Source organism: Saimiri boliviensis, chromosome 5 (genome assembly GCF_048565385.1).
Source record: "Saimiri boliviensis isolate mSaiBol1 chromosome 5, mSaiBol1.pri, whole genome shotgun sequence".
NCBI classification, from domain to species: domain Eukaryota; kingdom Metazoa; phylum Chordata; class Mammalia; order Primates; family Cebidae; genus Saimiri; species Saimiri boliviensis.
In genome coordinates this window covers 93,422,419-93,494,507 of record NC_133453.1, presented here as the reverse complement: position 1 = coordinate 93,494,507, position 72,089 = coordinate 93,422,419, and positions in this window count along the sequence as shown.

Below are 72,089 nucleotides of genomic sequence, written 5' to 3'. Positions count from 1 at the left end.
CTGGATAATAGAAGAGTAGGACTTGTAGCATGGACAACAAAGTTTTTTTGTTGTTGTTGTTTTCTTTTACCAACATGAAGCTCAGTTAGCAATTGCACCAAGCATTGATTTCACTGGCCTGTTTGTAGGCACGGCAGGGGTCTTTTTAGCTGTACAACACAGACATATGCTGAACAGTCTTTGATTTTTTTTTTCTTACAACTTTGTTTTACAGAATAGGCCAGTGACAGCATGTGTTGCTCCAGTCATTATATAAGATCTATATTATCACTTTGTATTTAAAACTCATCTGTTCCTACCCTCTCGGTGTTCTTATCTGCTGACAATCCTTGGGCGTGTGCTAGTTTTTCCCCAAACCGGTCTTCGAAGTTCTGAGTTTCATGTGCAGAGCTACTATAAAAACATCATATCAGTAAACGGTTCTCCTGGGAACTCTCCTCTCACTGCTTCTCGGGCATGCTATGGAACACTCATTACTGTGAAGGGAGTTATGCACGTGCTTCAAGCAGAGAACAGAACCCTTAGTGTAAACTTTTTGACAGGAGTCTCTGAACCAACTTTTCAAAACCCCTGTCTCGTTTATTTTCCTCTTTTTTCCTCCTGGTTTGATGTCAGTCATCAATCGAGCAGGAGACAACTCATTTCATTTCTGTGACACATCATGATGGACTTGTGTTGCAACCCTGACTTATTTTGAGAACTTCAATTTCTCAAGCTGAAAGCTCGAATGTCCCATGGTTGGAAGAGCTATTGATCCGATGTAGATGGACGGCTCAAGAGGAACTGATACATTCCTTACAGCACTTTCTTTTTCCCTTGCCTCCCTGGCTGCTACACAACATAGTCTTTCTCAGAGTTTGTTGTCATCTACGAACTTTGATTCTGGCATGACATATATATTCTCTTTTTACTCCATTTTTTTTTTTTTCACTGTAAGCTTGTGTTCCTGTAGTAGTGCTCCATTTCATTTCAGATGAATTGCCTATTAACTTATGGGTTAGTTATTCTTGGTGTCTTTTACAACTTGCTGTAGAAAATCTAGGCATCAAGATTAAATGATATTTTCATTGTGCCTTCCTAGTGGTTTTAGAAGAATGTATAGTATTTCTCTCAAGTATAAGATGCTAATATACCCATAAAAATTAAAAATTTAAGCTATTATTTAAAACAGCAACTAAAAATCTGCAAATAACCCCAAATGGCTGTCAAGAAATAAGTTTTTTAAAACTCGATGTACAAAATTACTGATAGAAATAGTATGCTTTATGCTTCTTTTGATAGAAGAAAGTGGCTACACTTTGCCTGAAATTCCAGAGAACTGGACCACCTTGGTCTGAAATTGGTTTCTCCAATTAAAAACTGCTTTGGTTTAGTGGTGGAGAGTAGCACGAGCACTCAATCTGTACCCACTTGGGACAACAAAAGAGAATATAAGCATTTTGCTTGGCAGACTGAATGGAAATTAATTTTCTTTCTGAGATTTATTGCAATGACAAGTGCTAAGCTCTGTGCAAAGAACTTTTGATGCATTTGTTCATCTAGTCTTCACAGGGCTTTATAAAGTACATCTCATTATTATATACATTTTATAGGTGGAGATACTTGAAATCATAACTTATTCAAGCTCCATACGTGGTAAGGGTTAAGCAACTATTGAAACCGACTCTGTCTGACTTTGGGACATATACAGTCCCATAAGGAAACAGAATTCCTCTAAAAAAAATTTTGATAAAGGAACCATCTATGTACCTGTGCTAAGATTAAGAGAATCACAAAGATACGGAGGTATGCAGAGATGATCAAGAATGCATATCATTAACATCCCTGGGGCTAACTGGGTAAGGGGATCAAAGATCATAGTTACTGGAGCATAGTGAGAGCTGGAGCTAGGAGAAGCTTCCAAACAAATCTACATGAGAGACAGAGGCAGGCACCTAGACCTCTCTCTTTCTCCACCCTCTGACCTCCTCCGCCTGTGTTCCCCATGGGCTACATCCTACTAGAAGCCAGCCCACAAGAGATCCCGGATGATGCAATTCTCAGAGTCAGTATTTTAGCGCTCAAATTAGAGTGAGAAGGTAAGAGCAAGGATAGGGGCAGGTGGCAGGGGTAACAAACAAATATACACACTAACCAATTGGTTCTATGCATGGCAAGAATGTCCCAGCTTTCAAATGGAGGCTCAGGCTTTGCCTGCCATGGTCTATTTCTGAGAGATAATTCACCTTGCAAAGAAAAGGCCATTTCCCCATAAAATATCTGACAAACCCCATTAAAAATAAAATAAAATATTTTCATGTGCATGCACCCCAGTTTTGCAGAGAGCTTTTTATTTCTTCTGGAAATGACATGTTTCTGGGAACTTTAGTTATATTATGTTATAATATGTGTTTAAAAAGGACAAATGATTTTGAACTATCACTACAAAACTAATGACTAACCCTAATTCAACCATTAAACTATGTGCATAGAAACTCTTTTTATTTCTTTATTTTTTCACAAATTAGTAGTTTACAATGTTCTCTCCATGGATCATATTATAATAAGTTGTCATGTTCTTAATTTAGTTATTGGTATCTCTTAAGCTGTGGATAAACAATAATTAGACTATGTAAGCATAGGGAACAATCACCAAATCACTTAACCTGTCATTCCCAAGCCTTTATATTCACATTGCAGACTTTTTTTTTCACCCTCGTCCTTTAGGATTCTTCACCATCCTATGTGTGGGTCAGACTCAGTTCCTCCTGCACAGAGACTAGGGACGTGTATTCTATGCTTTTGCACCCTCGTTGCTCCAGCTTGAATGCCTATTCTGTATAGTCACAGCTGCTTTCCAACCGGTTTTCCTGTAAATAGTCTCCCTATATTTAATACTGCCTCCCATCACCACCCCCCAACTGCTGCCAAGGTTATCTTAATAAAAAAGCAAATATGATTACACTGTTGGTCCACCTAATAGCCTACTCTGACTCTCAAATGCCCACAGGATACAAAGTCTAAGCTTCTTAACTTGGCAAACAAATAATTTGCAGTCTATTTCAAACTCACTTCTCTGGCCTCATCTTCTCCAGCATTGTGTCCCACACACTCTATGCCCATCCAAAGAAGGCCGTAGGCTGTTTATCCCTGATGTCAAGTTAAGTTCATTGTCTATCTGACTTTAGTTATGGTTTTCTTCTAGGGTTAATGACTCCTCTATACTCTGGCTTGAGCACGACTGAGCCATAGGAGTTATACCTTATCTATAATTGTTTACAGGTCAAGTAAAAATATAGGTATAGAAAAATAAAGGAGAATAAAATAGATATGTTTTAAGAAGCATAACGAGGAATGAATTGACAACTGTTACTAGGTATGTTATTAATTATAATTTAATATAATATGACAATCACAATTAGATTGTGATGTATATTTGAAGCGACTTTACAAATTACATTTTGAAGATTTATTATGGGCATGATCTGGCAACTTTATTGCAATCGAATGGAATTTTCTCTGCTCTCTCCTTCCTTCTACTCATCCCTGCCCCATTTAGCAGGTCTGGAATAAGATACCTGAAGCATAGTGACACATAAAAAAAGAAGAGAAGAAAGGTGACATATTTTCTTGTATTTGAAGTAACTGACATATTAGCCCATTTTGTCTCCATATTCTAGTGAGACAAAGTATTTCTAAATGTCATATATATATATATATATATATATATGTATAATATGTATATATATGTCATATATATTATATATAGACGTTTTGTGTGTGTGTGTGTGTATATATATATATATGTTTTAGCCAATCAAAGGCACCAAAAGTGTTATCCTCTTTCTAATTTTCTTACAGAACCAAAAAATAAACAAATCTTTCTTCTTGAAATCTAACATAATCAGAGAAAATATTGAGTACAGAAGGCAAGCCCTGCTCTAAGAGGGCATTTGTTTGATAAAGGGTTGAGAACAGGGAAGCTGTGTCTTGCAGTCTTTTCACAGGGTATCACACTGATAACAACAATGATTATGAATATCACAGTTACTGTTTATAATTTTTTTTACATATCTGTCATATGCCTCATTTTACTAAATTCTCACTTAGGTGTGCATATGATTTGCATCCTTGTTTAATGTATGAAGTAACTAAGGCCTAAAAGAATCAAGTTACTTACATTTCATAATCTATAAGAGGTAAAACATGAATTTGGAAACCTATCTCTAAGCTCCAAGAATCTGAAATCTTCGCAAGCCATTCCTCTATTAGTTATTCTTGAAATTCCAACTCAATGAACCCAAATATTTTTCTGTTCATTTTTGTTTGATTTTCTTACCTGAAGGATTGTAAGTTTTAAAAATAGCCAAGTTGTGATCATCTTTAGCTTGTCCATCCAGCACCTGATTCCCTGTGAATTGCCCTTTAGGGCTTCGGTGAACATGATCTCCAAGTTTTGTTTCTACAGTGAGCCCTTGCCTTCCAGATGCAGGGCTTAATATTTCCTCCAAGGCTGGTCACACACCTCCTTCCAAGGAATTTGAGGGAGAGAAAGAACAGTATCTCTCTGATGCCGAAATACATATCATGCAAAATTGCCCCATGCCCTTCCTCTGCCACCTGAAGAAGTAACGAGTAGAGCACAGACTCTGTTCCAGTTGTGACTTAATTCTACAAAAACTCCTATCCCACTTTTTATTTCTTTTTTGTGAGACATCTCAAGATCCTTATGATAAATTGTCTTTTCATTTTAGCTACTTCAGATTTGGTATCTGTAACTTTTAACCCAAAAGAAAATCTCGGCATAACTACTATAGTCCTGAGCTAGTCTTCAAATTTTTTACTCTCATCATTATTGAATAAAAAGTCCTCAATGATTTATTATTAATTTATTATCAAATATGACCAAATATCTACTCTTCGTCTGGCAGTTTACTAACTATTGGGAATATAAATAGAATGAAAAGAAGAGTCCCTGCCTGAAAGAAATTACCAAGGAGATTGGGCTGGGTTAGAGGTTAGAATTTTCTTATGTAACTCAGCACTCTTATTTGAGGAGCAGGGAGTCACTCTCTTTGCTGGCATAGCAGCTTTCCTTTCTTTTGTGAAACAAGTTCACAGTTAGGGCTGATGTTAAAGTAATGAAGCAGACAAAATTTTAGGGTCTTTCAACATCCACTGTACAGTAACTTTTTCTGACCTGACCCCAAGCCTATGATCGCAAGATCTTTATGTTTTTTTTTTGAATGCCAGGGTACACTCAGTTGATATCTCCAGGAGGCCTCTATGTTCCTAATAACCTGTACTCCTAGCAGCAAAAGTTTCCAGGCCTGGGTCTCATTCACTGGGTGTTTGACCTTTACTTGATGAAGGCTAGCTAATGTGATGAAACAACACATGGAAAAGTATCAGTGGAAATGATTGAATCTGTGTAGTTTTGATAAGCTATAAATTAGAAGAACAAATAATGTTGGGGCTTGGACGCACAGATAAGCTATTTGTTAAGACACTTTTTAGTAGACAAGAGCAGTGAGCTTTTTCAAGCATACTTGAAGATTGCATTTATATATTGAAACTTCTTTCAGAAGATAGAGATGTGTGTACTTTGTATGTAATAAATCCTTGATCGCATATAATCTGTGTTATCTATGCTATTAACAATTAGGTCTCTTTAGAGACTAGCATTTCTGACAATATCCAGGACATTTAGTTCAAACATGGATTAACCATAGGGTTAAAAAGTTTGAAAGAATGTTTAAAATCTAGGAGCTTTAAAATGTTTCTGATGCTATTAGCTATGCAATAGATCAAGAAGGAAAAGAAAATAACTCCTCCAAATTCCACTTATTGAAAAGCAGAAAGCTTCAGACAGATGTTCCAAATGACAGGCATTTCCTTTCAAAAGTGTAGTCTGATTAGAAATATAAGAAGCTAGAGGTGATAGGAGAGCAATAATGATGCATTTGCACATAAAAAAGCAGAGATGAAAAGTTACACATCTCAAATTACTTCTAGGTCACTTGGCTAGGAGACAAAACTTGACAATATACTACTGTATATCCAAATTGTACTTTGAGTTTCATTCTTTTTTAAGTTTACGAAGTTTTTAAGAAACCATAGTTAAATATTCTAAAGCTCTAGTATTTTTTGTCTACTCTTTAGCACTTTTTCTCCAAAGTCCATCCGTGATGTATTGGCTCCTGTATCTCCATCCTAGGAACAGGAAGGGTTTTGACACTTTCTAATTCAAGAAGTAATCTAATTTGACTTGAAATCTGCCTTTTTAGAACTGACCTCTCGAAACATGACTATTTTAAGTATTACTTTTCAATTGCCTTATGATACTACTTTTCAATTGCCTTATGATAATTCATGTATGAAATGACATTCCATTGTTAAATATGATTCTTAGTCAACCATAATTGTTGACTCATTTGCATGTAGCTCGCTTAACTTGCAAGGAGATAATACTCTCTCTTATGCTGTTTTCTTGTGAGAAACATTAAAATAAAAAAGTTACAGCTTTCAACTAGTGCACTCAAGCCTTATTATCCTGATTATTAGTTTGAGGGCAAAATGAGCTAAAAGTAAGTAGCTATAGATATCTTACCTTCCCCATGTTAGGCTCATTGTCTTACTGTTTTTTTAATAGGTAATATTTAATTTACAATTGGCTTGCATTTATCATTTCGTTTGCATTTTAATTTATATTCATTTTTTAAGTGGAAGCAAATCAACAACTTCAAGTTCCATTGATATGATTGACAATATAACAATATCCTGTTTTTATTTAGTGACCATCTGTTTTCAGATTGTCAAGAATCTAATTAATTGAATCTTCATATGATTCCTTAAATATACACAAGGGGCAGGCGGTCTTTTGGTTTCATTTAGAGAACTGATCAGTTTTACTGTTTGTTTAAGGTTAAGGAGAAATGGAATGATAGAGATGAAGAGAGGCAGAGACAGAGTTCAGTCACTCTGTTGCCCATGCAGAATGCTATGAATCAAACAGAACATTTGTCACTGAGGTAGAGAGTTAGAAAGCTTGCCACTTAAGACAGAATGAACATCAGGTTACTGGTTCTTCATGAGAAGTTAAGAAATGTTAATTTGAAAAGAGAAAAGTGATAAATATGCATTTTGACTTCTAACATAATATCCTACTTTCTGTGTTTCTACAACTGAAACGGAGAAAAAAGGCCAAACTCAGTTTCTACAACTGGTCCAAAAAGGCCAGTCTACTGCATACTGAGCAAATTTGATAACCAGGTAGATACAATTCCCTCTTCTCTGTAACAAAATTGATTTCAGTAATACTAGTGGAACAACAGGTAATAATCCTTATTTTCTTTATTCATCTTTAATTTGAAACAATTGACATTTAAAAGAAGATAGGTATTGATTATAACAATGTCATCCTACTTGTGATAGTATATGGTTTTACAAGCCATTATCATTCAGGGAACTTGGTAAGATATACACAGGATCTCTCTGTAATATTTCTTATGGTATGTGAACCTACGATAATCCCAAAATAATATGTTTAATTTAAAAACATAGATAAACTGAAAACATGTGACATAAACATTGACTTAACGTTTTTTCTATTTCCCTCTCATTAGTATAAATAACCATACATGGTATCTGTTTAAAAATTTGATATCACTGTGTACAATTTCATACTGTTTACTTTTTTATCACTAATAATTGATCAATTTTCCTTATTATATAGTCCTAATAGTAATAATTATTATTGATGAGTGCACAGCCATGTTGATAGGCCATAATACCCTTTTTAAAAAAAAAATTGAAATGTCCACCTTTCATTCTAGAGTAGAATTTGAATGATAGTTGATACAGTTTGAATGTTGGCCCCTCTAAACCTCATGTTGAAATATAATCCCCAGTGTTGGAGGTGGGGCTGGTGGAAAGTATTTGGGTCATGTGGGGGAATCCCTTAATAGCTTGGTACTGTCTTAGCAATAGTGAGTGAGTTCTTGTGCAATCTGTTTTTTTTAAAGTGTGTGGTGTCTTCTCCCCACCAACCCACCCCCACGACTCTCTCTGTTGCTACTGCTTTCACCTTGTGAGGTGACTGCTTTGGCTTTGCCTTCTGCCATGAGAAAAGCTCCCTGAGGCCTCCCCAGAAGACAAGGAGATGTCAGTGTCATGCTTGTACAGAACGATGAGCCAATTAAACCTCCTTTCTTTAAAAACTAGCCAGTCTCAGTGATGGAGGCAGTAAACCATCATGGCACGTTTATACCTATGTACAAACAATCTTGTTTTGCACATGTACCCCAGAACTTGAAGTATAACTAAAAAAAATAAAAAATAAAAACTACCCAGTCTCAAGTAATTCTTTATAGCAATGCAAGAATGGCCTAACACAATAGCAAAAGAAATAAATTAGATAAGAAAAAAGGAAATTGAAGACCTAAACTTCCATAAGGCAGGACGTAACAAAGGCCAGTGAATTTTATTGTCTAAAAGCTATGAAATTTTATGATTTGATTTTTCAACAGACTTCTCACAAATATGCTAAAGTGAATATATTTATTTTTTAATGTATGAAAATTAATTTGCCTGTAATAAGCACATGGAATTTCATTATACTATTATCTCCTTTTGTATATATTTGAACTTCCAATATTCAAAAGATTTTCTTTTTAAAAGAATTTGCTTTGAAAGATTTTTTTCAACACCTTTAGGAAGAGTTTGAAATATCTCTTGGTCAGCAGGCCACCATTAGTCCACACAGCACATTTGTGATGATTTTTTAAAGTACCCCTTCCTAATTGTCATAGGCAAGGACGTATGAGGACTAATGGTAATGCTCTGTTTTGAATGGGACCCTGAAACAAAAAAGACCTCACATAAAAACTAAGAAAATATGACTAAATTATAGGTTTAGTTAATAATAATGTATCGGTATTAGTTAATTGTGATAAATGTACCATGCTAACATAAGATGTTAGTAATGAGAAACTAAAAATTTATTTAAAAAAGAAGAGAAAATTCATATGAATGATATCTAAATTCAGTAATGTATTTCATGAATGAATTAAAATTTCACTTACCAAATAAAAATACTGCACCCCACAGTTCACATTTTTTCTGTCTTAAGTCTAAACACACATAAAATGGCAGAAGTAAAGTAACTTTACATACATTGTATGTACCCCCAAGGGGCCACATACAATGGCAGAAGTAAAGTAACTTAGGTTCTATTTCATTGCTTGTTTGTTGTAATTTTTATAACCACTGTTCAAATGCAGGAATATAAAGTAGCCCCTCATTTAGTAACAGAAATGGAATCAGAAGGAATCTTCAGTAATTCTAAACCTCAATAAATTTACTATCTTAATTAAACACATGTAGCTGGTCACCATCCCCCACCCCTTTTTTTTGAGTCATGAACTAACTGGAACTGGGAATTGTGAGAATTATCTTCAATTATATAAGTTATATCATAGTTGAGTTAAATATTATGTTTTTTAAGGAAAATAAAATAATTAAGCAAAAAAATAATTTTTTTATTATACAAACTAATAGTTACTGCAGTAATTCTTTGTCACTTACACCAAAATGGTTGTTAGAGGGTGATTTTAGAGTGTGATTTTATTATTCATATCTCTTGTTAATACTGGTATATGATGAAAAGCAAATTAACTTGTAGGTGGTTTATTTTTTGTTTAAAATTCTCTTATTATTTCCCTTCCATTCCTGCATCCTGGGCTCATGGTTTCTACCACCCTACCCTTCATATGCCATTGAGCCAGATGCAATTTTAGATATTGAAGATACAGAATTTTTCTTCTCTCATGAAGCTTACATTAAAGACCTATATTTTAAATAGGCAAATTATCACATAAAGGAGATAATTTCATATATTGATAAGTTCTGGATGGAATATACTATCACAAGAATTCCCAAAAGCCTGCCAGGCACTGTGTCTTCTTTTTTGTAGTTGAGGATACAAGATGCATCAATTTTTCTTTTACTCTTAGTATCTATATATGAATATATATTACCAAAAGTCATTACAATAATTGGATTACATGAATATGTTTCTGACTATAGAATTTCTATAGTACTACTACAGGCATTTTTCTCAAATTAAGCTGTACATTCTATGAAATTCAAATTTCTATTTTAATGCAGTAGCATTTTTTATAATTCGTCAACATATTTTGGAATTGATATTAAAAACAAATGAACCAAAATAGAATATTAAAGGAAAAAATAAGAGAGATACTTCTATTCCTACGTAATATAGCATGTTATAATGTTAGAGGTACTCAGGAAGTATAGTCTTATTCCTAATGCAGATTTACAGATTAATGAATGAGAATAGATAGCATAAAACTGTTTTTTAGATTTATTATTTATTTTGTCTTTATTAATAAAGATGGCATTCAAAATTAGTGGGGAAAATACAACATCAATAAATCGTACTGTGAAACACAGTTTTATGACCTTAAGAACAATTGTTATTCAGAGTATCTTTTAAAATGACTTAACATGACTGCCATGTTGAAAGTGTAATTAATATCCTTATTCTAGGATTATCCTTTTTTCTGAGAGCTGAAGATGTGGGTGGGATGTGGAACTTTCTGGTTTAAAAGTGGGACAATTTTGGTCATCCTAGATAATGCCAAAGTAGGAATCTGAAGGTCATGGTATAAAGAACTGACGAGATCATTTATAAGATAATCAGTAGAATTTCCTGTTAAAGTTCTAGGGTCAGAGAATGAGTAGGCAACTAAATTATGCAGGACCTTGTGGGCTAAGGAAATAATATTGGAGTTTGAGTCAAGTGATTGGCCCTCAGTGAGGGTTTTTCAAGGGGGAGTGACTCATGTGTTTCCATATGGTACCACGAATTTTTCCAGCTGTCATGAAGAGAATAGAGGTGCCCATTTCTTCCTAGACAACAGATTGGGAGGAACTGCACCAAAGCATTTCTATGGCTATTTTCGAATGGTGAGACTTGTTTTCTTTGTTTTTAAATATTACTTTTTGAATGATTTTTTTTACCATCATGTATTACTGTTTTAAACAATTGCTTTTATTTGAAAGTAAGTTTTGTAATATGATCTGAAGATAGAGAGAAAAAGATAATAAAAGAATACAGGTTCCCATTTAATTAAATACGTCTAATAAAATGTGACTTTTTATCAAAGTTTATAATTCACTTAAGCCAACTGAATAAAGTTCAAAACCACCCTCCCTTACCCACACATTTTTCCTAAGAGGCCAAACTGCAGACTTTGATCTGAAATTCAAAGTCCATTCATCTGAATGTAATGAAAAAGGACAATTTAGATGTAAAAGCAACAAAAATCAATTTGCCTATATCAGCAAAGAAATGTAGCTATATAGTTTTTTACTTCAAAGATTTAAAAATATATCGGTAATGCTGAGATTAAAATTATGTAGACCTGGACGAATAATAGATTCGACTCTTCTCTACTGTTAGACTCTTCTGTACTGTGAACATTTACAAATTGTAAAGTTCTAATTCAGATTAAAAATAAAAATAAAACAACATCCTTTCCCAAGCACAGTCATACAGCCTTTTTATTCTTTTGCTAATGTCTCATGGAAACTCATGAAGACTAGATTCAGTATTTTGAAGTAATATTATTAAACATTTAATCTAATGACATATTTGATATTTCTAACAAGGCACTTTGTAGGGTTCAGCATTGGAACATCAATAGCAATGATTACATACACACGCGTGCACACACACAGTTAATTTGTGAAATTTGCTGCATCGAAAAGAGCTTCTCAGTAAAAATGAACCGTAAGTGTTTTCAATGTTAATGACCACTGAGTTTTTTCTTTTCTTTTTTTTTTCTTATCCTTACTCATGGATAATGATAGTGTCAGTTGTATCACTTGAAATTATGAAAGATAATGGCTAGGTAATTACTTGTTTTTCTGCACGCCCATGTCATTACAAATTAGTGAAGTCCACCTCAAATTGTCAGCATCCAGCTCCATTGATCTCTTAGTTTCTAAAAGCAGGAAGTTACAGAGATGTGCAGTTAATGCTGGTGGCTGCAAATAGACTGCCTACAGGTCTGTTTTTGTAAAGAACATTTTCAATTAGTGAAAGCCATGGGCATCAGCTTTCAAAAAGAGGAAAAAGAACTTCCCTATACATCTTTGATCTTTTCTGCTACATCATGTTTTTTCATGAAAGAGAGTTACAGTGCTCCTGCTTTAAAAGCTTCTACAAAATAATTTCATTTTCCAGCCAGCAAGATTAAAGACTCAGAAACCTTTATTTAAATAATGGTGCAGGAACAAAATGCTAAATTTAGATCATGTTTCTAAGAGATTCACTGGATTAAAATTAGCTAAGAAGTAATAAAGTAAGCCAACGAACTTATTTCATTCACATTTTTAAATTGATAATATCAATATTTCATAGATTGGCTTTGTGTGATCATTCCTTCCTGATCTTTCTCTGCCTCGCCGTCACTTTATGAAACTATTGTTGCTTTTAGAAGTTTCCTTGATTCATGAAATCTCCTTTAAAAATGTTGTTTTCAATCTCTGTTCTTTTTCTAATGGGGGAAAACTTTGTGACAGCAGAGAAGCGAGACTCTGGATCTTGTCCATGTTTCCATCAGCCATGCATTCCCATATACTCATATTTTATTTCGCACTCTCTCATTAAGGAAAATACAGTGGTTTGTGACAGCTGTAGGTTGTATAGAATGTGGACTCTTAGAAGGTCCACATTTAGATGTTGGACTCTCATGAGAGAAAAGTAATCTCAGGTGAATCATAGCCCTGACAAGGTATCAGAAGGACAAGGACATAGTCTGGAAATGGGGGAAAGGAGATTTTTTTTTTTTTAGAAAAATTTAATTCGCCGGGCGCGGTGGCTCAAGCCTGTAATCCCAGCACTTTGGGAGGCCGAGGCGGGCGGATCACGAGGTCGAGAGATCGAGACCAACCTGGTCAACATGGTGAAACCCCGTCTCTACTAAAAATACAAAAAATTAGCTGGGCATGGTGGTGCGTGCCTGTAATCCCAGCTACTCAGGAGGCTGAGGCAGGAGAATTGCCTGAACCCAGGAGGCGGAGGTTGCGGTGAGCCGAGATCGCGCCATTGCACTCCAGCCTGGGTAACAAGAGTGAAACTCCGCCTAAAAAAAAAAAAAAAAAAAAAAAGAAAAGAAAAATTTAATTGAATTTAATTTTGAATTCTGGGATACATGTGCAGATGTGCAAGTTTGTTACATAAGTGAACATGTGCTATGTTCGTTTGCTGCACCTATCAACCCATCACCTAGGTATTAAGCTCCACATGCATTTGCTGTTTATTCTGATTCTTTCCCACTCCCTGGCCCTATGATAGGTCCTCTTGCGTGTTATTCCCTTCCATGTGTCCATGTGTTCTTATTGTTCAGCTCCCACCTACAAGTGAGAACATGTAATGTTTGCTTTTCTGTTCCTGTGTTAGTTTGCTGAGGATAATGGCTTCCAGCTCCATCCATGTCCCTAAAAAGGACATGATCTTGTTCCTTTTAAACTTTATACATAGTATTCCATGGTGTATATATATCACATTTTCCTTATCCAGTCTATCACTGATGGGCATTTAGAGATTTCTTAGAGCACTTTGAGTTGTAGGTTTCTAGCATAGAGCTCCCTGAGAAAGAGGCACTCTGTATGGGTGATTATGTTAGGTTGTATAAGAGGGTTTTACTATCTCCCTATTAAAAATAAATATCACATTTATTAAAAGTGAAAAGCAGTCAATATCTCTATCCATCACAGGCTTTTAATATTAAGTTCCATCCTCACTGGTAGACATCTAAACAATAGTTTAGTTCCTCAGTCAATCCTTCACATGGAGATGAGTAAGATGGGTAGCATTGCAGGACTCACTATGTATGCAGTACCCTAGGGAAATAAGAAATTAATGCCAATAGTTTTACTTTCCACAAGTGTGAGAAAATTTACAAATGCAAACAGTTAAATTTTAATAATGGTTAGGAAATTCTTCTAGTAACATTTTCAGAAGTAATGGAGAAAAGCAAGCTTTAGAATTTGTGGGATAATGTAATGTAATGGTAATTTTAATTAAGATTTCAAATTGTGTGTAATTTATGCTGAATTCTGAAGAATAATAATTATTATTACTAAAATTTCAAATTAGCATTGTTGTAAGTTTTATTTGAACAATATATCACCTGTACAGTATTTCTGCTTCATCTTTCTGTAATGTGATTGATTCATATATTATAAACAATTATAGAAAATATTGGTTCAGAAAATATCTATGGAAAGACAATAAGAAAAGAAAACGTCTATATGATTTTTGTGAAAAAAAAAAAACAAAACTATGATTTGATATGCTTCATGTCTACACTATATTCTCCATTTTCACCTGTTTAAACAAACAAAAACTTGGATAAGCTTTGTGGTGTAACACACACAAAAAAGATGGACAAGAAAAATCTCTTGAAATTCAAATTAAGAACAAATTACATCCTAAAAGGAGGAGTTTTAGGTTTAGCCAACATTTGTCGATGTGCATTCTGCAGGAGAGAGTCTGTAGTAAGTAACTCTGTTAAAAGTCTTCCACGATCTAGTATATGAAGGGAATTTCACACTTAATACAGTAAAATATGTTTACATTGATATGCTAATCTGAATGTCTAAAACAGGGATATGTTTTGCAGAATTTCCCAAACTTACTTAAATGTAGTAGCTTTTTCTATTGTATGGCGTCCTTGGTTTTTCTGTGGAACAAAATCATGAAACTTTTTTTTTCAGGTAATAATAGGTAATGCAGAAGTAAAAATGCAAGATTAGGATTATTCTTGTTTTGTCTTGTTTTTTAACATCCTGTCTACCTTATACCCGAATTGCTTTTTTTTTTCTAATGCTTTTGTTTAACTTACTAATGTTTTAGGACATTGTGTTCCAGTTATTGCTTCGAGTAAAGAAACAAAGATTATCTAAATGCTTTTTTATTAATTGTGTGGACCCCTAAATGCTTGTCTTCATTGTCCTGTCTGGATCCTGTCTTGCCACATCAAATATTTTACTGTGCTTTACAATAAGTAAGTTTAATTTAAAATAACTTAATCTTTTTATATTTAATTTGTGTTTAGATTAACTATCTTACAAGGACATGTTCTCGAGAGTATAAGCTTTTGTTTCTAAAGTTGTTTGAGCATTTAACATATAGAAAACTTTTACTTGGTAGCATTAAAAAAAAAATAAGTGATTTGATATTTTTTCTCTTTGTTGGAAATCTGAGAAAATGCCAAAGTTTTCCAGTTTTATTGTTTTAGGAATTGATCAAATGTTATAATCTTAACAAGTTTTCTAATGATATTAGGTATTTATTCATCTCAGCTATAGAAATATTTACTGGTTATTCTTTTTATTTGAGGATCTATCCTCTAGCCTCTATTTTTATTCGTTTTTAAAATGGAGTGCATCCTTACTCTGTTAACCTTTAAGATGTATGGCTCCAAGTGAAAACACAAAAGTAATCATATTGTTGATAAAATATAAAAATGTTTCTGTAGCAAACGACACAATTTTTCACAAAACACTTACATTTTGAAAGAATCTTTGACAGCTTTCCACATCAGCAGTTAATGGCAGAGTACTTGGTGTGGGAGTCTTTGGAGAAGTAGAAAATTGGATCTACAAATTAGAGACCGAGAGCAAGAAACCAAAAATACAGTCATAGATGGGTGACACCACATTGGCAGCAAAGGTGAATATGTGGAGACTGACAGCCAGAAGTAGATAGATTTAGATCATCTTAAGACGACTAGATAAAAAAAGAAAATAGTCAAGACAGTTACATGAGAGTTGTATCACACTAGCTATCTGTTGGCATTCCTATTACAGAATATTCTTTCATTTTCTGGGTATACCAATGACTGACAAAATGAACTAACTACAAGCCAATACTTGGTGGGCTAGGCCTCAAGCCAGTAGCAATGTTTATTTTTCAAACCATGAAATGCATTTGGCCTTCTTTAGTTACCAAGAAAAGAAGAAAGAAGGAAAACTCAATTGGCACAAAATGGCTTCATTTAGAAAACACAAATGATTATTCTGCCAAAACCTCATCCTATGTGAGTTGGGGGGATCAGTAAGGGGGGAATTCTTAAAGAGCCATTTTTGGGTACCCGTATTACTTTGTGTGCGCCATGTAAAATCATATTTCCAGCTATACAGTGCACACTGTTTTTCATATGAAATCAGATAATGGGTGTGATGTATTTTTTAGAATGGATAAGGTCTATTGTAATTTGCTTTTTACAAAATGTGTGACTGTTGAGTTCTAAACCGTTAGGGACATAATATGCCTCAACCAAGAAACTTTCCAAATACAGTTTGAGCCAATTTACCAGGACTGTAGCAAAGATTCCCTGGATTTAGAATATATTTTCTCAAAAACAGTTTAAGCATTTATATGGAAATTCTCCTTTGAAGGTATTCTCAATTTCTTGCTAAAAATTTCAGTATTGTAGTTGCTCTGAGTACATATAAAAAGATGGGCAGTCCCAAAACATGACAAACATAATGCTGTCTAGTAACTTTACAAGCTAATGAAGGGCTGGGCAAGGTGGCTCATGCTGTAATCCCAGAACTTTGGGAGGCCAAGGTGGGAGGATCATTTGAGGTCAGGAGTTTCAGACCAGCCTGGTCAACATGGTGAAACCCCGTCTCTACTAAAAATATTTTTAAAATTAGCCAGGCATTGTGGCACATGGCTGTGATCCCAGTTACTCAGGAGAATGAGGCAGGAAAATCACTTGTGCCCCTGAGGCAGAGGTTACATTGAGCCAAGATTGCTCCACTGTGTTCCAGCCTGGGCGACAGACCAAGACTCCATAATAAATAAATAAATAAATAAATAAATAAATAAATAAATAAACAGCTAATGAAGATATTACTTACAAAATATTTTACTTCATTTACTTCTAGCCCTTCCCAAATGCATGAGTTTTAACAAGGAACGAAGATTGTGGGCTGTAAAAAAGTCAACTTCATTCAGAAATGTTTTCATTAAATTTGGCAAATATTTTTCAGCCTTAAAATAATACCCATTCATATTTGGTCTATAATATCCACACCACCAAATAATTTCTCAAAAATTTCAAATGTCTAGATAACAACTAAAATAAATTGAATTTTATAGAAGCACATATCTAGTCTACACTTTTAGAAATATCCAGATATTGACTAAATTAGATGTGAGGAGGCTGGTGAATACAGTACTCTAGGAGACATTTCTTCTGATCCTAAAGTATTTTTAAAACTATATTAACTACATTTTTTCTAGTAGCTATGTGCTAATAAGTTATGCTCAAGTTATTTAATAAATTACCCATATAAACATAATTTTATTTTTTAAGCACAATGTTTTTATTTAATGGATGCCTGTTATGAACCTGCAATGTGGTAGGTGCTTTCATGTGAAACACAAAGGCTTAACAATTATCCTGGAGAATGAGTATCCTTGTACCATAGAGATGAAGAGTGGAAAAGGTTAAATAATTTTTTACTTAGCTGTAGAATAAAAATTTAAATTTAGCACCTGGTGATTCTAAAGTCCACATTACTCATTTTGTATACTATCTTGCAATTTTATCAAAATGCTAATAAAGACATATACCTCTTACGGAACCATGTTGCAAGAGTGGTGGCTATGTGGATGCTACCAGACTTTCTACTACTTTTCATTGATTTGTCCTCTTCTTCCCTTCCCTTATCCCTGTGTGATTTGGATGAGCGTTAATACATTTAATACTTAAGATTGTCTACATTTTATTTTGTTATCAGTATTGGTTAATTTGAACTTTATAAAAGTTAACTGAGAGTAAATGATCTAACACTGTAGAATAATATCTATATAGGGCTGGGCACAGTGGCTCATGCCTGTAATCCCAGCACTTTGAAAGGCCAAGGTGGGTAGATTGCCTGAGGTCAGGAGTTTGAGACCAGCCTGGCCAACATGGTGAAACCCTGTCTGTACAAAAAATTTGCTGGGCATGGTGGTGCATGCCTGCAATGCTAGCTACTTGGGAGGCTGAAGCATGAAAATCACTTGAACCCAGGAGACGGAGGTTGCAGTGAGCCAAGATACCCCACTGAACTCCAGTCTGGGTTGCAGAGCAAGATTTCATCTCGAAAGAAAAATCTATATGAAATAATTATACACTTATTATATGCATAATTAGGAACAAAGAATCTAGAAGTGCCAGAGAGTCATCTTTTGATGTTAATTTTCAATCCTTCTAACCATGGATATAGCAAATGATAAAATAAAACAAAAATCCAAACAATTATCTCTGCTTAGACTCAGCATTCTAATTCTAAAGTTTTATGAACTATATTTCCTACTCTTACACTCTGGAGGAATCTGGTTCTTGTCTATACTATGAGGCTAAGTTTTTAAAATCAAGGGAGTCCATGTTAATTGAAAACAGTTGTATATTCACTGAATTGTTATTGTCCAAAGGAATTCATTTTCTTAAGTGCAGATGCTTTTTGACATATGACAAATCTTTATTCACTAAAGTTCATCTCTTTTTGAATGGAATCTGGTGCCCTCTAATTGTTTAGGTTTCTGTGTCATCTCAGAGAATCTCTGAGGTTCTTTCAAAAAGTTTACTGAGGCCCTAACATCAGTCCATAGAAGGGGCCAGGCTGTGTCTGGCTTTAGGTGGTAGATCAGATATAAATGCTCCAGGGCCTCTTAGACAGTTCATTTGATTTCAAAGTGGTTAGGAATTTGGATCCCACATTCATACAAATAATGTCTTTCTTCAAATCAGGACTTTTAAAAGTCCTCTATATTTTAGTGGAAAGTCAGGGAAAAATAAGGGTTCCAGGCGAACCCATGCTCTAGTTGCTCCTGTAGAAGTGACAGACTAGCAGGTATCCTGACTCAAGACTGTGATAGAATGACTTAAGATGAGCTTCTCTGGCCTTGTTTCTCATTCTTTCTGCAACCTGCTTGCTCTACCAGTCCATGCTTGATTTAAAGATATGGATGAGAGCCAACTGGCCCATAATCAATCTACACAAGAAAAAGGTGATACTGCAATTTAAAAGGAGAGGCAGATGTGATTTAGGAACACTTGAAGAGAATTGTTTGCCCTTAAACCACAGAGGTTCTTAATCTTGAGATGTTACTAAATCATCAGTACCTAGACTCAGATTTAGGAAAATTTTAGCTATGAGTTATAGGACAATACTGAATTAAAAATGGGACCATGAATGTAAGCTATATTAAACCATGATGACATGAGCATATGAACAGATTCATTAATCTTTTAGGAAGTAAACAAATCCAGTATGAAGAATTGTAATCAAATCATTTCAAAATATAGAATTAAAAAGCTTGATCTAAAGGCTGGGGAGATTTCCCTTCAATAACAAACTGATTATTTATATATATTTTGGCATCTACTAGAAAGGGCTTTTAATGCTGAGCTAATGGGTATTGACTCTACTCTCACACAGCTTAGAATCAAGACCTATACTGCCCAGAACTTTCTGCAGTGATGAAACGTTTTGTATTTTCAGTGTCTGATACAGTAATAAGTAGATAATGTGGCTATTGACCACTTGAAAAGTGGATAGGTTGATTAAAGAACAAAATTTTTAAAATGTTTAAGTAAATTTATATATCTTTATGTGCTACTGGCTACCTTATTGACCAGCATAAATCCAGACAGCCAATCTAACAAAGTATTTAATTGCTAATTACAACTGTTCTGAAAGAAAAATAATGTGAATGATAAAGCTAAGCTGGGAATCTTACTAGTCTGGGACATAAAGGTCAGGAACAAGTTTCCTGAAGAAGTCATACCTCAGCTAAGATGTGAAAGTGAGTAGGAATTACTGGAGGAGAAAGATGAGGATGGGGTGGAAGCAAAGAGAGTAACTTATACCCAACAATGCAGACAGGGGTGTGTCTTATATCTAGAAACAAAGGTATTACTTCGCCTGAATCACCTGAATATCTGAACTCAAAAGAGAGAAGAATCAGCTAGAAAAAAGGGCACAGTTCAGTTCATACAACACCTTCTAGACCATGATGAATATTTTTTGTCTCGGTAATTATAAAAGAAGCTACTGAAGACTTTTGAATAGAAAAATGATCATATTCGCATTTTTACAAGATGATGCTAGCTGCCGTGGAGAGGGAGGGTTAGAGGATAAGGCTAGCTATGGAGAGGAACAGCTGGAGGCTGTGGAAGCAGTCCAGGCAGGATTGATAGCAGCTGCGTGTGATGCTTAATATTGAGTGTCAACTTGATCGGATCGAAGAATGCAAAGTATTGTTCCTGAGCATGTCTGTGAGGGTGTTGACAGAGGGATTAATATTTGAGTCAGTTGACTGGGAGAGGAAGGCACACCCTCAATCTGGGTGGGCACCATCAAATCAGCTGCCAGGCAGGCAAGAATAAAGCAGGCAGGAGATGAAAGAGCAGAATTGCTGAGTCTTCCAGCCTTCATCTTTCTCCTACACTGGATGCTTTCTGCCCTTGAATATCAGACTCCAAGTTCTTCAGCTTTTGGACTCTTGGACTTACACCAGTGGTTTATCAGGGGCTCTTGGGCCTTTACCCACAGAGTGAAGGTTGCACTGTCGGCTACCCTACTTTGGAGGTTTTAGGACTTGGACTGATCCACCAATGGCTTCTTTGCTCCTCAACTTGCAGATGGCCTATCGTGAGACTTTACCTTGTGATCATGTGAGTCAATTCTTAACAAACTCCCTCTCATATAGACATAGATCCTATTAGTTCTGTTCTTCTGGAGAACCCTTGCTAATACACTGTACCAGGAAAATGACAGCGAGAGGGAGATATGTGGATACTTCCTGAGGTTGTAGTAAGTTAAACGGATAGGACTTTATAAATACCAGATCTGGAGTGAGGAAATGCCAAGTGTCACAAATAATTTCCAGATTTCTCAGTCGCAAAACTGGATGGATGGCTGGGACATTTGCCAATAAAGGAAAGTGGAAGGGAATCCAATCTTGCTGAGAAAACCATCATTTCAATTATGAACTCAGTGAGAATCCAGTATCTTTGTGACATTTTAAAGTCACATAGTCAAGTGAATATACAGGTACAGAAATAAAAAGATTTCTGGCTAAAAAACATAAACTCAAGGGTTAGTAGCATGTCAGTTTAATGTGGCAAGAAAGTGGTTTCATAGAGAGAACAGAGTAAGAAAAAAAAGAGGGCCTAGAATTGAGCCATCCATAATTCCAATGCTTCATTTATTTTCAGTATTGACTTCATGCTTTAAGTCTGTAATCTCCAGGTCATCTCAATTCATCTTAGATGATACATTTGAAATACCCAATTGTATGTGTTTTATTTACTATGAGTCATTTACTCCTAAGTAAGAATGTATAGGAAGTGTTTAACCCAGCAGATCTTTACTTAAGTAGATACAATGTTTCTACATAGTTGCCTCCTAGGTCATTTCCCTGAACTTCTGGTCAAAATTTCTCTTTTCTCTAGCTGCTGAGTTTAGCAATTCTAGTGAAATAAATTTATAGAGAGAGATGTAACACAGGTTTTTTTTTTCTTTCAAAAAATACTTAAGCCATATACATCTGAAGCTATTTCAATACATGGAAACACAATCTTCACAGTAACTCAGCTAAGAGGAGATATGTCAAGCTGAGCATTTGTAAGGGCCTTTCTCTTCCCACCACACCAACATTTTCCCCCACTGTGCTATTGCTTTTATAGCTATTTAGCACAATTGTTCATCATCTGGGGCTCTGAGAGTAACAGTGGCCAACACTTGGGTACCTCTTTTAAACAGTGCGCTCTCCACGTATGAACACATCCAATAGCAGTTTCATACAGTCAACATAAGAAACACTAGTCATTCATCTCTTCTGTTTTGGGAGTGGGGGTGTTTGGCAGAAACTCTTTCTGATAAGTTGATAGAAGAAAGGAAAAGAAGAACTCTGGGCTCCTGTTAAAATTCACAGTGGGGCCCAGTGTCTCATGCCTGTAATCCCAGCACTTCGGAAAGCCAAGGCCAGCAGATCACCTGAGGTTAGTTTGAGGCCAGTCTGGCCAACATGGTGAAACCCCATCTCTATAAAAATACAAAAATTAGCAGGGTGCTGTGGCAGGTGCCTGCAATCCCAGGTACTCAGGAGATGAAGGCAGGATAATAGCTTGAACCCGGGAGGCAGTGAGCCGAGATTGCATCACTGCACTCCAGTCTGGATGACATGGCAAGATCCTGTCTCGAAAAAAAAAAAAAAAAAATTTGCACATTTTCAGGAGCAATAAGACCACTGAAGAAAGGAGTCTGAACCTGCCTGGGAATCATAGGATCAAACAGCAAATGAGTAATTTGTTATGTAATTTTAATCCCTCAAAAATCTTGCTATTTTGCTAAGTTATTTATTAATTTTTTTTTTTTTTTTTTTTTTTTTTGAGACGGAGTTTCGCTCTTGTTACCCAGGCTGGAGTGCAATGGCACGATCTTGGCTCACCGCAACCTCCGCCTCTTGGGTTCAGGCAATTCTCCTGCCTCAGCCTCCTGAGTAGCTGGGATTACAGGCATGCGCCACCATGCCCAGCTAATTTTTTGTATTTTCAGTAGAGACGGGGTTTCACCATGTTGACCAGGACGATCTCGATTTATCGACCTCGTGATCCACCCGCCTCGGCCCCCCAAAGTGCTGGGATTACAGGCTTGAGCCACCACGCCCGGCCCGCTAAATTACTTATTAAATATTTTAACAAGGCCAGGCGTGGTGGCTCAAGCCTGTAATCCCAGCACTTTGGGAGACCGAGGCGGGTGGATCACGAGGTCAAGAGATCGAGACCGTCCTGATCAACATGGTGAAACCCCGTCTCTACTAAAAATACAAAAAATTAGCTGGGCATAGTGGTGCGTGCCTGTAATCCCAGCTACTCAGGAGGCTGAGGCAGGAGAATTGCCTGAACCCAGGAGGCGGAGGTTGCGGTGAGCCGAGATCGCGCCATTGCACTCCAGCCTGGGTAACAAGAGCGAAACCCCGTCTCAAAAAAAAAAAAAAAAAAAAAAAAAAGAAAAATTTTAACAAAGACACTAAAGTATTTTTTGTGTGTCTGTATTCATACAAATACAAATATATATTCATAAGACATGCATGTCTATATACATGTCTGTATATGTAAGATAATGCATATGTAAAACCTGAGGCCCATGTGCACATATATATTTCAATAAAAATATAATTATTTATGTATACACATATTTGTATGTGTGTGGATTTACATATAATCCAGTTTGTTTTTTAAAGAATGTTTTATTTTTAATTTTTATAGGAACATAGTAGGTATATATATTATGGAGTACATGAGCTATTTCAATACAAGCATGCAGTACATAATGATCACATGATGGAGACTGGAATATCCATCCCCTCAAGTATTTAGCTTTTGTATTATAAACAATCCAATTATACTTTTTTAGTTATTTTTAAATGTCTGATTAATTTATTATTAACCATAATCATTCTGTTGTGCTATCAAATACTAGGTCTTATTCATTTTTCCACCTATTTTTTTCCATACTCATCAACCATCCCAACCTCCCTCCTCCCCCTCATTGCCCTTCCCAGACTCTGGGAATCATCCTTCTACTCTCTATCTCCTGTAATTTTCAGTTTTTTGATGTGTCATTGTCAGATTTTGGTATCAAGAGTTATAGTGACTTTATAGAATGAGTTTGGAAATATTCTCTCTTCCTCTATTTTTCAGAATAGTTTGAGTAGGATTGGTGTTAGTTCTTCTTTAAATGTTTGGTAGAATTCAACAGTGAAGCCATGTGTACCAGTCTTTTTTTTTTTTTTTTTTTTTTTTTTTTTTTTTACTTGGGAGACTTATTTATTATGTCTTCAATCTCATTACTTGTTATTCAGTCTGTTCAGGTTTTGGATTTCTTCATGGGTCAATCTTGGTAGGTTTATATGTCTAGGAATTCATTCATTTCTTCTAGATTTTGAAATTTACTGGCATATAGTTGTCTCAGTAGCCACTAGTGATCATGAACTTCCGTAATATCAGTTGTAATGTCTCCTTTTTATCTCTGATTTTATTTATTTGGGTCTTCTCTCTTTTTTTCCTGTAGTGGTGGCATGAAATGTTCTGTAAATATCTATTGGGTCTATTTGGTCTATTGTACAGATTAAGTCTTATGTTCCTTTGTTTATTTTTGTCTACTGCTGAAAGTGGTGTGTTGAAGTCTCCAGCTGTTACTGTATTGGAATTTGTCTCTCTTTAGCTCTAATAAGATTTGCTTTATATATCTGGGTGCTTCAGTGGTGGGTGCATATCTATTTACAATCATTATATCCTTTTGTTGAACTGACTTTTTCTAGTTAATGACCTTCTTTGTCTCTTCTTACAGGTTTGGTTTTGAAATATATTTTGTCTGTTATAAGTATTGTTATTCTTTCTTCTTTTTTGATTTCCACTGGCATGGAATGTCTTTCTCCATGCCATTATTTTCAGTCTTTATATGTGAAGTGTTCTTATTGTGGGCAATAGATAATAGATCATTGGCTCTTGCTTTTTCTTTATCCATTTGGACAGTCTATGTCTTTTGATTATTTGCCTATATTACTTTAGGCAAGAGTTTAGTTTGTTTACATTAAATTAATGGCAAGTAGAGAGTTACTCCTGCCATTTTGTTATTTATTGTCTGGTTGTTTTTTGATCTTCTTTTTCTTCCTGTCTTCCTTTAAGGGAATGTGATTTTTTTTTTCTCTAGTAGTATGCTTTAATTTCCTGATTTTTATTTTTTGTGTATATGTTGTATGTTTTTTGCTTTAGGGTTACCATGAGGCTTGAAAATATTACCTTATAACCCATTATTTTAAACTAATGACAATACTGATTGCATAAACAAACACACAAATACAAAACCAATAAAAGCTTTACACTTTAATTTTGCCTCCCACTTTTTAACTTTTTGTTATTTCTCTTCATGTCTTATTCTGTCTGTGTCTTGAAAAGTGCTTGTAGTTGTTATTTTTGGTTGGTCCATCACTAAGTTTTTCTACTTAAAATAAGAGTAGTTTAGACTGTATGTACAGACTTTCAGAGCCCTGTATGTGCAGACTTTCATTTTATTAAAAAAATAAGATACCATGGTATTGGAAGGCTGATGGGTACATCAGCTAAATATTGCACAGTCTGACTTTTAAAATTTTAAGATAATTTTACCAATTATCCTAATAACCAAAATACCAACATAAACTCAACATGACTGCACTTCACTTGTTCTTTTGCCTTTAGTGTGAACCACTGGGACTCACCATTACTGTCACGTGCCAGATTCTGCCAGACCACCACCAGTGCTCACGCAGAGCCCAGGGGCTCTTAAGTCAGCATGTGGTGAATCCTGTCAGGCCTGAGACACAGCCTTTAGGAAAGCAGACTTCTCTCCATCCCAGAGCAGGTCCAGAAATGGTGCCCAAGAGCCTAGGCCTGAACTCAGGGACCACAAGAGCCTACTTGTTTCTCTACACCACTGTGGCTAAGCTAATACCTAAGGTGCAAGACAAATCTCCTTTATTTTTACCTCTGCTTTTCTGAAACAGAAGGTTTCTTTCACCATAGCCACTGTAGCTAGGAATGTCCTGGATCACACCTGAAGTCAGCATGTCTCAGAGCCCAAGGCCTGTGTCATACAACCTGGTATTGCCGCTGGTTATTCAGGGCCCAAGAGCTTTTTAGTGAGGAAGTGATGCATTGTGCCAGGACTGAGCCCTTCCCTTCAAGGCACTAGGTTCCCTATGGCCTGGAGTGTGTCTAGAAATGTCATCCAAGAGCTAGTGCCTGGAATGGGGACCTCAAGACTCTGTCCTATCCTACTGTGGCTAAGCTGATATCAAAGATGCAAGACAAATACCTCCTTACCTTCCACTTTCCTCTCCTTAAGCAGAAGGAGGGAGTCACTTTGGTTGCTGTGAGCTGCACTGCCTGCAGTTGGGGTGGGAGTGGCACAAGCACTCCCTTAACCACCGTATCTGGTATCTCCCTAGGTCATGTGCTACACTAGTCCACTGGCTCTGAGCCCAGCTCAGCACTAGGAGTTGCCCAGGAATTTCAGTCTTTGTGTCCTAGACTGCCTTTCACATTTACTTAGGGCCCCAGAGCGCTTTGGCCCACGGTGGCAAGGCTTGCTGAGAAACTGGAGTTTTAGCCATAGGGATGGGTGAATACCCTCTGGCTAGGTCTGTTCCAAATGCTCTCTGAATGCATGAGTGCTAGCTGAATTCAGCATGGCTTGCTCTTCGCTGTGACAGGACAGGACTGAGTTCAATGTAAAGATCCCTAGTCACTGTACTCTCCCTCCCCTATGTGCACAGTCTCTCCATGCCACATGGCTGCTGCCAGGGCATAGGGGAGGGGTAGCATCGGCCATTCAGGACTGTCTCTCCTACCCTCTTCAATGCCTCTTTCAGCAGTATAAAGTAATGCCAGACACTGTGATTGTTTGCCTGATGTTTGGTTCTTGTGATGGTCCTTTTATGTTGAGTTTTTCTGGATATTTGTGCCGAGTTTTGCTGGATATTTTTCTAGACTCTTCTGGGCTCACTCATGACTCTGTGGTCAGGCTGCAAGTTAGATGATTGTCAGCTAGAGCAGCCACGTGGCTCTCCTCTTTTATCAGACAAGAGATTATCCTTGGTTGTTCACTTGGCTGCAATATTAGGGGGTCCCCAGAGCAGAAGGAAGCATATATAAGGTCTCTTAAAGCTCGGGCTTAAAACTTCCAACCTTGGTTCCCCAACATTCTGTTTGTCATAGGGTCTCTAGGCTAATTCAGATTCAGTAAGTTGAAAATATAGGGGAAAGGGAAGAAATTGGGTCCATTTTCTGAAATGGGCACATTTAAAAAATATTCATACATTTTAAAAATACACATTTTTAATGGTTGCTCTCTAAAATATTTTATACATTAATTTCATTGTGGTTTCTGTTCTCTCGCTTCAAACCTTATGTAAGTTAAATGTTTTCATGAGGGAAAGACCATATCTGTGTGGTTCTCTTTGCACGATTCACAGAATACATATGTGTCAATGAGCCATTGTCTTCAAAAACCTTCCATAACATGCTGTATGAATTTTTAACATTATTATCATATACCTATTTCCCTGTTTGTTATAGACTCTCTTGATCTTCTGTAACTTTTTTAGGGCAGTGACTTTATCTTACTCATTTTTGTAGCCCTTGCAGTGGGAACTGTGCCGAGACATGGCAAAATATTAGTAATTTTTAATGATTGCATGAATTATTTAATAAATGAATGTTCTAAAGCTTAATAAATACTTCTAAATAGGGAATGAAATTTACGGTAAAGGAGAAAATGTAACTCAACCATTTCACTAGAAATTTTAAGATTTTATTGTTTTATTTAATACAAAGGCAGTATTTTAAAAGAGAAAAAAACACATAAATATAACATCTTCTCATCTGTCTCTCCCCTAAGGCCTAGTGAACTTATGTTGACCCACCTAGATTTTCCCCTGAACTGTGCATGTTTTTTCAGTAATTAAACCAGCTTTCAGTTGAAACCATGGAACTTTCTTTGGTAGAATCATGAGATAATTAAGTGACCATACACAATTTGCCTGAGACATACATAGTTTAGTGCTTGCTTTTTCGGTGTATTAATGATGCCCTCTTCTACTTCCAAAATTGTTGTGGCCAGGACCATAAATTACATGATTATCCTAAATATAGTCCATGCTTTGAATGTGATGCCAATGGAAGTCTGAAGCTTAAACATGCCTATCATACTGTGTGTATATATAACTATTTCAACTGGATCAAGTCACCTAACCCTACTGTACCATTTTTTCACTGCTATTTAACATTTTTGCATTACAGACATTAGACGGAACTAGAAAGTAGACCTCAAATAAAGATCACCAGCAAACGGCTTGTGAATAAACAATTTTTTGTGTATGCTGGAGTTACCATAACCAATAAATAATTTATTAAGTAAATGGGAAGCTTCCCCAGAGATTATGACAAAGTCATTGGTTTAAAATGCATGATAAAAATGGCATTGAACCTTTTACCTAGGGAGAGAAGACTTCCTTAGCCTTTCTGCACTTGTGTCATCTTCCTGTTCACAGCTGACCTAGAGTGACAAAGAGTCCATGTGTTTCTAATGGAGTTGGCCTCTGGGAATACGCTACTTAATTCTGGCATGTGATAGTAATGGTGAGACCCAGTGGTTCCTATTAAAGGCAAAAGAATGACTGAAGTGCAGTCACATAGAGTGTGTTGAGTTTATGTTTAAATATATATTTCTGTAGGTAGTTTCTTGTCTATAGTAATATAACCCATGTTGCTATTTTGGTTATAGAACAATTAGTACATTTTTCTTAAAATGTAATTTAAAAAGTCAAAGGGTACAATATTTAGCTGATGCTCCCATCAGCCTTCCAAGTATACCATAGGATCTTATTTTTCAATAAAGTGGAAGTCCTTACATACAGGGCTCTGAAATAGCTACCAGGTCAATGCTTTATAATATTTCCAAAGTCCTATGTAGTGGATTCTATTACAGAATAAGATTACCTGGATAAATACATATGATGTGACTTCTTCATTAAACTATCACATTTTGCCAAAAAGTTTGACTTGTTTCTTTCATGAACTTATGGCTTTTATGGTTGCTAATTTTTAAACCAACTATTTTCCTTCCTTTATCCTTCCCTTCCCTCCCTGTTCCCTTTCCTCCCCTCTCCTTCCCCACCCCCTTCTCCCTCTCCCCTCCCCTCTTGTTCTCCTCTCCTTCCCTTGGCTCCCCTCCCTTCATCTTCCCTCCACTGACCCTTCTTTCCTTCCTTCCTTCCTTCCTTCTTTCCTTCCTTCCTTCCTTCCTTCCTTCCTTCCTTCCTTCCTTCCCTCTCCCCCTGCCTCTCTCTGTTTCTCCCCTCTCTCCCTGTCTCTCTCTCCTTCTTCTCCAGATTTTAAGTGATCTATTCAGGAACCAAACTCACAGTGCCAGGCATAGCTATAGATTCTCTGTGAGGAATAATATCCTATGTGAGTATTTATATCCTATAATAGTGAAATGAGGCACTGCAATGCATGCTTTCACACAAAACCTTCACCATAAAATGTATGGCCTCGGCATCAGAAAAGATATGCAGATATTCATAGCCTACATGAAGTGTAGCTTATCAATATTATAGCTTCTCTAATGCTTTTGAATATAGACTTCATCTTTGCTGTTTTCATTCCAAGCTTTTTCTCTTCATTGTTGCTTTTCCCAGGAGAAGCACCATGAAGGAACTTCATGGCCTCATGCTTCTGTACTAGATATCATTTAAAGCTAAAGGTAAAGAAAAAATATGAACTGAACAACAAGAAAAAGAATGAATTGATTTTTTTTGCTCAGCCTTAATAATTACTCTTTACTTTTTTAAAAACACAAAACAATTTTCCTTTTGTTTATGATGGCCTTGATAATGAGTTTTTTATGACAATGGTTTAAAAAGTGGCATTCAGTCATAATACTTGGAAACTTTAAATAAAAGAAACTGTCAAGGACTGAAAAGAATAGAGTTTCATTCTGCTCCTGATCTTTGTTTGTTCCATTTCTATCGATGCCTGTCTAGCGATACTTACCTATTTTACCTAATGTCTGAGTCACTACAAGAAATGATAAAATCCACTCACACAAGGAAATATAAAAATGTGTATTGTCATAGTTGCTATTTTTAAAATTTGAACTGCATGGTGCCGTTTTATTTGGTAACTGTCACTCATCTCTGGACTCTGCTTTAAGTCAAACAAAATCCAAGTCTCCACAATTTAGAAGAGAAAAGGTAGCACAGCCTTGAAAATAGTTCAAAAACATTCATCTTAGGGAGCTATCCATCAGCTGTCATTTTCCTCTGAAACACCTGTATTTCCCGTTGCTCTTGTGTCTGTTTGCCAACAGCAGAACAATACAGGGGCCAGTTTTTATACTGATTAATAAGTGTGAAACTGGATACACATGATGTCTGTGTATTTTTCCCCTTTCATTTTTAATACCAATTAACAAACTCTACATGAGTGTTTACTTGGAGAAGGACTGAAGAACATGGCAGTCGGGTTACATCATATTGAACACTAGATTTAGTTCATCATAATATTTTAAACTAATTTTCTTTAGTCCCCTACTTATTTGTAATAAAGCCCCAAGAAGCAGGGGAATAATGGATACCTTTCTTTTCCTTCCCACGGGGAAGTAACTATTCCCTTTTAACCATCAGAAAGGAGAAAAGCTGAAGGAGATGAGTCAAATTCCACTATGTTCATTTATATATTTTTTATTTTAGTCCCTCATTCATTGAATGACATATTTATTTAATAAATATGTTCTAGGCATGGCAGACTAATTTTTTAAAATTAGTTTAAAAAATTATGATAAACTAGTATTCAATGTTATGCACTAAACAAGATAGATATGGGACTTACCATTTGTGGTGTTGGAGACAGATCATAAAGACTTAATCAAATAAAACTGGAATAGGTATTATGAAAATAAAGATTTGTGGATCAGGAAGGCAGGGACAGGCAGAATTGGCATTACTTTAGATAAGGCAACTGAGAAAGCACACTTTGTGGAGGTAGCTTTGAGTTAATGCTGGATAAAGAAAGAGCAGGTGACAGCTAACTAAAGATTTGGATAAAATGCCTTCTGAGAAGCAGGGAGAGCTGAGGTGATGGCCCTCAGACTGGTTGAAGCTTGGTCTGTTCAAGAAAGAGCAAGGATGTTGTGTGACTAGAAAAGTGTCACTTCAGGGCCATGGAGGGAATGGAGACAAATGTTGAACAGGGACTTCCTCATGTAGCATCTTAAAGCCGTGGCATTTCACTGGAAGCCTTTAGAGAATTTTAATCAGCACAATGACAAGGAAACTCATCTATATTTTAAAAGAATATTCTAGCTGTCACCTGGAGAGAGATTGTGGGCAGGCAAAGGTATCTTAAAGAAAGAATCCAATCATACTGGTTTACTTATTTTCACTTGAGATATGACTATAATTTGACAGATTTTTTTGAAACATGTGAAACTTATATATTCAAAGTGGTGTGGTGTTCTGAATCACAACCATGAGACAATATGTTCTTATTACTCTAACAGTATCACTATTGAAAAGAACAGATTTAAACATTATTTTGGGAAGAGTTCAGAGCCTGTACCTAGAATGACAGCATCTTTTGTAACTTTGATCAGTTAATCTGATCTTTAAGAACAGAATAAAAACGTTTGAAGTCTCATTTAGTTAACAGCATGGGTTAACAAAAAGTATAACGTGTATTTTGGTCAGAACATGACTAAGATTGTTTTGTTTTTATTGTAAAAACATTTTCAAAGTTTGAGTTGCAAAAAAGTTTTAACCAATTGCAACATCTTTGGAATAGGTGTTCTCTTCTGCCCCCAGATGGTGATGGTTTTTCTTACCTCCAAGCTTCCAGTAGAATTTAACCTTTATTTATCTCCCATAAGAAATGAATCACTTGGGTGTGGTGTTTTACAAGCACACTCATATTGTCTTTCTGGCAATACTGGAAACTATTGAGAGTGGAATCATGCTTTTTCCATTATTCATCTTGCTTGGTCCAGTGCAATTGGTGCTTAGCTGATCATCTTTACCTAACCAAGTCCCAACTCAACTAAACCGAATAATGATGTCATTTTCAACCTGAACCAGGCCCAGTCTTAGAATTCAGGAAATACTGGTCTGGTGACACTAGGACTCTCTGTTCACTAATTAGTGAGACTTGAAGAAAATCTCCATTGGAATGTGCAAGTTGATGGGATTCGAAGGACTAGAAGTAATTTATTTGAGTTTCCTCTATAGCTATTACTTTCTTTTATACATTTCTAATTTCTTTTATTTTGTTTTCATTCTCTTGATTGCTTTTCTTTTTCAAAATCACTTGCTTTAACTGTATTTTCCATCAAATTTAATTTTCCATGGACATCTAGTGATTTGATCTATGTTTCTAAGATAATTGTGCCTTTTTCTTGGAATTTTTCATGATTTTAGTCAACTCTTTTTTATATGTTTAGTTTTATGATTATTACTATTCTGATTTGGCTTGTCCTTTCATATCTGCAAAATAATGTTTGTTTAATGAGGTAGAAAATTTACATTTAAAAAGCTTTTTGTACCTTTCCCCTTGGACAAATTGTAACTGCGTAAAAGAGCATGGTGCTGCCATCACTTTTCTAGTTCTTACTATCTTTTAATTTACAGAATTATTAATTTCTCTGATATAAGAATAAGCGATCACTGTGTTATAATTGGATTATTAATAATTCACAAACAAGAACATTGTGGTAATTTACTATTTGATATTAAGGCTTGTAATAGTAGTTTCCTATTTACAAATTATGCATGTGATATCCAAAATTGACAAGGACTCAAACTAATCAGAAAAAAAATCCCATTAAAAAATGGGCAAAGGACATAAATAGACATTTCTAAAAAGAAGATATAAAATGGCCAATAAATGTTTGAAAAAACGCTCAACATTGCTAATCATCATGGAAATGCTAATTAAAATGGCAATGAGATACAACAGCCAGAATGGTCATTATTAAAAAGTCAAAAAGCAATAGATATTGGTGTGGATATGGTGAAAAAGAAACACTTGTACACTGCTAGTGGGAATGTGAACTAGTGCAACTTCTGTGGAAAACTTTCTGTGGAAAACAGTATGGGGATTTCTCAGAGAACTAAAAGTACATCTACTATTCAATCCAGCAATCCAATACTTGTATCTACCCAAAGGTTTAAAAGTCACGATATCAAAAAACACCTGCATGCCTATGTTTATCACAGCACAGTTCACAAATGCAAAGATATAAAATCAACCTAAGTGCCCATTAACCAATGAGTGGATAAAGAAAATGTGGAATATATACACCATGGAATACTGCTCAGCCACAAAAATCAACATAACTTTGTCTGCAGCAACTTGAATGGAACTGGAGGCCATTATTCTAAATTAAGTAACTCTGGAATCAAACAACAGGTATTGCATTTTCTCTCTTATAAGTGGAAGCTGAAGTATGGGTGCACAAAGGCATACAAAGTACTATAATGGACATTGGACACGTAGAAAGGGGAAGAGTGGGAAGGCAGTGAGGGATGAAAAACTACCTATTGGGTACAATGTACACTACTTGGGTGGTAAGTACCATAATAAAATTCATTAGTGTAATAAAAAACCATTTGGACCCCTAAAGTTATTGAGATAAAGTAGTAATAATAATAATAAAATTAAAAGGATTATTTCCAACTTCAAACTGGGGAAACATAGTTTTTTAAAAAAATGGTACTGACTCCAGTTGCTGGGGGAATTCCAATTACTTTGTTCTCTACCAATTAAATCTTTATGCATCAAAAAAGTATTTTCTAGAAGCTCCTCATCACGTATGCAAAGGTATAATACCTTAAATGAAGTAATTCTGAATTAAACCAATGAAATAGAGCTGCTAGTGGGATTTATAGTACCCAAGGACCATCTAAGAATGTACTTCACAGATTGCTTCCTTGTATTACAGAATGAATAAGATTTTATATCTGAGGAAACAAATCTGCACATTAAGCAATCAATGTTTCTCATGATACACACTTGGTATTATTTCTGGGAATACTAAAGCTGGCATAACCTAGTTAAAATAGTATAATTTATTTAACTACATGCAAGTCCTTTTGGAGTAAAAACTGCTGCTTACTATATGTGAAGAGAAACAATGGCCTTCCTGCTTTGGGGATTATCAAAGGCATTTAACAAAATATTTTTATAAATTACTTTTTGCTCTACTCCCGCTCAAAGCCCTGATGCTTAATTCCTCTGTCTACCTGAATGCCTCTTAGATTTGAAAAACAAAAGGTGGGGAAAGGGTGAAGGGAGAAGAGGGATATAAACGCACATTCAGTCACAAAATCTCTACTGAAAAATCCTCAACAAGCAGAGTGGATTGAAAAATTCAAGCATGACTAAAAAGTACATTCCCCACTAGTCAGTAGATTTTGCTTCCTATTTGTCACTGCCACCTTGGAGAGCGGGGAGCATTAATAATGCATGGGAGCTAGGAATGTATTAGCAACTAACCTTGCAAAGAAAATCAGCTGGGAACCCAGAAGAGCTGCCTGTGTGTGAGATAGAGACAGAGAAAGGCAGAGGGTATTTTCACCTATGCTCTGGAGTATCCTTCTTATTTATTTAAAAGATCTGAGGAACAGTGTCAGGTGCATAGGCAACTATGTATCATTGTAAAGGAAAGCTGGAAATCCTTGAAATGGGGCCATAATTGAGTTCATTGATCACACTCATGAATTCTCTGCACCGATCAGGGCACTGTATTGCCTACTCTTTTTTTTTCCCTTTTTTTAAATTGCATTTTAGGTTTTGGGGTACATGTGAAGAACATGCAAGATATTGCCTACTGTTTATGTAACATAAAGAAATTTCCCTGGGAAAAAAAGTGTATTTATACATTTAGGCAAATACACAGTTTCAGTAAATTATATCTTGTACATCTTTCTTACAGAAACTTGAGCAAGTGTATTTCTTAAATGCGTTATGTTCAATTTGAAATCTACTTTAGGACGTAGTATCTACTGCAGATAGATTTATTGTGATATGTGGATGTCTATTCTGATTCTAGAATTCCCACTAAAAAAAAATAAGCAAATGAACAAACATCCAAAAACTTACAAGTTCAGAATAGTGAGGTTGTTTCTGCTTTAAATTAAATCTTATTTTTTTAAAATGCATTTGAAAATCTTTTTTCAGCTACTCTGAATTGAAACCAACTCAGTTAAGTTACAAATTGTTTTTGAGGATCCCACCATATGACTGTTCAGCCATGATGAGTCTGGGTTTTAGCCTAATGTGGACCTTCTCCCTGGAGGATGGGCCTAGCACTCCCCTTTAACCCCATCATCCCACCCAGTATCAATGGCTTATCAATTTATTGAATTGATTGTGGAAGAAGATAGATAATGATGAACCAAAGAAATACATTTCTAAAATATTTATATTTTAAACCCACAGCCTTCAATGCAAAATATTAAATTAGTATACAGGGATTTGAATTTTCATATCTAAAAATTTTTTACTAAAAGTAGGAAATATTATGTTAATCTGAAAATATGTGAACATGAGATATTTTTAGTTTATTTATTGGGTTTTTGTTACTTTTTTTGAAACTTTGATTATGACAAAATATCAAACATACTGAAAAGTTGAAATGATTTTTCATGTATTTCAATGTATTTCATATATTCACTGTGTAGTTTGTACAATTAACATGTTACTCTGCTTGCTTAATCACATGTCTAATCATCCCTTTCCCATTCATCCATCTTAATATTTTTTTACATGTCAAAGTAAGTAGCAGGTATTACTATACTTCCTCCTGGATAGTTTGGCATTCACATCATTTGCTAGAATTCAATATTTATTTATACTTCTTTTGATATAAAATTTATATGCAATGAAATACTCAAGTCATAAACATATAAGCCAATGAGCTCTATGAAATGCATACAATTGTGTAGCATAAATCTCTTGCAAGACAGAGAGTATTATCAGTTTACTATTTTCTTAGCTCTTGACAGTGTTTAATTTTGAAGAAAAAGTTAAGTCCAAATATTAGAGCTAATAGATTTGCCCACAAAAAGTACTTATTTAATATTTAAGAAGACTGCATTTTGGCATCCTAAGAGGATCATGTGATTAAGATATAAAGATTGTAGAAGAATTGCTTCCCTACCACTTTCTCATATTCATTGTGATTGCTCTCTTGAGATAGGAGCAATTTCATCCCATTATTTTCTTAACAGTTTCAATTGAAGTTAAATAAAGTTTTATCCATTCTTCTTTAATTATTATCACTATCATTATTATTATTCTTTCCCTTAATTTCTCATTTGGGAAAGCATCCCTGAGTAATTTCATTTTATTTAACGAACTTCCCCTCAACCCTCTTTGCTTCTCCCATGCCTTAACCCTACATGCGCATATACATTCAAAGAATACCTAATGGGATAGTTACTAAATTCACTGATGTTGCTTAAAGCATGCGCAATACTTACAAAATACATCTTTTTACACAAAGAAGCTCTAAGATGAATGAATAAATGGTAAAGAAATTACTTGAGTTACATTTACTTGTGTTAGTTGATATTCTTTGAAGCAAATTACAAAATACTAGATCAAGTTGTGTTTTCAGAAATGCATTTCAAGATTTACTATCAACTCTTATATGTGGGAAATGTATATTTTCCTAAGTAAAAAAATACTTTTTTTTTATTGCATTTTAGGTTTTGGGGTACATGTGATGAACATGCAAGATTGTTGCATAGGTACACACATGGCAGTGTGCTTTGCTGCCTTCTGTCCCCTCATCTGTATCTGTCATTTCTCCCCATGCTATCTCTTCCCACCTCCCCACCCACCCACCCCTCCCCCATTTCCCCCCAACGGACCCCAGTGTGTAGTGCTCCCCTCCCTGTGTCCATGTGTTCTCATTGTTCAACACCCGCCTATGAGTGAGAATATATGGTGTTTGATTTTCTGCTCTTGTGTCAGTTTGCTGAGAATGATGGTTTCCAGGTTCATCCATGTACCTACAAAGGACGTGAACTCATCGTTTTTGATGGCTGCATAATATTCCATGGTGTATATGTACCACATTTTCCCTATCCAGTCTATCATCGTTGGGCATTTGGGTTGGTTCCAGGTCTTTGCTATTGTAAACAGTGCTGCAATGAACATTCGTGTGCACGTGTCCTTGTAGTAGAATGATTTATAATCCTTTGGATATATACCCAGTAATGGGATTGCTGGGTCAAATGGGATTTCTATTTTTAGGTCCTTGAGGAATCGCCACACTGTCTTCCACAATGGTTGAATTAATTTACATTCCCACCAACAGTGTAAAAGTGTTCCTATTTCTCCACATCCTCTCCTGTTGTTTCCTGATTTTTTAATGATTGCCATTCTAACTGGTGTGAGATGGTATCTCAATGTGGTTTTGATTTGCATTTCTCTGATGACCAGTGAAAATCAACATGCAAAAATCACAAGCATTCCTATACACCAGTAATAGACTTCAAGAGAGCCAAATCAATAACGAACTGCCATTCACAATTGCTACAAAGAGAATAAAGTACCTAGGAATACAACTAACAAGGAACGTAAAGGACCTCTTCAAGGAGAACTACAAGCCATTGCTCAACGAAATAAGAGAGGATACAAACAGATGGGGAAACATTCCATGTTCATGGTTAGGAAGAATCAACATCGTGAAAATGGCCATACTGCCCAAAGTAATTTACAGATACAACGCTATTCCCATCAAGCTACCAATGACCTTCTTCACAGAACTGGAAAAAAACACCTTAAACTTCATATGGAACCAAAAGAGAGCCCGCATAGCCAAGTCAATTCTAAGCAAAAAGAACAAAGCGGGAGGCATCACACTACCGGACTTCAAATTATACTACAAGGCTACAGTAATCAAAACAGCATGGTACTGGTACCAAAACAGAGATATACACCAATGGAACAGAACAGAGGCCTCAGAGGAAATACAACATACCCACAACCATCTGATCTTCGACAAACCTGACAAAAACAAGCAATGGGGAAAGGACTCCCTGTTTCATAAATGGTGTTGGGAAAACTGGCTAGCCATGTGCAGAAAGCAGAAACAGGACCCCTTCCTGACACCTTACACCAAAATTAACTCCAGATGGATTAAAGACTTAAACATCAGACCTAATACCATAAAAACCTTAGAAGAAAATCTAGGCAAAACCATTCAGGACATAGGTGTAGGCAAGGACTTCATGACCAAAACGCCAAAAGCAATGGCAACAAAAGCCAAAATAGACAAATGGGACCTAATCAAACTCCACAGCTTCTGCACGGCAAAAGAAACAGTCAGTAGAGTGAATCGGCAACCAACAGAATGGGAAAAAATTTTTGCAGCCTACCCATCTGACAAGGGGCTGATATCCAGAATTTACAAAGAACTAAAGCAGATCTACAAGAAAAAAACAAACAAGCCCATTCAAAAATGGGCGAAGGATATGAACAGATACTTTACAAAAGAAGACATACAGGAGGCCAATAAACATATGAAAAAATGCTCATCATCACTTTTTAAATTAAAAAAAAAAATTCCTGAAACCCTTGATAGGCACCCACTCATAGACACAGAAACACACAATATTGAGACTTCTTAAAGTTTTAAGATAAAAAGAATGATTTAAAGATTTAAAAATCATCTAATATGTACCCATTGAAACAAATAATCTTTATTAAAACCTCCATCATGTGCCCATTCAACTGGATTCTCTACAAAGTAGCTAATGTATTTCTTGAAAAGAAAGTAACTACTGTATTGGAAATAACTGATAGCCTGCACATTTTGTTAACGTCTTCAAATATTTTAACAGAAATTCAATTTCTTTGACTTTTAGTGAGGAATTGTAATTAATTTGTTCTTCTCATGAGGGGATATAAATGTGTAGAGCCTGGCCTTACTTTCCCAGTTAGGTGATTTCAGCTGATACATTGAGACTTCTTTATTGCTTTCTTAAAAATATTAATACTTTGGGGTTTTCCATATAATCCCATTAGGATATTATCTAATTTATCTTTACATATTTTTTTTAACTGCAGAACTGATGTAATCCTAACATTTCTTTTTGAAATACATTTCAGTAAGTTATTTAAACAAGAAAACTAGAATCTCAAGAAAATATTTACCAGAAAGTTTCAATTTAAAAAACCATTATGGCAAAGTCATTAGCCAACAGGAAGCTGAAGGATGTACAATTAATAGAAACAAGAGCTACAGTTCTCCTAGTAGCTAAATTCCAAGGTCATCTACTTATTGTCTCGTTAGAGCATGTTACTGAGCAAAGGTCCTAACACGTTTTCTTGGTTCACAAAATTGTGGGTTAACAAGCTGTTGTTTTTCATTAAAATTATTCTGATAGTAAAATTGATAGCTAAGACATTTATCAGTCCATTAAAATGTATATTAATTCAAAAATGTAAAAAATTAAATTCATTTTGCAAAAGATAGGGCATAAAATAGAAAATTTAAGCAGAACAAGAGGAATATGTAGTACTGGGAAGAGATATGTGTTGCAATTTTAAAAAAGGTGGTTAGAGTATCATCTTGATTGAAAAGCTAACATCTGAGTAACAACTAGAAGGAAGTAAGGGACTAAACTATATTGATGTTGGGGAAAGTTCTGAACGAAATCTCTAAGCATCTCTGGGCTCTGAATTAATGGGACTGCCAGGGGACCTGCAAGTGATATATGGGGGTTAATTATACATGGTAACTACTTGGCAATATTCCCACAATAACACTTTCTCCTTAATGTGTATGCATACTCAACTTCACAAACACACACAGAGAGAGTGAAAATATCACAGGCTATAATATATATCCAGGCAAACAAATAAATATTCATATTTATCTTTGAAACAAATTATACAAGAAGTCCAGGATTAGCCAAAAAATTCTGTACTGCCTTTTGATGTCTTAAAATAATGCTCCTTTTATTTTGGCACATGCTGGACTGCAGCCCCAAAGCCTGCACAAAAGACCACTGCTCAACACAAAGCAAAAGGGGGTGAGTGAACCCATTCATGACTCCCACTCAGTATCTCCACCAAGAGAAGAGATCCAGCAAAAATTAAACACATTAGCAGAATATTGGGGCTATGCTGCCTCCAGAAAACATAAATATAATAATAGAAAGAAATGTTATTAGACAAGTAAAAGCTCCTAGACATTTTTAAAGGGCTATTAAAAAATTCAACATGACTAGAAATAGAAAAAATAATTCAAAGGCAATAAAATTAGAAAATATAAAACACAAACACACAAAAGCAGATGTTTATTTGTTCTACAAATGAAAAAAGGCATGCGAGAAGACACTTCAGCAACATAAAAGGTCTCCCTGATTATTCTGCTCAATGAAAATAAAGTGATTCATGAATATATATTTATGGTACCATTTCAGAACATTAAAGATAAACAGAATATCTTAAAAACTTGTAGAAAATAAAAATGTTATGTGAAACAAAATACATATAAAAAACAAAATTATTCTGGCATAATAAATTTTATCAAAGCACATGGACACTAGATGAAAAGGGTACAATGCTTTTAAAATTTTATACCCAGAAAAACTGTCATTTAAGTAAAATAAAATCCTGAAGATTTTCAACATGCAAGATCACATAACATTGATCTCTCATTCATTTTTCACAGGAGAATATTGGAAAATACATTACAGTCAAAGGAGAGAATAAATTCCAAAAGAGGAAGGTAGGTAATCCAGGACAGAATGACTACAGATCTGTAAATCTTTGAAGAATAGCCTGAATGAAACTGCTTTTAGAAGGCAATTGTTTCCAACCTTCAGCGAAAAGACTGCATAGGAAAAGGGAGCCTTGAAGAAGGAAAAATTCTGACTGAAAGATTAGGATAATCTGTGAATAGGAAAATGTCAGATGACAGATTAAAAAAAAAATTAGAAATGCCAGGTAAACAAACATGCAATAAAAATACATAAGAAAGTCATGGTCCAAATATAAAGCAAATTAAAATGAAGTATGCTTTAAAACAATTGGTAGCTAAAGTAAGAATAATACATTTTAATTTAAAATATAAGTTCATTTATATTCAATCAGCTTAAGAAAATAACACTGCACATGCAACAAATGAGAAGTATCTTAACAGAAAAATTGGTCCCTTGTTTAACAATATTTGCTACTTCCTATTATTGAAAGCACTATTAATAATAGTAATAGACTCAATCTACTGTCAAGACTAGGTTGTGATTGCAAGATAAAAATAATATGTTTAACTTACACCATCTACATCTAACACAGAGTCCATAATAAATATCCATTAATATTTGAAGAATAAATAAATGCATACATTTCAACAGTGGAAAAGTACAACTGAGAGAAGATAAGATGTAACAAAATGAAAGAAAGGAAGAGGAAAATGTAGTTTGAATATCCTCAATTTGCAAAATGTGGAGTCAGAAGATACTACTGGAAAAGGAACATAAATATGGGTTTTAATATAGCATTTAAATTATAATAGCAACCAATGAAAAATTAAGAATAATAAAGTAGCTCAAACAATAGAATGGGGAGGGGAAAATATGTATATAGAGTAATACTCTTATTCCATATCATGAAGTCACAGATATCAATAGATATTTTATGGAAGAAGTTTAAATATATTATCAGAAATTATAAGAATTCCTCCCAGAAAAATGAAAGCTATAAGTATTATTTTATACCAAGTGAAAAAAGTCAGGTACAGAATACTAAATATTATATTATTCCATTTATATAAAATATCCAGAATAGGTAAATATATAGAGACAGAATGCAATTTGGTGGTTCCCAGGGCTGGACCAACGGATAGAGTGAGTACCTTTTAATGGGTATGGGGCTTCATTTAGGAGTGAAGAAATTTTTTTGGGGGGTGGAACTAGAGGGAAGTGGTGATTGTACAAGACTGAGAAGGTAATAAATGCTACTAACTTGTTCGTTTGAAAATGGTGAGTTTTATGTTATATGAATTTCACCTCAAAAAAAAAACTATAACTACTAGAAAAAATATGAGCGTAGGACTGGGGAGGAAAACAGAGAAGCCAGAGACTGCTGATTTTCACCATGCATTTATTTATACTATGGGATGTGTTATCTTATGCATATTTTAAATAATACAAATCCAGCCCAGATTAGAGGGCTAAAGTTTTCTCTCTTCAGAGAATAGGGGAAATGAAATAGTAAGATGTTGTCCAGTTTATTTTATTGTAAATGGATGCAAATATGCTTGCAACATAATCTCTTTACTTTCAGATGATATAAATGGATTTCAGCTATTTGTTTCAATTATATGCTTATGGAATTAAATGAATGCATATATATTTCAGATAAGTATGATAATAAGAAATCTATAAAATGAGCATCAAATGTACTTCTTTAATTCACCATAATCCGACTGTAATCTGCACTCAAAGCTTTATGTGTTAATTATGAAGGGATATGAATCTCTGCATTTCCTTTATCCTTGCCTTTTAGTAGTGACTTGGTAATGTCTGCTAATGGGCTTTGTTGTCTGATGAACTGAATTACTCTGTTCTCTGCACAAGACTCTGCTAAATGGTCCAAGATATTTGTGAAATTAACCTCCATTTAAACATTAGAACTGGGGACAGAGCATGAAAAGTTTACTTCTATCAGCAAAGAAAAATCAATGTTTTATAATTTTCAAGAAAATAAAGCAGTTCTAAGTGTTTCATTCCTTATTTTATTTGCACTTAAAGGAAAACTGGAAAAGCAATTTCATGATAAAAAAAAAACTAATATTATCTGGCTGTAAGTCTTTGAAACTAGTTATTTCTTTTAAAATTAAAATTTTGCCTTCAAAATGTCACTATTTCAACCTTTGCAAGTTAAGTTAAGTTACTCATATACACACTGTGTTTATGAGTGGAATGCTACTTTTTCAAGGAAGCAAATTTTATCCTAATTTACAGTAGTAAAATCATTTAAATATGCACATTTCCAAATTTTCAAGATTTGTAAGAGAACTTAATGAAATGGAAATATGGTTGGTAATTATACTCAGCTCAGCTTGGGAGTTCATGGTGCTGTCAGCCTGTGTGGTCATGGGTAGCTAAGCAACACAGCCAACTAGCACCTTTGTGGAGAATATTTTTAGCTTCATTGCACATTTTTCATTTATTTATTGGAGATTGATTTGTTTTGCAATTTATTTTGAAATTCCACTACTTAAAATGAAAGGTATCCTGTGACACCAGAAGGAAACATACAAATGGGAATAAAAAAAGACAGATGATCTCCATGATTTGAGATATAAACAATATAAATACTGTTGGAGAGTTAAACATTACACTTAAAAAAATACTTTCAAGGCTTTGAAAATACTTCCTCATCAATAAATAAGAGTTGAATTTTCCATTCGTGGGTGAAGGCATTGATATCAAGAGCTAGATAGCTTAATTTGTTTCTAAACTCAAATTAATATCTTAGTGACAAGTCCATGATTGCTTAGTAAATGGAGTATGAATGAGACTTTAGGATTATGTTCCTTTGGTAAACAGCATTTCCAGGGGAGACAAGAAAGGTAACAAGTTGTCACAAATCTTAAATGTCAGAGTAGCAATGGGCAGAAAGCTTTTTGGAGTAGTTAATTGCATTTCCAGACCCCTGTGTTCCTGCGCAGCACCTGGAAGAGCGTTGATGGCCACAAAGCACTTTTACTCCATCAGGTCACACTTGTCCATTTCCACCCACTAGGTCTGATTGGGAGAGTTTTCCTTAAGGTAACATGTCATTCACATACCCCTAATAGGAAACTGCATGGCTTAGAGAGAAAACAAACACCCAAGCAACCAATCAACCAAAAGTGATATACAGATTTGACAATAATGGAGAGTTCAAGTACCAGCTCCATGGATGAATATCCCTATATTCCTAAATTAGATGTTCACTCTGAATCTTCACCAGTAATGGAATGATACTTTTTACCCTTTAGAGAGCTGTGAGAAATAAATGAAGTGCATAAAATATCCAGCACACCTTAAGTCACTTAACATGGTCCAACTTTGTCCCCATCCTTTGTAACCATACATAGTAATTGAGTACTAATGATTTAGATATTTATTATGTCTTAACTCTTGTCATTAATTTAACCTAGAGTGCTACCAATTCTTGAGCATTATCTATATTTTTCTTAAGAAGAACAATAAATTTTCCCCTAGGAAAAATTAGAGGTTGATTTGGGCTAACGGAATGTAAGATGAACTTTATAAACTTCTATCTCTCACCATTTAAAATCCATTGATCACATTAAATTGTAAAATACTTCTAAAATACATTCCCTGTTTCATTTAAATATGGTTATCATTTGCTTGATAGAGTAAAATCCCCTTTCAAAGGATCCCATTTATAAGGATTTCCTATATGATTGACTTGAAAGCCTAGCATCATGATCCATTTTTCTGGGTTGTGTTCTTGGTAGTATTCAGTGTACTCTTTGCATAATATCTTAATGGGTGCGAGATGCTCTCTAATAAATTGGACAACTCCATGGTTCTCTATTGAATTGATAGTGGAAACAGTGATTTCCCACCAGTATTTGTGGTTGGTGAAGGTGAGCATATAGGAACCTTGGGATGGTTGTGTAAAGACTGGCCTTCATTAGCATATAAGTGAAGTGAAGTGGGAGAAGGGTGGTTGGACTAGAAGCAATGAGGTGAAGAGACAATGACTATTTTTAGTTTGATTTACTCTTGTTGTGTTCCTTTCCAGTGTATGCTGAATAAAGTAGAACCTGACCGCTGTTACTGGAGGACAACAAAGGAAGGAAGTCAAATAATACACTCCCTTTAATTCTGGAATAGAGATAACATTACACAATGGTAATGCTTCTCACTACTGGCATAAATATCTATTTTTAAAATTATGAGGAATGCCACCAATTCAGATCTTCCCAATCACACTCCTTACAGACACGACTATTTCTTGGTACTTTGGAGACTTTTGAATGAAAGGGTCAAAATGCAGTGACATAACTATTATTCCTATAGAACAAGTTGTAGGTGGAGGAAAAGCTAGCAGAGCATCTATTCATAAGTGAAAATTATTGATGATATTGGGAAAATATAAACATTTAAAATTTATTGATTTTTCCCTATTACTTTTTCTATTTTAATGCTTTGTATTAGTTAATAATAGTTCTCAATATATATAATTGAGTATTATTATATGCTAAATACACACTGAACACAATAGGAAAAAGATCATATAACTTTGAGAGGCTGTCCACAAAATACATCATTAGCATACAGATGACACATTAGTATATAGAAAGTATGAACATTGATATCAAATATATGCAGGGATTATGGACACCTTACTATTATGTACACACTTCTTATTTTTATTATTGGGTTGCTACTACTCTCTTTAAGATAATATCTTTGTCTTTTATTTCTTTGAGATTCTATTCAGTTTTATTTGTGTTTATCATGTATTCTCTTCTCATGACATATTACTGGGCTTAAAGATCATCTTCTAATTTGAAACATTTTTTTTGGTCATCTTCCACTACTATAAATATTTGTTTTTGATATATTTTCTTTTAAAAATCACTTTATTCTTTTAAAAGCTCAAATTTTGACCCATAAAACAACACACAAATAATTATCTAATCATTGTTAACTTTGAAATGATATTAACGCTTTTAAAATTTTAAGTCCTATTTTTTTCTTCACTTTAGAATGCTATTCATGTTAGAATATCTAATCTTACACAAATAAGATAAAGAGGCTGCCCTGACAGGAACTCTTTAATTTCATTTTATCTTTTTTTCTCTTTCCTTCTTTCCTTCCTTCCTCCCTCCCTTTCTTTCTTTCTTTTTCTTTCTCTTTCTTTCCTTCTTTCTTTTTTTCTTTCTTTCTTTTTCCTTCCTTCCTTCCTTTCCTTCTTTCTTTCTTTCTTTCTTTCTTTTTCTTTCTTTCTTTCTTTCTTTCTTTCATCTTTCTTTCTTTTCTTTCTTTCTTCTTAGCAGGATTTACTTTATTAAAACAATTATGCAGTTTGTCTCTAATATCTCTATTAGTTTCTGGGTTCTCTATTTTTGGCAGGTTTTAATGACCAACTTTGATATTAGCTATATTGTCTGTCAGTAATGCTAAATTATGCTTGATATAATTTCTGAAGAAAGTCTCAGATTTGATTTTAAATTTATCTATTGTTTATGTTTTAGAATTGACTCTGTGAAACTGTTTTTACCCCTACATTCTGTTTCACATCTTTAAAAACAAACAAACCCATGCTCTAGTGTAATTAGGCATTTGTTAATAGGCTACATTATATAAGAATACTTTTCCATGTTAAAGATAACATAATTTGAGGCAACATAGAGTGAGATTGTAACATTTGATACCAGAATATAAATTCTGACAAGACACTAAATACTACTGGACCTCAGTTCCTCATCTCTGAATGGACATAACTGTATAGACTCTTAGGAGCTGTAAGACATAAATAAAGATTGCATGTAAAATACCTAAGATACGGTTTGGTATACCACAGATGCTCAAGAAATAGTAGCTGTTATCATTAAACATGTGCTAGACTTGACTCTAAATTTTTTATTATTTGCCAATGGAAGGCTTTTGAGGAAATAAAAGCAAAGATATTTAGAATGTGTCACTAACAGCTTGTTCTTTATTTTTTTCTAAGTTATTTTACAACTTAATAAAATTTTAAAGCTTAGAATCTAAAACAGGTATGAAGCTTTTCCTAAAATGGATTAATTAAATTTTATTATTTCAAACTTTGTGGTTATCTTCACAAAATCTTGATTTTGGAAAAATATGCATGTGGTTTTAAAATATTTGACTATTTCCTTCACTAAATCCGGGCGGCCTCAGCTTAAAGATTTATACACGGAAGCGGGAGACATGATCCAGAATATATATCAAGGAATTTAAATAGGGATATCCAATTAATTAACATCTGTATTCATTTATGCCTAGCTTTACATTGGATAGATTCTATAGTCTATATCCTGCCATGGTTCAGAGCAGGAAACTCTTTCTAACTAGAGAAACGTACGTAAAATAATCAGTGCAAGAAAGACTGTTCGCTTTACCTCCGCAAAAAGCTTTTGGCTTTTTAAATGTTGAACAATAGACATTTACTTAGTTGTAAATAAACATTTACTTGTAAATAGAAATTTACTTGTAAACTCCATAAGTAAGGGAACGAGTGCAAATCTATAAACCTTGTAAAATAGTCTAGATTACTAAAGAACCTTTGATACTTCAGTGTTGCTATATGATATACATGATCTCATGAATGCGGGGCAAAAGGAAACAATTGAAATTAATAACCTTACTGCCTTTTTTCCTAACTGAGTGATGCTGTGATGTAGCCACTAAATCACATTGAGAGAAATTTGGGCTTGGGGCTGTATTTTTTAATATATGGAAATGTCATAATTTAATAGTACTCTAATATTAATTACCTCTTGTGATATTTTTTACCAAAGTCTCTTTACCCCGACCTAAATTGAACCAGATTACTTCCCTTTCTCTCTTTTCTTATACAGAAACCTCATTTAAACTTGAACCAGGCATGAGATGAAAGCGCCTAGTTTCTTCATTGATGCTCTATAATGAATATATTTTTCCAGGAACTTTCTTGGCTTACCTTTTGCTGTTGAATAACACCACATTTTATTGAAGATCTGTGAAATGTTCCCTGAGATGTTATATAGCCTGTTCTCTTTAGATAGTAAGTTTTGCAAAAATCTTCTTGGCTTTGTATAGGTGATAACAGGAAACAGGAATAATGAGAGAAAACCTCTTCTTTCAGGTTTTTTAATTGAGGAACAAATTATTTCATAGTTTCTCATTAGTTATTCCCATGGATTCTAATGACAAGGTGCCAACTTTCACACTTTAAACAGGTTAATTAATCAGGTAGTAATGAAGTTGGGTGATACCTGAGTGTTGGTGTGCAGAATAATCACAGTTCCTAATAATGTGCTTAAATGTCTGTAAACCTGAGAGGATAAGTTGAAATTCAGGTCTTCTGAGTTCTGCATAAATAAACATATGCTAGCTAATGCAAAAACTAATTTTAATTTATTACACTAGGTATAATGTTTAATTGTGAGATGCATATATATAAATGAATATACAAATTGGATATGCATATTTATACTCACAATTATATATATATTGTTCTTTTCATTTGGAAGCATAAGCATGATGATATTTTAACCTTCATATCTGCATCTGCATGATTCTTACTTTGTTTAGCCAAACCATAAAATTGTATATTTTAAATCTTATTATCTTATTGTTCAATTGTAGTTTTAGTTAAAAAAAAAAAACAAAAAAACAGGTAAGGGTGAAATAATAGGTGAAGTCCCACTACATGACAATAGTATGTGAGTATGTCAAAGGAGCGTTCACAACCAAGAAGGCATCACTATGATGTAAATCGTCTTGGGGACTCAAGGCGTCCACTGAGTAGGAAGGATACACTGTAGATGTATCAGATTCTTGTTACTCAAACTTCCTTCCATAAAAAATACAGGAAAAATCAAATAAACAAAGATATATCTGATATGTTGAATATTACCACATTTATAATCAGGAAAGGAAATTATAATAAATGTTTAAAGAACAGACATGCTATTTCTCTTTTTGATAATGTTATTGTAAAGAAGTCTATCCCTATGGAAACAGGAGGCTTGGGATACAAGGCAGTATGCCTTCTGTCACCAGCAAGTGCTTCATCCCTGTGATATCAGCAATAAAGAATCAGAAACCTGTTCCACATGTGCAGTGTGTGGAGCACCTCCACTCCCCTGGTAACAAGGAAAATACCAATGGGATGGTAACATGTAAAATTAACTCCCAACAAATTATGATTAAAAAACTGGGGGTGGATCAGGGAAGAAGGAGTGTATTCAAATCAATATTAAAACAATTCTATTGGCTGGGTACGGTGGCTGGTGGCTCAGACCTGTAATCCCAACACTTTGGGAGGCTGAGGTAGGAGGATCACTTGAGTCCAGGAGTCTGAGAGCAGCCAGGGTAACATAGGGAGACTTCATCTCCACAAAAAGTAAAATATTAGATGAGTTGGTGGTATATACCTGTGGTCCCAGCCACTTAGGAGCCTGAGGAGGTCCAGGCTGCAGTGAGCTGTGATCATACCACTGCACTCTAGCCTACAAGACAGAGCCAGACAAAAACACATACGCAAAAACAAAACAAAAGAATAATTCTGCTGTCAAACTTTGATTATCAAAAATGAATTAATTATGGTTAGGAAGCAGTAAAGAACTTGAAATATCTGACACTTCTAGGATGATGGATTCTCCACCACAGGCAGTTAAGGATGAAGATGTGACCTCTGCACCCTCAGAGTGGGAGCCAAGCAGCTGCTGGACCATGCCATGCTCCACCAGGTTTGAGGGCAGGCCTTCAGGAAGAGACATGGGGGATGAGATACAGGGCTCCCAATGGCAAATCATGAGAAGGCTGGAGTCGTGGAAACATACCTGTGCCTCATGGAGATACGGCAATCAAAACCTGGATGGCACTTTCCTACCACTTTCTTCTGGGAGGGAGGCAGTTGGCTTGCTCCTGCTGCTATCTTAAGTTCAATCTATAAGCCAATTAGATGGCTGCCTTTGAATAATTCAAAATTCTCACATTCTACCTTCTGATCTACACCTGTGTACATACCTGGTTTTAGGTGGACATGTATACAAACAGGCTCAAGGTGTACATGCGTAGTCTATAAATCTGCATATTTACCCATACTGTACTTAGCTGTTTTACTTGGAGTGTTTTGTTTCTACTTGGTTTGTTGGTTTGTTTTGTGGAGGAAGTGGTTTTTATTTGTTCTTTTTGTGCTCCCCACTCTGAATGGTTACATCTCTCAATCACTCCCTGTCCAATCTTGCAATATAATCTTGGGATGAGGGTCTGGTTACCCACTTCCCAAGAGTACAGCATAAATCAATTAACTGACCTTTAATTTAAATGATGCAGCAGGTGAAATTCAGCAAATTACAACAATTGACTTATTGCATTAATGAGTATTAACTGCAAATGATAAATAATCATGCACTCCATAATCACAAAATTCTCCTATTTTAGAACAAGAAGATAGGGATAGATTTTTGTTTTTTATTATTAAACTGAAGTTTATTCCAAAGTTTTCTAGACCCTATGTGGTCTAACAATTAGATTTTACTCTACTGGGATGTAATGAATGGTGTTTCAACTACTAAAGTACCTACTTATTTTTCTTCTTATTTACACATTACAATTACAGGCCATGATCTTTATTCACAGTTTATTATGGATGAGTATCAATAATACGCATTGATAAAAGGATAATATGAAGAAAACAAAACAAAATCTGTCATGGTATTTGAAAGGCACATAATATTATGTGCACTTTACCTCCTTCTCCCTAAAGCTGACTATGGACAAACCAGAACCTCAAAACGCCCTTAAAGCTTTTGTTTCAAAATGACATGGTTTTGCTAAGTTGTTGTTGAAAAGGGGAAAAAATACAGAAATGTGTGTATCATTAGCACAACTGCATTCCATTATTTTCTTTTGCAAAATAAATTACATAAGTGGGGTATGTATTGTTTGCTGTACTTCACCCAGAGATTGGAATAATTAAGCTTCAAGAACTGAGATGCTTTAAAACACATTTAATTTAGTAAAATTGGTAAGGAAGCTACTGCAATTAAAAAAAATAAACAAAAAAGGACAAAAGTTTTCTTATGTCTTACTGGGTAATTTGGAGTGAATTTAGACTATGGCATTAGAAGTACAAAAGGTAACTAAAAATGCCATTAAATGAAATGTTCCAAGTCCAAGCAATTTCCTTCTTAACAGAAAGTAAAATGCAAACAGAGATTACGAAAACCCTGCTGTGTTTAATTTAAGTGTATGTATGCCTTTTACTCACAGTCATTTTGTCTGGAGATAATCACGGCCATCCACTGTGGTCAGGGCTGGGAAGCATGGGTCGTCAAAAGTTGCTCACTCTTTGATTCCACCTTGCTGTGTCAGCCGTGGCTCACATGAGGCAAGTCCAGCTCATTCATTTTCTGTCAGGGTGAGATTCTCCTACTTCTATATCCATCAGTTTGTTCTTGTCACCTTCAGAACCCTTGCAGCAACATGAAGTGGTATGTGTAACTACATGTCTGCCATTGCAAAGTGACATGATTGGCTATACACAGGCAAAAAGACTTCTGTAGCTATGTAAATGTAAACGAATTACATATATGCATATGTTTGTATTTATTTGTGAATTATTTATATACATATGCATGGTTATTAAATAGAAATTTTCTAATGATAAAGTTTGTAAATATCAAATTAACATTTTTGTAGTATTCAAATTGCTAGAACTATTTTGTACGGAATTCATTTTGAAAAGTAAGCAAAATCTTGGTAGTGTTTCTTAGCAGTAAAGAAGAGAAGTGATTAAATCCATCTTGTAAATGTATAGAGATTAAAGAGATTAAGAAGCAGGTCTGGAAAATGACTATTTCTATTAGAATAATATTTTCATAATATTTATGTATATATTTTATAATTTGAGATAGAAATATTTTGAGGACTATTTAGAGGAAGCCTTTTATGGAATAGATGACAATACTATTTTTTCCTTTCATATTCAACTTCTAGTTGATAGAAATTTCTAGGAAGAGGAGAAAACTTGCCATTATTTTATTTTCTTTCTTTTTTTTTCCCCAAGTGAAAGAAAATGTATTTACTTGTTTATTTATTTTTAGAATCACTTTTTTTTAAATTGCATTTTAGGTTTTGGGGTACATGTGATGAACATGCAAGATTGTTGCATAGGTACACACTTGGCAGTGTGGTTTGCTGTCTTCCGTCCCCTCACCTGTATCTGTCATTTCTCCCCATGCTATCTCTTCCCACCTCCCCACCCCCCCGCCCCTCCCCCATTTCCCCCCAACGGACCCCAGTGTGTAGTGCTCCCCTCCCTGTGTCCATGTGTTTTCATTGTTCAACACCCGCCTATGAGTGTAAAAATTTAACATTTGGTATTTATTAAGCACCTAAGTGTGCATGAATCTCTGATGCAAGATTATATATGCAAATAAAATGACCATGAATAAAATAACATTTTCTGTCTCCAAGGTAGAAGATGAAGAATCATAAAATTTCCAGGATATATAAAAAAGAAATACAAAATCCCCAGAAAACACACAAACACACACACACACACACACACACACACACACACGATCTATATATATTTTCTCCAACTATTAATGGAAGTAGGAATGATTCTTAGACATTACTATAAGTCATTTCTCAACATGCGAAGCACCTGTAAATTGTCACGATGAGCTAATTTAAAAAATTTAAAAATTTTCATCATAGCATAACTACTGTTTACTATGTGCATAACACATTTACTATGTGCCAGAGTTGGTATAAAGGAATTCTGGAGAAGGTATTAAACAACAGAATCCAACAGGCATGAACCAGATAGTATGATCACCTGAATATACAATGCAGAACTGTGAGACTTGTCTCTGCCCTGTAACATACAGCAGTACCAAATGGAATGTTGAAAGATCTTTGAACCCGCAATAGCATGGGATGTTATCCATAAATATGGGTTGTGGCTGATAATAGGCAGTTTGGGGCATCCAGGAAAATGCAAGTGTATCTTAATTTCCTCTGTATCGATTTTACTAGATTTTGAGACATAATTCTCTAAAATATGCAATTCTACCTTATTTAGTTAGGTTGCTCTTTTAAGGAAGTATCCTCCATAAGTTTGCAAAATGTCCTCCACAAGTTTGTTATTATAAACAGCATTCAAAGAGTTTGATATAAATAGGAAATGATATAGAGAACTCTTAAAGCTTTTGAGATAATCTTACCTAACTACTGAAACTATCCATGAGAAATTTAATGCTCTAAGAAGATGTGTTTCTTCACTAAGGACATATGTGTTTGGCAGTTTCACTGCACGTGGTCACATTTCCAAGGGGTGCCCTCTCTAGGTAGTACAATTTGAATAGCATTCCCTAGACTTGTGAAAATTGGCAAAGTGATAAACCCTGAAATAAGAAATAATGCAAGAATGAATAAAGGAAATCAAATGGCCTCAATGAGGTTGGAATTAGATATCAAGATTACATCAGATTTTCTACAGAGTCCAGGCAAATCTGCAACGTAGGAAAAGTGTATGCTTAATACCTTTACATTTGCATCATTATGCCCATTCTATCCCTTTAAACATGATTACAAGTCACAAAAAATGATGATGTGCCAGTTATCACTTTATTGCCTCTTAACTCCAAATATTCTAATAATTTTGCTTGCCATATGACTGTGGATCTCGGCCTTTTAAATAGCTTTTCCTTACTGGTTGAAAGGTGTCAAGCTTTGTCAGTAGAGAACACTGGGAAGAGATTGCAGAAGGAAAGGGTTTAGACACCTGGTTTCAGGGTTTTTGCTTTTTCTCTGCAGTTCACTGTACTTCTTCAGCATGGGTTCTGCTCCATTGTTCCAGCTCTGCAATGCATGCAGCTTCTTGGACATCACTATCCTGTGGTGTTAACAACTTCACCAGCATCCAGCTATTACGGTGCACAGCAGCAGAATGCAGCAGCATCCTCCAGAAGTCCCCTCAGGTAATATTGTAGCAAAGAGCCTCTGGTGAGAAAATGACCTTTTCACAGCTTTCCCTGGCACCTGAAAGAATGGATTTCTAGGAAGTTCCAGAAAATTCCACAGGTGCACTCTTACAGTGATTTCTCTGCCATACAGAGTCCTAGAGGGGAGGGGTGTCATGGTATATTGAAGGGTTGTAGCTATTATATGTGAAATAATACCTACACACACATATATGTATAGATATATAATGTAACAGCATAAAATATAATGTAACAATATTATAAATAGCATATAATGCATATCATGTCATACATATGATATATAATAAATATATAATTACTCCATATGTATCTATAATACAATATAATACAATATAACGTATATACTAATATAGTATCTCATTGTATATATTATATAAGTATTACATATCATACATATTACATATTATATGCATTATATGCTATTTATATTATAATGCTGTTACTATGCTGTTACACACACACATGCACATATATATATACATATATATATATACACATATAAAAATATATGTGTGTGTATATATATATATATGTAACTCTTGTATTCTTTTTAAAAATTTTTGTGGGTACATAGTAGGTATGTATATTTATAGAGTACATGAAATGTTTTGATATAGGCATAAAATGCATAATAATTACATCATGGAAACTTGGGTATTCATCCTGTAGAGCATTTATCCTCTATGTTACAAACAATCCAATTATACTGTTTTAGTTATTTTAAAGTGAATGATTAAATTATTATTGACTACAGTCACCTCGTTGTGTTATCAAATACTAAGTCTTATTCATTCTTTCTAATTATGTAGCTTTTGTACTCATTAACCATCCACCTCACCCCCCAATCTCCCATTACACTTCCCAGCTTCTGATAACCACCCTCCTACTCTCTACGTCCATGAGTTCAATTGTTTTGATTTTTTAGAACCCATAAATAAGTGAGAACATGTTTTGTTTGTTTTTCTGTGCCTGGCTTATTTTTCTTAACATAATGACCTCCAGTTCCATCCATGTTGTTGCAAATGACAATATCTCATTTTTTTTTATGGCTCAATAGTACTCATTGTATATAAGTATCACCTTTTATTTATCCATTGATCTGTTGATTAATTGTTAGTTTGCTTTCAAATCTTGGGTACTGTGAACAGTGCTGGAACAAACATGCAACTGAAGATATCTCTTTGATACACTGATTTATTTTCTTTTGGTTATATACCCAGCAGTGGGATTGCTAGATCATATGGTAGCTCCAGTTTTAGTGAGGAACCTCCAAACTATTCTCCATCGTGGTTATACTAGATTACACTCCCATCAACAATGTATGAGAGTTACTTTTTCTCTACATCCTCTCCAGTATTTGTTATTGCCTATCTTTTAGATAAAAGCCATTTTAATTGGGATATGATGATATCTCACTGTAGTTTTGATTTGCATTTCTTTCATTGTAGTTTTGATTTGCATTTCACTGATGATCAGTGATGTTCAGCACCTTTTCATATGCCTGTTCACCATTTTTATGTCTTCTTTTGAGAAATTCATATTCAATTATTTTGCCAATTTTTAATATGATTATTAGTTTTTTTCTCTATAGAGTTGTTTGAGGTTCTTATATATTCTGGTTATTAATCCTTTTAAAATGGGTAGTTTGCACATATTTTCTGCTATTCTGTGAGTTGTATCTTCATGTTTTAAAGTGTTCCCTTTGCTATGCAGAAGCATTCAAACTTGATCCCATTGGATGATCCCATTCATCCATTTTTACTCTAGTCGCCTAACCTTGTGGGGAATTACTCAAAAAACTTTTGCCCAGACAAATGTTCTGGAAAAATTTCCCCATGTTTTCTTGTAGTAACTTGATAGTCTGAGGTCTTATATTTGAGTCTTTAATTCATTTTGTTTTAATTTTTATATATGGCGAGAGAGAGGGGTCTAGCCTTATTCTTTTGCATATGGATATCCAGTTTTTCCAGCACCAGCTATTGAACAAGATTGTCTTCTCTACAGTGTCTGTTCTTGGCACATTTGTGAAAAATGAGTTTACTGCATGTATGTGAATTTATTTCTGGGTTCTCTATTCTGTTACATTGATCTATCTGTCTATTTTTGTACCAGTACCATGCTGCTTTCATTACTGTAGCTCTGTAGTAAAGTTTGAAGCCAGCAAGTCTGAATCTCACCCAATGCCCTATTACCTGGGTATTGCTGCTGGTTATTCAGGGCCCAAGTACTTCTCAATTAGCAAGTGATGAAGCCTGCTAAGACTGGGTCCTTCCCTTCAAGAACATATTGCTGTGACATATAGTTATGTTTAACACTTCAAGGCATCATATCACTAATAGAGGCACTGAGGAGATAGAGAAAAACAGTCTTGAATTGCTGTCACCACCCTTCCCCATCCCCCAGGGAACCATCTTAGGAAGTTCCCAAAATTTCCACAGGTGCATGATCACAGTGATTTCTCTGCCATATAGAGCATTAGAGGGGATGGGTGTCATGGCATAGGTAGAGCCTGTGGCTATCATATATTATATTATCTCATATTGTGTTCCAGAGGCTGGAACTGGACATTTCTGGGTTTTCTAATTCCCCAGAGTATGTCTAGAAATGTCATCTGAGAGCTTAGCCCTTGAAAGGGAGCCTCATGATTCTGACCAGCATCCAATCCTGCTGTGGCTGAGCTGATATCCAAGATGCAAGACAAAGTCCTTCCCACTTTCCCTCTGCTCTCCTCAAGTGGAAGGAAGGAGTCTATTTTGGAGTTGCAAGCTGTGCAGCCTGAGATCAGAGGAGGGGTATGCCAGCACTGGCACAGCCGTCCCACCTGGTGTCTCAGTAGGTCTTGTGCCCCCTGGCCCAGTTCAGCAGTAGGATTTCCCTAGGAGTTGACATCCTTGTGACTTAAACTGTATTCAAATTTATTTAGGTCTTCAGAGTCTTTATCCTGTGGTGGCAAGGCTTGCAAGGTCTCAAGTTCTGACCTCTGAGCTTGGTGATTCCCTCCTGGGTACGGCTAGTTTTCCAGTGGTGGGCATCAGCTGGGTTTGGTCTGGTTTTTCTTTCTGCTATTACATGGCAGCAATGAGTTGAGTGCCTCACAATTGCTGAGTTCTCCCTCTCCTCACACCCAGAAACACTCTTTGCACCATGCCACTGCTGCTGGGGAATAGGGGAAGGGTGGTGTCAGCAATTCAAGACTGTTTATTCTTTATTATTTTTTCTTTGAGATGGAGTTTCACTCTTCTTGCACAGGCTGGAGTGCAGTGGAGTGATCTCACTCACCGCAACCTCTGCTTCCCAGGTTCAAGCGATTCTCCTGCCTCAGCTTTCGGAGTAGCTGGGATTACAGGTATGCACCACCATGCTCAGCTAATTTTTTGTAGAAGTTAGAGAATTTAATACCCCTGACCTTACAGGTATTTAATACCCCTGACCTTACAGAAATAAAAAGGATTATAAAAATTACTATTAATAATTGTATACCAACTAACTAAATAAACTACATGAAGTGGACAAATTCCTAGAAAAACAAACACTACTTAAAATGACTCAAGAAGAAATAGAATATATAAATAAGCTTGTAACAAGTAAAAATACTGAATTAGTAATTATTTTCAAATTTCTGCAAAGAAAAGCCCAGGATGAGATAGATTCACTGGCGAATTCTACTAACACTTTAAGAAGAATTAATATGAATTCTATACAAATTCTTTCAAATACTAGAAGACAAGAGTAAATCCCAACTCATTCTATCCTAATTCCATATCACTCTGACACTAAACTCAGACTAAGATGCCATAAGGAAACGATAGACACATAATTCTTATGAACATAAATGTAAAAAATGATTAATATTAGCAAATTGGACCCAGAAACATATAAAAAAAGGCTTATACTGCATGACTAGTTGGGATTTATCCCAGTAATGCAAGTTTGGTTCTACATATGGAAATCAATTAATGTGATACACTATATTAATACAATAAAGAAAAAACCCAAATTATATCAATGGATACAGAAAAATAATTTTAAAAGATTCAAAACCTTTTCTGATTTTGAAAAAAAGATCAACAAACTAGAAATAGAAGGTAATTTTTTCAACCTGATAAAAGACAACTACAAAAATCCCATAGCTTAATACTTAATACTTAATGCTTGCCACTTTTATTCAATGTTGTATTGATGATTCTAGTCAGAGAAATTAGGCAAGAACGTGGAATAATAGACATCCAGACTAGAAAGAAATAAGTAAACCTATTTCTACTTGCAGATTGTATATAATCTTATAAATAGAAAAATCTAAGTAATCAAAAAAATAATGATAAGAACTAGCAAATGAGTTCAGAACACTTGCAGTATATAAGATTAAAACACAAAATCAATTGTATTTTTATGCACCAAAAAGCATACAAAAATAAAATTAAGGAAATAATTTAACTGTATTTTTATACACTAACAAGCACACAAAAATAAAATTAAGGAAGTAATTTAATTTATAATAACATTAAAACAAAATATTTAGGAATAAATTTATTTAAAGAAATGCAGGGCCAAGGGCAGTGCTTCACACTTGTAATCTGAGTACTTTGGGAGGTCTCCAGGGGAGGGAATCATGAAGTCAGGAGTTCTAGACCAGCCTGTCCAACATAGCAAAACCCTGTCTCTACTAAAAATACAAAAATTAGCCAGGCATGTTGGTACACGGCTGTAGTCCCAGCTATTCGAGAAGCTGGGACAGGAGAATTGTTTGAACTTGGGATGCAGAGGTTGTGGTGAGCTGAGATTATGCCACTGCACTCCAGCCTGGGCAACAGAGTGAGATTCCATCTCAAAAAAAAAAAAAAAAAAAAAAAGCAAAACTTAATTTTGAAAATTGCAAGATATTTGTGAGATAAATAATATCTAAATAAATGAAAAAACCTCCCATGCTCATGGGTAATTAGGCTTAGTATTTTTAAGATGGCTATAGTATCAGATTTTATGTATAGATTAAATGTCATTCCTTTCAAAATCCAAGCCTATTGTTTTAGATAAATTGACAAATGGACCCTAAAATTCATATACAAATATAAGAAGCTCAGAATAGCCAAAACAACTTTAAAAAGAATAAAAGATTGGAAGACACACATTTCCGGATTTTGAGATTTACTAAGGCTTATCCTTCCAGATTTCAAGACTTACTCCAAAGTTATGGTAACCAATATAATGTAATACTTCATAAAAATATACATATATATCAATGACATAGAATCACATGTCTCAGAAATAAATCTTCACATTTATTATCAGTTTACTCTTGACAATGATGAAAGAATAATCTTTTTAATAAACGGCGCTGGAATTGGGTATCCATATAAATCCATATGAGAAAGAAGACAGTGGGAGCACTGCCTCACACCATACAAAAAAGTAACTCCAACTGCATCATAGATCTAATACAATAGCTGAAACTATAAAGATCTTAGAAGACATAATTACATTTTTATAAGCTTGTGTTTTCGATGGTTTCTTAGAGATGATATCAAAAGCATAAGTGACAGAAGATAAAAAAACTAGTAAATTAATTTGACAAAAATTTAATCTTTTGTTCTTCAAAGGAAAGCATCAAGCAAAGAAAAAGTCAATTGTTAAGACAAAATATTTGCAAATTATATATCTGTTCAGATTATACAGACTATATACAGAATTTGTACAACTCAACAATAAAATTCAAATAACCGATTTAACAAAAGGCAACATTTAATCAATATTTCTCCAAAGAAGACATATGGAGTGGTCAGTAAACACACAAATATGCACTTAACATCATGAGCCATTAGGAAATGCAAAACAAAAGCAAATGGGTTGTTTCTTTATGCTCATTAAAATGATAAAAATAAAAAAGTCAACAACAAATGCTGATGAAATGCAGAGACTTTGAAATCCTCATTCATTGCTGTTGAGATTGCAAAATGGTGTAGTCACTTTAGAAAGCAGTGTTTCAACACCTCAAAGTGTTAAACATGATCTGTATGTTTATATTTAACAATTATACTTCTAGGTATATACCCAAGAGAAATAAAACCAGGTATCACTGCAAAAAAAATTCTAAGCAAATGTTCATTATGCATTATAGCCAATACAGTAGAAAAAACATGTTCATCAGCAGATAAATGGATAAACAAATATGTATATTCATATAATAAATATTATTTGACAATAAAAATAAATGAAGTACTAATACATCCTACAGAATAGATGAAATATAAAAATACTATACTAAGAGAAAGAGGCCAGTCACATAAAAATGTATATTGTATGAATGAATTGATATAAAATTTCCAGAATAGGCAATTCCATGGGGAGATAAAGCATATTAGCAATTGCCAGGGACTGGAGGGAGGATAGAGTGGGGGTGGCTGCCAATGAGTATAGGATTCCTTTGTGAGGTGAGGAAAATATTCTAAACTTAGATAGTGGCAATGGATGGTTGCATAACTCTGTAAATATACTAAAAACCACTGAGTTATAAATTTTTAAATGGCAGATTTCATGATATAAAAACCATACTGCAAAAAGCCATTATAAAAGTGTTATAAATAATAATAACGGTGACATGCTAAATATATGTATAGTACAAGAACCTTTTATTTACCCTCATGTTATTTGCCCCAACTTCTTTGCCTTAAAAATTATAAAATGGTGTTATGAATTCAAATATGAATAATTTTATTTTTTACATTAAATGCTTATATTTTCTGTTTTAATATTTATAAATTTAATTTATTTTGTGATCAGATGTCTCCAGCTCAGGTTTTCTGAAAAGCAGGAGTAAGTAAGATGAGGATTATAATAGCCACATATTATTTGAGTAGCACAAGCTCTGGGGTGCAAGGGTAAGGAAAAACCGAAAGTGGGTCAAAGAAACATGCAAATCGAAACAATAGCACATCCTAGTGCAGTTGTGGTTTGAAATTATCTGCTAGATAATCACGAATGGAGCTTGACTTTACGTTTGTGAAGACGTATTTAATGGTTGTGTTGGTGGAGTTTGGTTTAAAATTAAGAAATAGAATACAGGGCTGCCATAAACACAAATGTGCATATTGCAGTAGGATGAACATATAGAAATAATCCATAATAAAATATATGTTAAACAAATTTTTAAAAATATTTATTTCGTTGGAATATAGAGAAATTGTCTGGTGGTATGAGGAACTTGCTTATACTGGTTCAAGGTTACGTTTGCTTATTTTCAGGAATTTTGCAAGGCATCTGCTTAACCATTGGTAATTTGATGTAAGCCATAGCAGGATCATTAACACCGTAAAACTTGGCATGCCACACATCAAAGCTCTTCCTTTCCTCAATATTTACTAGCAAGAACAAATAGTAACTTTTCAAGTGGAATGTAAATAAATAATATTTAAGATTTATTTTCTTAAAAGAGTGGCAGACAGTGAAAATTTATTGACCAATTTATAGGCCAAGATTAAAGATGAGATTGATACCAAACAATGGTAAATTACTAAAAGGACATACAAAGTTTTGAATTATAGGGATATTTTCAGTTCATGTACAGGTGTTAATTTTTTTCATCAGACCTACTTACGAAAATTTAATAGCTGTGAAAGAAAAATTAGATTTTCTCTGCATGTATTATTTACAATGTCTTCCTTATCCTTATCTCCATTTTCAGAAAGGTAGTAGTATAGAAATTACAATGTTAGTCAAATTATATTATTACTTGACTTGATATGCAGAATGACTTATGTATTTTGTTCCCCACAAACACTAATTATTGTAAATCTTGACTGCTTATCCTGCTAGCAATCATCTCATTAGATGGTCCAAAATGTTCCAGGCCTTTTCTAACTCAAAATAAAGTCACACTAGAGTTATCACAGCAATCTTATCCATCCATTGATTTCTCGTCAGCTGAAGGATTGACTTCAAGGCATCTTCTAGTTCTTCGGGGTTTTATTTGGATTATAAGATTGAAGGCTTTGTTTCTTTGTATTTCATGAAAGTAATTACTACCGATTCTTCATTCTTGGGACATAGTATTACTAGAGTTTTCAAAGTTCAGCTGGTGATCATGTGAAATAAAAGTGCTTTTGTTATATGGCTTTAACTTCAGGAATCCATTGATGAATCTTTTCTATTTTAAATAATTTATCTAAAATCTGTTTTAAAATCATTTAAATATTGCTTTGTGTTATATTGATTTTTCCTTTGGTTGGTACATTTCATTTTTTAAAAATATAATAAATGTCAAGTGTATTGGAAAGTGCCTACATAAAAGTGCTTTATAAAATATATGTTTTTATACTCTTAACAACTTCCAGCAATCAGGAATAAATGATTTTTAAAGACTAGCTGTATATGGTATAGTAAATAATATTTTTATGTTAATGCAATTTCATCAAGTAGAAACTTAAAAACATTTAATGCTATATACAAATAAAGATAACAATAGCTGCTTTAATTTTATAAAATCTTTTGGGACCTTTATCTTTTAAAAAGAAAGAACTCTAAGTGTTAAAATCTAATTGATGGTGATGATGTTGATGATGATGATGATGATGATGATGATGATGATGATGATGATGATTTGAGGTGGTGTCTCACTTTGTTGCCCCGGCTGGAATGTAGTGGCATGTCACAGCTCACTATAGCCTCAACCTCCCAGGCTCAAGCAAACCTCTTATTTTAGCCTCCCAAGTAGCCTGGACTGCAGGCACATGCCACCAGACCTAGCTATTTTATTTAAAAAAAAAAAAAAAAAAAAAAAAAAAACTTGTTGAAACAAGTCTCATTATGTTGTCCAAGAAGGTCTTGAATTCATGAACTCAAGCAGTCATCCTGCCCCGGCCTCCCAAAATGCTGGGATTATAGGCATTAGCCACTGCACTCAGCTAAAACCTATCAGATTTTATTGTTGCACTTGAAACCAAGTTGAAATAGAGTATTTGAGACATTATCAGATTATAACATTTTTGCATATATTGTTTTTTGGTTAAGCTTGTGAATTTTGACTTTTTTTTTTGAAAGACAAATATTTGAGTAACAGGAAATAAAGTATTCCCATTTTTGGAAAGCGTTTTTTGCCACTTCGCCATGAGTGTATACAGATGTACTGTATAACCATATAGGAGACCTTGAAACTGCCAGCTTCCTTCTGAACTTAATATGATTTTGTTTAACAGAGGTGCTTGTTGCTGAGATACTTTGAATCTTGGAGAGAGAAACAAAACACAACTGAAGGTGTTGAAATCATAATGAGATTTAAATGTAGAAGATGGAATCCGTCATTGAGGAGAGTCCCATATCTGCCTTAGCCTCACTCTTATACAAGTGGATAACATTTCCTCTCAGAGCTGAAGACCAATCTTTGGTACCAGTTTTAAAGAGACAGAAACCTTTCTTTGGGCTAAAAAGCAGCAGGAGTAGTAATAATATCAGTAGGAACCTTGATACACATCAAAGGAAATGAAGCCCTATGGCTGAAAAAATTACATGGATACCATAGACCAATAATTTTAAATATTAAAAGGCTCTTTTCAAGCTAAGGACAATTTGTAGTTATAAGCAGACAGCCCAAGGTTAGCTAGTACTGAGAAAAAATCAGTCCCTTTTTTTTTACCTTCAAGCCTCCTAAGAATTAAAATGACTCCTCTAATCCTTACTGATTAATGTAATATTTTTCCACCATTTTCCTGTGTGTGTGTCCTTTCACATCAACTGTGTACATATTTTTAAAATAAAATTTCATCCATCCATTTTTTATATTCTATATTAGAGAGCAGTGTCAATTGTTGATTAGAGGTGTCTCTAGCCTGTTTCAAATCTCATATTTAAGTTGATATTCAAATTTGAAGTCTCATTTTCTTTCTTAATAAAAGCTATCTCATTTAGCTACCAGTCTATGCTTTTGTTGTGTCAACTTGATAATATAAGCAGATAGTTAGAGGTTCTGATTTATGACGGCTTTTCTTTAAAAGATAGCTTGCATGTAACTCAGTCTAGAGCATTTGCTTGCTTGGTTTCTAACAAAGGCTCATTAAAATGAGTGAAACTAATATAAAACTTACCTTGAAACGGTTCCCTGGCTGAACTCTATTCTCAAAAGATTTTCTAATTTGCAATTTTTATTTTAGACTTTGACCAACATATCAAAAAGAAATAACACGTGGGGAGAAATGCCGGATATAGGTGACGGGGGATGGAGGCAGCAAACCACGTTGCCATGTATGTACCTATGCAACAATCATGCATGTTCTGCACATGTGCCCCAGAACCTAAAGTGCAATTACACACACACACACACACACCACACACACACACACACACACACACACACACACACACACATATATATATATATATATACACACATAATATATAAAGAAATAACACATAGAACTCTGCAAATAGTTGATACACTTTCAAAAATGGAATAGATTCATGGTACTTGGATTATTAAAACATTTGTGCTCATATAATTTACTCATAAAAGAAGAGAATTCAGGCCAATCACGGCGGCTCAGGCCTATAACCCCAGCACTTTGGGAGGCTGAAGTGGGCTGATAACCTGAGGTTGGGAGTTAGAAACCAGCCTGATCAAAATGGAGAAACTTCATCTCTACTAAAAATACAAAATTAGCCTGGCATGGTGGCACGTACCTTTAATCCCAGCTACTCAGGAGGCTGAGGCTGAGGCAGGAGAACTGCTTGAACCTGGGAGGCAGAGGTTGCCGTGAGCCAAGATCATGCCATTGCATCCCAGCCTGGGCAATAAGAGCGAAACTCCGTTTCAAAAGAAGAAGAAGAAGAGAATTCAACATAATTTATCACTAATTAAATGGCATTCTGAAAATCATGATTCAGTAAATATTTCCTACTTTCAAATATTGGGGTAATCTGGTACATATTATTTATGAAAATAAACTAGATTTTGAAACCAGATGATGTTTGGACACATGCATAAGACTTTGCAAGTTTCCCTTTTCTAACATGATTGTTTGTTGTGAACATTAAGCTCACTGACTATGGTTTTGGCTTCTATTTTTTCTCATTTTTACATAGACTACAGTTTAAGCATATATTTATTATCTTCTGTCTGAGGTTTAAGAAACGAAGTAAAATCTCAGTAAGCAGACTTCCTAGTGTATTAGTTGTATTCCAATTAACTGAGTTTCTGATCAAATTAGGGTGATGATAAGATTAGATTTTCATTTTAAAAGTGTTTCTAAAGTATGTTTGTCATTTTTTTCTATCTTAATATACTGAATTTAACATTTCTGTGCAAATTATTCTTTTGTACTGTACCTCAGGGTCGTCAAGTTGAACATGGATTATAATTTTTCAAAGCTAGATGGAAAATATTAGGCTATTAAAAATGTAATTTCAGGATGCACATGAGAAGCTGCCTTATGAACAAACTCCCGAATCAGCTTGTTTTCCCTGATTACTGGTTTCCTCCTCAGAAAAAGTACAGAAAAGTTTTTCTTTAAATCTTATTATTTAAGAAGGATTTCTATTTGTTGGAATTCACTTGAAGTTTTGTTAAAAAATAAGTAACCAAAAATTATGTATTATGGTTAAAAACTGTGACTCTCTAAAATCTTGACTTAATATTTTAAGAGATGTAACTAATTTCGTGGTTTCTTAGGAAAACAGAGAGAGGCGACTAGACATTTTGCAATAACTTCTTTTTGCCACCTCCATCTGATTATGGATCCATAGTGATATGACACACCAAGCGAGTCTAAATCACATTTTGATAATGCACCTATGTACAATAAATTGTCTCCCATTTTACTTTGGTTGGCTGGTTGATAGGGAAATCTGTGTGTACACTGAGTATGTAAGTGACTCTGCTCAGCTACCTAATTATGTACCTATGGCTGAACTGCTCTAAGTAGAGTTCACCAATGCTTTAACCAAAAAGCTTAATATACTAGGTCACCACTGCACTAATAGAAGTTTTACCCTGGGGTAGCTCAGACCACACGTGTAGTGTAGCAGACGTGCCATCTGGAAGTAATGCACTGTTATTGCTTCCTATCGGAATTGCTGAGAACTTTTCTTAAAAATCAAGGATAAACGAATCATAGAACAGACTGATGTATGCTCATTAAACTATAAAAACTTGTCAGGTGATCACATTACCATGCAAAATAAAAGTCTAATAGAAGTAAGCTAGATCACGTGAGCTCATAGTATGAGTGTGACATGTGATGGGAGAAATCGACTGAAATCTGTCTGCCTTATACCAGGAAATTACATATTCTACTTAAAGTAAAATAAACACTTGACAAAGCTGTTAATCATCCCTAGTGGAAAGGATTTACAGATTCAATATTAAGATGATGAGCTTCCCACTGGTCTTAAAAGCACTGTAGTTAAATGAATCCACTTTCCTCTGAAATCATTTAGATAAAAATTTTATTCACATTGAAGAATATGAATGACTTGAATGCTAAAATGTCACTTTAAAAATGCATTGTCCCTTCTGTGGGCTCCTATTAGATTTCAGTTAATATTTGGTTAAGAAAGAAAGACGTCTAAAACCAAGCTACTTTCTTGAATGAAGAAATAACTAGCCTATATATTTTCTGTGCAAAAGAGAATGATACTAAGACTGACAACAGAGGCAAGTACATACATAGCTCAAATTCCCTTCATATTTATGCATGTAACTCACCCATAAAAGAATACACATTTTCATCTTTGGATTACTTCATAAAGCCTCCCTCTTACAGTTTAGGATAAATTGAAATAATCTTTCACTGATAACATATTTGGAAATTTACCTGAAGTGATATTGTAGCTGGTAACTCTTATAAAAACAAACAATCTTTAGAAGTTATCCATTCACAAAGAGATTATAAAATTTAGTGATTAAGGATGTGTGCCGTGCTGTATAAGTGCATTTGTTTCCTAGGAAACAAACTAGTACCGTGCCACTGAAGAAATTTGTAAGCATTAAAATATTCTGTAATCAGGCCCCAGGAGAACATATTAAATTTTTTGAAAGAAATAAATATTTGACGTCCTAACCATTTTTAAATATACTCGTAGATGAGGCCTGCTCTCAAGGGGCTGTGTTTTTAGGGTGAGAAAAAAATAATATGATAGGTGATTCAAGAACATGCTTTCACATGGCTAATCCAGGTGGCAGGATTAATGCAGGTATCAACCTGAAAGATTAAAGTTATTCGAAACCATGTAGTGAGAATGACAACTACAATGAGGCAAAGGTAAATTAGTTTTGGAATAAACACTCAGAGGCAGGGATGGAAGAATACCAATTTAAAACATATTTTCTTTAAATCAAGCAGGAACAATCAAAGAAAAAAAAAAAAAAACCTAGTCTTCAGGAGGTGCTATTACAGGTGGCCAGACTAAATAAGGAGGCATTTAAATGATGCTATCTGATGAGTAATTAAAGACAAAGCAGTTACAAAATACTCTTGTATCCCAGTCATGGTGCCTGAAATCTTCACTATTCAGCGATATCTATGAGAGGTCTTCTGGATCTTTAGAACTTTGATGCACGAGTTTAAAATGTCTTCATAGGGGGTTATGTTATAGTGGAACAGAGAAGATAGAAGATTTGGATCTAGCATCAGTGTTCTCATCTGTAAAACAGAGGTTGTGATATCTACCTCACAGAGTTGTGTTCAGAACACAACCTCCATATATGACAATAACATTACGTATAAAGGTGGTTCTACATATCTATTTCATACAGAGTTTGAACCATTGCTGGAAATACCATTTGCCTTTTTCTACAATAATCTTGTGTGGCCAAAAACACTGGTAGTCACACATGCTCCTCATTAAAGAAAAAGAAATATTCAGAGGTCAACTTTTGTCGTTATCATCTCTGCAACATACAGATGGAGAACAGCATGATGTATGTGAGGAAACAAAATATTTAAAATTTGAAGCTAGAGAAAGAACTGGGGTTTGTTTTCATTTGGGAAATTGTGAGATATTTTGTTTTACAGTCTTGCCTTGTTGAGAAAGCCTCTCCGGCAAGAGAGGAAATTATTAAAATTGATCTAAGCAAATACCTTCCAGTGGCAAAGTCCCATGAATATTCGGACACAAGTACTTGTTTATTTAATAAGCAAGATATAAAAATATATAATCACAGCTCAAAAGCAGACTGCATACATTAGAGAAACAAGTTGAGTAGGATAGTATACGAAAAAGATATAAAAATAGATGGCAGATAAAAAATACATGCAGGTACATGAAAAATAAAAGAAAATAGGTGGCCATTTCATCATGAAATGACATATAGATACCTACCTTAGGCAAATTAGAACTGTAAATATCATGAAGGAAAATATTAAATTATTTTTGGAAACTCAAATGTAAATTCTGGTTATCTCATCTACATAAAATACCAATGGTTTGCAGAGCATCTGTATTGGATATTTGGCTATCACTTGGCATCATATCTTGTTTTTTTTTTTTTTTTTTTTGAGACGAAGTTTTGCTCTTGTTACCCAGGCTGGAGTGCAATGGCGCGATCTCGGCTCACCGCAACCTCCGCCTCCTGGGTTCAGGCAATTCTCCTGCCTCAGCCTCCTGAGTAGCTGGGATTACAGGCACGCACCACCATGCCCAGCTAATTTTTTTTTGGTATTTTTAGTAGAGATGGGGTTTCACCATGTTGACCAGGATGGTCTAGATCTCTCGACCTCGTGATCCGCCCGCCTCGGCCTCCCAAAGTGCTGGGATTACAAGCTTGAGCCACCGCGCCCGGCCTATATCTTGTTTTTAATAGTCTGCTCCAGAGAGGACAAGGAATGTCACTAAGGCTGGTGGCATGTTAAACTCTACCTGCTTTAGCAGAAATGCATGGTCAGGTTGAAACAGCATCTGACAATTCAGATCCTCTGGTCCCTGATCAGTAAGTTTCATCAAGTATATATATATGAAGGCCAACACCTTACAGAATAAGGAAAGAAAAAAAATTATAGTTGCAAATTGAAAGTAAAAGTCCCAGCAGATGATAGAACTGCATTGTCTGAAATAGTAGCCACTAATCACAGATGACTGTCCCATGCTCGACATGTGGCTGGTCTGAATTGAGATGTTTTGTTGTAAAATACACATTTCATATAGAAGATTGCATGCAAAAAAAGAATGTGATGTAGCTCATTAATAATTTTATATTGATTACATGTGTAATGATAATCTGAATACTTTTACTTCAGCAAAATATGATTTTAAAATTAAACTGTTTCTGTTTACTTTTTTAAAACAGCTACTAGAAATTTTAACATTGCATATAGCTAGTACTTGTGGCTTTCATCATATTTCTTTTGGACAATATTGTATTAGAACTTCATTGGTTTTGGCTGGGCACAGTGGCTCATGCCTGTAATCCCAATACTTTGGGAGGTCGGGGTGGGTGGGTCACCTGAAGTCAGAAGTTCAAGACCAACCTGGCCAACATGGTGAAACCCCATCTCTACCAAAAATACAAAATATTAGCCAGGCATGGTAGCAGGTGTCTGTAATATCAGCTGCTTGGGAAGCTAAGGCAGAAGAATCACTTGAACCTGGGGGGCATAGGTTGTAGTGAGCTGAGATTGTGCCATTGCGCTGCAGCCTGTTAGACAGAGTGAGACTCCGTCTCAAAAAAAAAGAACTGAACTTCATTGGGCTGGGGCTTTAGTTTGGCTGACGAAGTATGCATTGAGACAAAAGAAAAGTGTGTTAGATATTATGAAATAATTATTGTTTTGGTGTCAAATCTGAGTCTAAGTGTATTAAGCTATATATAGACAGTTATTCACTTATGATGGTTTAACAATTTTCTGACTTTACAATGGTGCAAAACGAGTCATATTCAGTAGAATTTGTACTTTGAATACTCATAAAATCTTCTGGTTTTCACTTTAAATAGTGTTCAAAAAACTAAGTGATTTGATTAATTACATTATAATGCTATTATAAACTAGGCTTTTTGTTAGATGATTTTGCCCAATTGTAGGCTAACGTAAGTGTTCTGAGAATGTGTAAGATAGGCAGAACTATGATATTCTGTAGACTAGGTGTCCTAAGTGCATTTTTGACTTACGATAGTTTTCAGCTTATGATGGCTTTATCAGGAAATAACTCTATCTTTAAGTTGAGGAGCAATTGTACTTCAATACTTATGTCATACTGGATCTTTTATTTAATTTACCTGATGTTCAGGGACTTTTAATCTATAAATAAAAATAATAATATTGGAAGCTTAAGGTTATGAAAATGTACTTAGCACAGTACCTGGTTCATAATAAGGCAAAAATTTTTTTCTTGTAGGACTAGAAAGGAAAAAACTGAACTCACCTCATCCTCCCTCTAATAGATAGTATTATGCTGGCAGAGATATCTGTTAGTTTCTCTTGGCTTCCATTAATTAAGATGTAAAAAAGGATAATAACTTTATAATTGTTTTGAACATAGATGTCTTTGCAAATTGATTTTCTGAGTTCTTTTTACTCCAAATGTTCAAATATTATTGTGTTTCAGATGACTTAAAATATTTAAACTATAAAAAAATTTTTCCCCAGAATCCTGCGGCTTTCTTCAGAATTTGAAATTTTAAAAATGTTAGTAAAATCTAGCAAAAATTATCTACTCAATAAGAATGATGTATATTTGACATCATTAAAATGGTGACTAGCATATTTTATCTTCAACCTTTTTTATTGAAATTAAATGATCTACTACTCTTTAATTTTAAAAGCTTTTGTAATACGATCATTCTGCATTCGAGAAAAATGTTGCATAATGTTGCCTTTCATAAAGCCATAGACACATCTCTTCGAGAAGCTGTTTCTGTCTGTTTTAACAGTAAAGATTTTTTTAGTCAATAAATACGTTTAATACTTTCATAGCAACATTGGATCCAATTTGAAGAGCAAAATTTGCCTGATGCCAAAGGAACTTATTATCAGATGCTTGAGCTAACATTTTAAAGGCTAATTCTGCCCTTTATTTTTTAATAAGATGATAAATTATTTTTTACAAAATATGTATAGATTTTTCTCCGTTCTTTCCTTTGTAAAGCACTGTTACCTAAATATGGAGAGGAAGAAGTTTGGGCAGCTGACCTATGACCTATTTTATCCCCAATTATGGAGGTAAAGGAAGAGTTCACAGGAGAGAAGAAAAAAAAAAAAAAGGAAAAGTGACCTGGACCCCTGGGCAAATAAACTAACAGCATCTACTAGAAAAAAAAAAAATCTTACCTATTAAATGCTTTGAGCAGGATGTTCCTGGTAGAGGGTTGCTTATGGCAAAAACAACAACAGTAACAATCACCCTAAATAATAGCTAATCATGGCTCCCTAAATGTCTTATAAGCTATATAAATTAAGATATACAACAGAAGTAAGATGAAGATATTTCACAAAATGTAAACATCCCCTGTTGTGCAAGGTATCCAGCAACTCTTACAGAACACACAACACACACACACACACACACGTATGTTATTTGCACAAAGACCTTAGATATTATTCTGCGACAGAGAGTACATTCCAATGCAGATAGGAAGACCCTTGAATAGCCACACTGGTTGTCCCAGATCTCTCCTCATTTTGCTTATGCTGCTATATTAATTAAATTTTTAAATTATTTTTTATAGAGATGAGGTCTTACTACATTGCCCAGGCTGGACTTGAACTCTTGAGCTCAAGTGATCTTCCCACCTCTGCCTCCCAAAGTGCTAGGATTACAGGCATGAGACACCACACCTGTCCTATTAATTAAATTTTAAAATCATTAGTAACATTTTATACTGACTAAGATTCAGGTAACATTGATTTAATAATCCCCTCCTTTGTTTAGTTCATAATGCATTATGAAGAAGCTCATACTTCCATTATGACTATTTTTAGTAGATGAGCTAAAAAGATAAAAGTGAATCCTTCCTATAGACTAAATCAGGTCACCATTGGATATTAATGATGCCTGATTTCTATTTTTCTACCTATACAACCTGTAATTACTCCTCACTTTCTGTTCTCATCCAGTGTATGTGATATGTGGAAGCCCTTAGTATTGAAGTATTAGGAAAGCAAATGAATGTAATCCAATAATTGTTCAGATTTTCAATATAAAATAATTTGTAACTAGAATTTTAGATAATAGCAGTTACAAAGATATCGTGATGAAATAATCCACATCTAGGGAACAACCAGTATCTCATGGTATCTCTGCTACTCTCTTTCCTTTCTATAGACTGGTAAAGTAGTGAACTCTATATTCTTAAAACATCTTCCTGTTCTTACATGGCTATGAGTGCATACTTGGAGTATATATACCTTTCCAGAGCATGTTATTAGCTTTTAAATAAAAATAAGATCTATAATCTAATGTGTATATAGAGCTGCACTGCTTGGATAATAAGCAAGAAAGTACTTAGGGTTAGTGGGGAAGGAGAGGATAGGACTCATCAACATGAAATACGACTAACACCTAAGAAGACTAGAGAGGCAATGAGCATAGTGGTTCTTTCTTTTTACCTTCTTTCCTTCATTCCTTCATAAATTAATAAATTGTAAAAACAGGCTTTGGAACCTATTGCATTTTTATCCCATTTATGGTTTACTTATCATGATCAAGCTCATTACTATCAAATGTTTTGTTTAAATCTGTTCAGACTTTGTATTTCTTATCAA